This window comes from Muscardinus avellanarius (assembly GCF_963383645.1).
Source record: "Muscardinus avellanarius genome assembly, chromosome: 6".
NCBI lineage: Eukaryota > Metazoa > Chordata > Mammalia > Rodentia > Gliridae > Muscardinus > Muscardinus avellanarius.
Window position 1 is genome coordinate 16,126,244 of NC_137791.1, and position 60,948 is coordinate 16,187,191.

General features: G+C 40.2%; 1 protein-coding gene across 2 annotated transcripts; it reads left to right on the plus strand.

Annotated features, from left to right (window-relative positions):
- Positions 1 to 9,112: 9,112 nt before the first annotated feature.
- Positions 9,113 to 45,302, plus strand: USP38 (ubiquitin specific peptidase 38; the record flags this gene model as incomplete). 2 transcript variants are annotated; one of them, XM_080697373.1, is made up of 10 exons in its annotated part: positions 9,113 to 9,794; positions 11,384 to 11,519; positions 19,195 to 19,324; positions 22,308 to 22,409; positions 27,559 to 27,717; positions 29,811 to 30,004; positions 33,027 to 33,120; positions 34,959 to 35,065; positions 36,743 to 38,105; positions 45,141 to 45,302. In XM_080697373.1, 10 exons carry the CDS (start codon positions 9,113 to 9,115, stop codon positions 45,300 to 45,302), a joined length of 3,129 nt encoding a protein of 1,042 aa, XP_080553499.1. The 2 variants fall into 2 exon arrangements, with proteins under 2 accessions (XP_080553499.1, XP_080553500.1); XM_080697374.1 differs by lacking the exon at positions 22,308 to 22,409.
- Between the last annotated feature and the right edge of the window lie 15,646 nt (positions 45,303 to 60,948).

The following is a 60,948-nucleotide window of genomic DNA, read 5'->3' on the forward strand; positions in this document are numbered from 1 at the left end:
TAGCCCAGAGGTAGAAGGATTTCCAGGAACCCCAGTACCACCAAAAAAAAAAAAAAAAAAAGCCGGGCGCACGCTTGTAATCCCACCATTCGGGAGGCTGAGATCTGGAGGATCGCGGTTCGCGGACAGCCTCAATTACTTAGCGAGGCCCTCTGCAACTTAGTGAGACCCAGTTTCAAAATAAAGAATAAAAAATAGGGCAGAGGGTGTAGATTGGAGGTAGAATGCCCCTGGGTTTCATCCCCAGACCCACAAAAAAAAAAAAAAGAAAAAAAAGAAAAAAAGAAAGAAAAACCACTAGTATTGGATACTTTGGGTGTTTTTTAACTTATTTTCACATAATTATTCATAAAAAAATTTCAATATAATACAGACACATCCTTTGTACCCTTAAGATAAATCCAAGCTGTGCCTATCAATCCTTTCTTTTGATTCCTTAAGAGCAGTCCATGTTATGAATGTATTTGCTTAACTATTCACCTACTGTCAACATTTTGATTATTTCCAGTTGTTGGTTATTACAAATAAAGCTGCTATGCACACTTATGGACATGTTTTTGTGTAAATCTAAATCCTAACTTCTCTGGAATAAATACCTAGTAATTTAATTGCTTGGTCATATGACAGTTGCATGTTTAATTTTTTTTTCAGAATAATCTCATATATATATATATATATATATATATATATATATATATATATTTGTATTGGTGCAATGTAGTCATACATCACAATGGAATACAAGACTTGTGAGGATATACAAGCACACATCATCCAATTAGCCCTTATCCAATACCCATCCCATTCCCTCCCCCTCCCTCAATCCCATACTTGATTGGTGATTAACTTTGATACATTTGTTTATGTACATCATGAGTTTTGAAGAGATTCCATCCTCCCCCATCCCATCCCCTCTGATTGGTCACCTTAATTTCTCCTCTATAGGGCCCCTTCTTCAACTAGATCTCCTCCTATTACCTATCTCTTCCAAATTTACATGTTAGGGGAAGCATCTGGTTTTTTATTTCTGTGATATTTCTCTGTGTATGCCACATTACAAGTTCCGATCCCACTGTTGAAGGCCCCGGCACTGGCCTGGCCACCCAGCAGACTTTGATCCTGGCCTCACTGGCTCCAGCACCGGCCTTGCCTCATGGCAGGCCCCGATTCCAGACTTGCTGGCCCCGGCACCAGCCTCACCCCTTGGCAGGCTCCAATTCCGGCCTCAGAGGCCCCAGCACCAGTCTTGCCTCACGGCGGGCTCTGATCTCAGCCTCACTGGCCCCAGCACCAGCCTCACCCCTCGGCAGGCTCCAATCCCGGCCTCGGAGGCCCCAACACCAGCCTTGCCTCACAGCAGGCTCCAATCCCAGCCTCACTGGCCCCGGCACCCACCTCACCTCTTGGCAGGCTCTGATCCTGGCCTTGGAGGCCCCAGCACCGGCCTTGCCTCACAGGAGGCTCTGATCCCGGCCTCACTGGCCCCAGCACCAGACTAACCACTCAATAGCCCCGGCACCGGCCTAACCCCTGAGCAGGCTCCAATCCCGGCCTTGAAGGCCCCAGCACCAGCCTTGCCTCACAGCAGGCCCCAATTCCAGCCTCCCTGGTTCCAGCACAGGCCTAACCCCTCAGCAGGCTCCGATCCCGGGAAGGCTCATCCTGGGCTGGGGGCGGGCGGCCCAGCCCTCTCTCGGGAAGGCCCAGTCCTGGGCTGGGGGCAGGCGGCCCAGCCCTCTCCAGGGAAGGCCCGGAGCCAGGCTGGGGGTGGGCAGTCTGGCCTGCAACCTGGAAGGCCCAGTACTGGGCTGGGGGTGGGCAGCCCAGTCCGCTCCTGGGAAGGCCCAGTGCCTGGTGGGAGGCCGAGCCGCGGGTACCGAGGAACTCAGTGCTGCTGTGCTGCACCAGCCGTGTTGCACTTAGAACAACAGATCCTGCTCTGCATGGTGAGGCTGTGGGACTCCGCTTTTGGAAGGGAGAAAAAATTCATTGCTACCGAGTGCCTGATCCCACAACCTCTTCAAACCACACATACTGTCTTCTCTTATTCAAAAAAAGAAAAAAGAAAAGAAAAAATATTGGAGAGGGGTCAAGATGGCCGTGGCAGCAGCCAGGATTCTGGAGATGCAGACAAAACATATCCAACTGACCTGGAACTTTTGGGAAAATTCCTCGCAAAGGGGGACTGCTTCTTCCTTACATGCTTAAGAATCCTGGACATCATCTGTGAGGAGGGAGCTTGAAAGGTTGGCGCAGGAAAGACCCAAGGCCAGCCGTCAGAGATAAGCAAGCAAGCAAGCAAGCAAATCCTTTATTAAGACAGCCCAGCTCCCTTTTATATCAGGCAGCTGGGAGGAGGGAGCTTCCGCTCACAGCGGAAGATCACACAAAGTACGGGGCGTTTACTGATTGGATGGTTCATACCCCAGTGAGTGTGTTATCAGGGGACTGGTTGTTGGGCATCCCGTGGCCCCCTTTGGCTGGCTATGAGGTAGCCAGCACAATCCGGAAGAGAAGCCGGAGAGGCGCCATCTTTGGCATGACTGGGCTGCTTATCCTAACAGAGCTCAGCGGAGACCTAGGAGGAAGGCGGTGCATGTTTATTTTTTAAGAAATTGTCAAATAATTTTTTAAAAAGGCTGAGCCATTTTGCATTCCCACCAGCAGTGTATGGGAGACCCAGTTCTCTACATCTTTGCCTATATTAGTATTGCCACCCTTTTTTTTAAATTTTAGCCATTCTAATTTATATGTAATGATTTTTCATGGTATCAATTTGCATTTCCCCCAATGGCTAGTGATGCTGAACATCTTTTCCTGTGCTTATCTGAAATCTGTATATTCTCTTCCGTGAAACATCTTCCTATCATTTGTGCAGTTTGAATTGGATTGCTTGGCTCTTTAACTGTTGATTTGTTTATTGTAGTAAAATACATATATAACATAAGATTTACCACTTAACCATTTTATTGTAAAGATCAGTGGCATTAGATACTTTCACCGCCACCAATCCTTTCTAAAGCTTTTCATCCTTTCAAACAGAAAGCTTTTATATCCTTTAAATAACTTTCTCTTCTCCATCCCATCCCCTATAAACCTCCATTCTACTTCTGTCTCTATTACTTTGACTATTCTAAATCCATCAAAGATGTAGAATAATATGTGTCTTCTTGTGCTGGCTTACTACAGTTAGCCTAGTATTTTCAAGGTTCATCCATGTTGTAGCATGTATCAGAATCTCATTCTTTTAAGGGTGAATAACATATCTTTTTATGTATAAACCACATTTTATTTATCTGTTCATTTCTTCAGAAATATCTAATTGTTTTCACCTTTTGGCCATTGTGAACTATGTTACTGTAAACATTGGTATACAAGTATCTTTTTGAGTCCCTGCTTTTAACTCTTAAAGTTACATACCTAGAAGTGAAATTGGTAGATCATATGATAATTTAAGCTCTTGATAAGCCACCAAACTATTTCTCACAACAGTGTCACATTTTACATTCCTGCCAACAATGCATAATTTTTCCACATCCTTGCCAACATGCTACTTTCCATTGTCTTCTATGTCACCCCAATGTGTGTGATGTGGGACCTCTTCTTATATTGAGTACTTTGCATATCTTCCTTGTAGTGTCTACTCAAGTCTTTTGACCATTTTTTTAGTTGTCTTCTTGTTGTGCTATAGTTCTTTATATATTCTATATAATCTCTAATCAGATACATGCTTTGCAAACATTCCTATTCCATGAGCTGTCTTTTCACACTTTTTTTTTTTTTTTTTTTGGTACTGGTACCTCTGAGCTACACCCCCCATCCCTATTTTTTCATTTAATTTTTATTTTGAAACAGTATCTAATGAGGTTGATGAGAATCTCACTACTTGCTGAGGCTGTCCTTGAAGCTGCGATCCTCTTATCTAAGCATGCAAAGTACTAGGATTATAGACATTGACCACCATGCCCGGCCTTTTCACACTCTTGATAGTGTAGTTTGATGCACAAGTCTTTTACTGTTGATTTTTGGGCATTCTTTATTCTTGATACAAATCCTTTATCAAATATATTTTATACAAATATTTTACCATAGTCTTTAGCTTGTCTTTTCATACTCTCAAGTCTTTCACTCAGGAAAAGTTTCTAATTTTGATGAATCCCAATTTATTAATTTGTTCTTGGGCAAACCTTAAGGTCCTAAAGATTTTTTCCTGTTTTCTTCTAAAATTTGTTAAGATTTTGTTTCAGAGTTAAAATACACGATCCATTTTGAGTTTTTATAAAAGGCATGTGATTTATGCCAATTTTTGTTTGTGGTTATTGTTGTTTGCCTATAGATATTCAACTGATCTGGCACCACTTGTTGTAAAGAGTTCTTGTTCTTCCATTGAATGGCCTTTGCCCTGTTGTCAAAAATCAATTGGGTATAATTGTGTCTAATTATATAATTGAGTTATGTCTATCCATCTGTCAATATCATACCTTATTGATTATCATGGCACCTGAGATTTTTTTTGTAGTACTGGGGCATTCTACCTCTGAGCTACACCCCCAGCCCTATTTTTTATTCTTTATTTTGAAACAGGGTCTCACTAAGTTATGGAGGGCCTAAGTAGCTGAGGCTGTTCATGAACCCAGATCCTCCTGTTTCAGCCTCCCAAATGCTGGGATTACAAGTGTGCACCACCACTCCTGGCTACATAAGAAGTTTTAGATGCAGGTAGGGTGATTTCTCCCATATAATTCTTCCTTTTCAGAACTGTATCTATTCTAGTTTCTTCCTAGGCATTTTTTTTCCTGGCAATTACATTATGCCTACACTTCAATTTAGGAATAATTAACATCAGCACTATGTTAAGTCTTCCAATTCACAGATCTAATTCACATGATCATTTCTTTCATCAGTGTCTTAGTGATTTCAACATTAAGTCTTGTAATATGTTTTGTTAAATATACACCTAAGTATTTCTGATTTTGAGCAATTATCAATGATAATATATATTTTAATTTATTTTTAATTTAATGTGTTCATTGCTATTATATAAAGTATTCTATAAAATAGAGCTCCTAACACCTACTTCCAAAAGTGTTTTGAGAACTAAGGCTAAAGTATAATATGTTGAGTCCCCAAAACATAGCAGATGCATAATAAATAATAATTCCCTATCCTGTGCTTTTTCTTTTTCATCCTTATCACTTAGCTCCTTCTCTCTGATCTAAGATACTTGCAAAGCCATTTCATTAGCAACTGGGGCCTTAGACTAAATCTTTATACAAAATCTTAAAACCCATGGCAGGAGCACCCACTAAACCATGATTAGTGGCATGGCTCACTGCAACAAAACCCTTCCACAGACTGAAAATATTTTAAAATGTTGAACAGGGAACATGGTAGTATTATACAACCTCTAGATGTTACAAAATAAATTAAAATTAGCCATTTTGAGCCGGTCATGGTGGCATATGCTTGTAATCCCAGCATTTGGGAAGCTGTGACCAGAGGATTGTTGTTCGCCGACAGCCTCAGCTACTTAGTGAGGCCCTTTGCAACTCAGTGAGACCCTGTTTCAAAATAAAGAATAAAAAATTAGGGCTAGTGAAATGGGGGTTTCTTCTGAGCCCCCCAAGATGAAACGGGGGTCTTCTTGAGAAAAAACCCAGTGTTTCATCAAAGATGAAACGGAGTTTCTTGAGAAGAAACTCAGCGTTTCCTTACCGGATTCTTGTCTACGGTGAGTGAAGAATGACACCCACAGACTGCAGGAAGGGGAGTAAATGGTTTATTGAAAGCAGCAGGGAATAGGGAAAAGAGGCTGAACACCCCAAAGGGGCTGTCAGAACTCTGGAGTCCAGCAGCTGCCTTCAGGACAATACTTGAGGGTAGCCCGAGCCAAATGCCTTCAGTTACAAGCTGCTTTCTCCCAAAGTCCACGCGACCAGCCAGAAAGGAATAGGGAAAGTGGCAGAACACCCCAAAGGGGCTGTTGGGGCTCTGGTGTCCAGTAGCTGCCTTCAGGTCACTACCCGAGTGTAGCCCGAGCCAAGTGCCATAAGTTACAAACTACTTTCTCCCAGAGTCCACGCAATCTGCCAGAAAAGTACAGATCACCCCTAGGGGCCCTGGTCGGCCTTGATGTCCAGCAGAGGTCTTCAGGTCACTACCTGAGTGTTGCCCGAGCCACAAGCCCTCAGTTGCACTCCACCTTCTCTCAAGGCTAACATGACCTGCGAGAGAGAGAAAAGCTCCCCAAAGGGGAGGGGGTCCCCGAGAGGGAAAAACCCGTTTTGGTGGCTTCTCTGGGGGTTTTTATATATGTCTGCATGTCCTCTGTTTGGTTGTGGTGAGTTTGGGAATTTGGGAATTCTGGGAAGCAGCTCTCAGAATTTGCATGTCCTTTGAAGAGTCTCCTTTCAGCAGGAGTGCCAGACTTGCTCTAGTGATATCTCCTGGGTTTGTTGATTAGTAATCAGATGGTTTTGTGAAGCTTTGGTCTTTCTTATCTCTAAACCTTGGCCCCTCGCCCCTCAGCAAATTAAGTTTTTTCTACTGAGGCCTCCTCCCTATCTGCCTATTTCCTTTCTATCTCCTCACTAGGGGTGTCTCTCAAAGGTAGAATACCCCTGGGTTTCATCCCCAGTACCGAAAAAAAAAAAAAAAATCATCATCCATTCTCAACTGGTTCCTTAGCACAAAAACTAATTCCAAATCTTAACCTCAAATCTACAATCCTACCCTTCCATCTTAATAATTTACTTTCTACATTTGTCTTCTAATGTGGCAATATTCCCAGTAAAGCCAAACTTTTCTCTGTCATTTTACCTTCTACCTATTTGAAAAAGAAAGTTCCAAAGTCATTGTTTCCTTAAAATTATTTTTAGAACCATTCGTTAACTCTTCTATTTTCAATTTCTTCCTACAAATCAACTTAGTCTCTGAAGGGCCAATGTGACTTCTGCAAACCCTGTTGTTTAACCTATGCCTTCCTGAAATTGTTAACTACCCCTCGAATGTAATCACCACTCTTCCTCCTCCTCTTTGGTCTTGGATAATCACCACTTTTCCTTCACTCTTTATTCTCAGATAAACTACAGATAAACTGCTCAGTACAAAGTTCGACACCTCCCCAGGGGAAACCTAAAGAAGACAAACTGGTTTCCAGATATGGACCTAAGAGGGGACTAGACAACCAAAAACTGTTACCTGTCTAAGTTAAGGGGGCTTAGTCAATTAGGAAAAGATCAAATAGAGTTAAGGGTTTTATGGTTTCCCTCCATAAAAAGGGTTCTGGCTGACTGAAGGGGCGCGCAGCTCTAACAATTAGCTCGAGAGCCTTCAGCCTCAGCTAGCTGGTAATTTTCTTTTGTGCTAAATTCTTTCAAATTCTTTTAATAAATTGTTTAATATCCTGTTGGTGTGTGGCTCTATTCGTCCCCGCATAGTCCCGGCCCAACAGTCTCAAGTTCTCATTTACCCAGTTTCTATCTCCACTAAACTGCAATTCATTTTGAGATTACTCCAATGGATGTCTTCTCTGTATTGGTGTAATCATATTTATAACGAGAGGGAAAAGATATTTTTAGCAAATTGAAGCAATTTAAAATTTTGTTCTTCTGTTGGACATTTTAAGTGAACTGTTTCTTTAAAGTTTTGTCTGTATTACAAACCACTAATGTCTGGTTTCACAACTACATTACCAAACCTAAAGAAAGCTATACTTAGGCACTATTACTTTCCACTGTGAACGACTCTGATTAAACTTCAAATTCCTGTTGTGAATCTTTGAAATTTAACTTCAAAGAGCAGAAGCATGATTTCACCTGTTCTTCCTTATGGTGAATTATCTTCAATGTCAGCACATACATAGGTTAAATTCTGTTGTATTTTCACCGGGTTTTCAAAGTATTCTTTCATATGACGGGCAAACATATACTTTCATTCTTATCTGTATTCTCCCTTACTCTCCTTCCATTTGGGGGGCAACTTATAAATTTACAATGTGATTCAGAAGCTAACAGAGCTGCAGCCTGTTAAACAAACCTCTACTGATTCTCCTTGTGGCCCTGTGTCGCCTCCAGCACAGCCCTTACTTTTGCAGCCACAGGGCAGGAGAAAGCCAATGTCTCCTAGGCGCCCCAGCGCACTCCTTGATGAACGCGCCAGGCCGTGAAAAGCTTTCTCCTCGATCCGGGCTTAATTTTTCCTTACTTCCTCCCAAACGATCTTCTCGCGTTCCCAAAACTTTCTCATTCATGAGATTCTACCCAAAGAGCATTTTCTCGGGTTTTCACGTGCAACCTGCCCCTGACAGAACCACTAGCGCCCAGCAGGCGGGAACGCTAGAGCCCGCCCACCCGCACCACGTGCGGCTGGGACAGCTCCTCCCGGAAGTCCGCCTGTGACTCGACACACGCTCTCCAGTGACGCAGCGCCACAGCGTGACGCGCTGGAGGCGGCCGCGCCTGCGCGTCAGCAAAGGGGGCGGAGCGGAGGGGAGTTAGAGGGACGGAAGTGCCCGGGCGAGGGAGGGGAGGGAGCAGGGAGGGAGGAGCCCGAGGCGGAAGGGGCGGGTCTTCCAGACGGTCCTTCGAGCTTCACTTCCTGTTTTGCCGCATTTCTGAATCCGGGTCAAGGGTGCTCGCCTCCGCCTCGTTTCCCGGACCGATCCGGGCACCCTTCTTGACAGCTCTTCAGTGACAGCGCCGCCCGATTCAGCCCAGGGCTGGTTTCTTTCCACCGCCACCTTGAGCCTGAACGTCTACGCGTGCCCGCCCGCCGCCTCGCAGCCCCGGGCCCGATCGCCAGCCGAAGCCGGGGGCCTTGCTGGCCCCTCCGCGCCGATGCCGAAGGGGACCGCGCGCGGGCCCGGGGCGGCGACCGCGTCCTGACCTCCGGGGCCTTAGGCTGATCGCACGTGGTGTCGCTCCTGCGCCCTCCCCGGCTTGGATGGGCCCCCCTAGCCGATAGATGTGGCTGCTGAGGCGGCGGTGGCGGTGGCCCGTCCCGCGGCTGCTCCGCTCCAAGTTCACCTCCGCCCCGGTGCTCTCGTGCCCCACCTCGGGGCGCCCGCCGCCCGCGCCGAGTACCCCCGCACTGGCCTGGCAGAGTGGCGACCATGGACAAGATCCTGGAGGGCCTGGTGAGTTCTTCGCACCCGCTGCCTCTCAAGCGGGTGATTGTGCGGAAGGTGGTGGAGTCGGCGGAGCACTGGCTGGATGGGGCGCAGTGCGAGGCCATGTTTGACCTGACGACCCGGCTGATCCTGGAGGGCCAGGACCCTTTCCAGCGGCAAGTGGGGCACCAGGTGCTGGAGGCCTACGCACGGTACCACCGGCCCGAGTTCGAGGCATTCTTCAACAAGACCTTCGTGTTGGGCCTCCTTCAGCAGGGCTACCACTCTCTGGACAGGAAAGACGTAGCCATCCTAGACTACATTCACAACGGCTTGAAGCTGATCATGAGCTGCCCGTCGGTGCTGGACCTCTTCAGCCTGCTGCAGGTAGAGGTGTTACGGATGGTGTGTGAGAGGCCCGAGCCGCAGCTTTGTGCCCGACTAAGCGACCTTCTGACCGATTTCGTGCAGTGCATCCCCAAAGGGAAACTGTCCATCACCTTCTGTCAACAGCTTGTTCGAACGATCGGCCACTTCCAGTGTGTGTCCACCCACGAAAAAGAGCTGCGGGAATATGTCTCCCAGGTAACAAAAGTGAGTAACTTGCTGCAGAATATTTGGAAGGCCGAGCCCTCCACGCTGCTACCTTCCCTGCAAGAAGTCTTTGCAAGCATCTCTTCCACAGGTGAGGATCGTTATATTTCAAGAGAATGTCTATTGGAAATGCAATCTGTGTCGCTCTTACGTACGATGTTTGCTTCCTGTCTGGAAAACATTCTTAACAAGAGCAAATCTTGGTGTCCTCATCCTGAGTTTTACTCCAATCCACTACCTTATCCACGATGTCACTTGGTACCTTAAAAACATGCAGTGTTCCGATTTTAAAGGTTGAGAACATCTAGGTCTAAGACTTTTGGCACTAAACAAGTTATTTAATTACCCAGCCTCTGCTCAAAGTTATGGAATGCTTTTAAGATGACGGCTACTATGTAAAGCGTCTATTCATTAGTGACTAATGATAGGATAATAATGTTTACCACATTATTTTTGTTTGCGATCCTATCATCTTGTTGTAGTAAGTTTTTCCCTATTTTTTTAAAGAAGTTTATTAAAAAGATAGAAATACAGAAAATAGAGATACAGCCCCATGCCAAAATGGCATGGAGGGGTGACTCGAAATGAATACACCAGTTTTTGCCTATTTTTAATTACCCCCCACTTTTATGCAGTGGACTGTGCAGATTATTTTATTACTAGATTATCCCAGTTTACTGTGTAGTTTTAAATTTTTGGCATTTTCTGTCTACAGTAATGGATGTGAGAAAGAATACAGGTAGAGAGGAGGAGAAGGACATAAACATTTTTGTGACATGAACGGCATCCTCAGAAATTGAAGAAGAATCAGATAATACTTGACTAGAAAATGCTTTCTCACCCAGAGATTTAACATGTATGTGTTATTGAAAGCCTTGGAACTTTCAAGTTTGTAGGCTGTGAGATAGTAAATCCAAAAACAAGTCACCTCCTGTCTACATGGTATAACTATTCTCCCTAATTATACCACTGGATGTTCAAAATATAACTTGTGAGAAGGCATCCTTTTATCTTAAAAACCAGAAGTAAGGGTGGAGTTAACAAGCTCACACATTCTGGTTAATTTTTTACATGCCAACTATATATATTTAGGGTATCTGATTTGATTGGTTCCTTCTTACTGTATTTTATTTGTATTGTTAGACTTTCCCCCAGTGTTGTTGTTGTTGTTATTGTTTTCAACTCTAGTACTAAAGGTGCTCTTCTTGGACTTGCTTAATTTTTATGTAGTTTAAGCAGCCACCCCTCCCATTCATCTAATTTCAACTTACAAGATTTTTAAAATCTTCCTTAAGAGCAATGTAATAACTACTGTAATAATTTTAAATTAATTTCACATATTTGAAGTGGGAATTTAAATGATATCTCGCATGTAATGTAGTATTAAGGGATATGAAAAAATAAGTATGGATTAAAGTATGGTGAATAACAGCTTTATATTTCAATATTCTATCTGTAGAATGAGTGATCATTGCTATTCACTCTTAATCTCTCATTACCATCACTTAATATTCCTCTTATATTAGAGTACTCAACATTTGTAACAACAGCTGTTTCTAATGAATACTTTTGCTGCAAATAGGTAGATGGTTGTTCTTTGGGGAAAGTGTTGTTTTCTTTAAACACTTCGCTTGAAGCTTCTTACCATATTTTTTTTCCTTTTCAATTAAAAAAAAATAGATGCGTCATTTGAACCTTCTGTGGCACTGGCAAGCCTTGTGCAGCACATTCCTCTTCAGATGATTACAGTTCTCATCAGGAGCCTTACCACAGACCCAAATGTGAAAGACGCAAGCATGACCCAAGCTCTTTGCAGGTACTCGTTCATAACACTAGGTATAGTAATTCTGAGTGGGAAAGGAGGAGATACTTTGTTGTAGTTTGTGAGTAATGAAAAACTTAGAGAAATGATTAAAACTGAACTTATGGAATCAAATACATAAAAGATTCTACACATTATTGGTTTACCTTATTATAGCCTTGACAGGTATTCCAGTAATTCACAAATTGATTTTCAATTTGTTGTTTTTTAATTTCAAAAGCATGTGTATAAGCTAGTCATGGTGGTGCATGCTTATAATCCCAGTATATAGGAGGCAGAGACAGGAAGATCACAGGTTCAAAACCAGCCTCGGCAACTTAGTGATTCTCTCAGCAACTTAACAAGCCCTGTTTTCTAATAAAAAATGGGTCTAGGCTTGTAGCCCAGAGATAGAAGGCCCCTGGGTTCCATCCACAGTGACACACACGCAGACAGTGCTTTTTTGCAATATATGTTCAGTTCTAGTACAGTCAAAAGTTGTTTAGCCCCTTAATCTTAAATAGATGATTAGCAAGGTACAGAATTCTAAATTGATAGTCATTTTCTCTGAAAATAATACCGCATTGTCTTTAGGCATCTCCTGTTGTTGATGGCGAAGTCAACAGTCAGTCTCTCATTCCTTTGTGAGTAGTCAGGCTTTTCTGGTAACATGTTTTTCTCTTTAGCATTGTTTTGCAGTTTTAGTCTTAAATTTCTAGGTACAAACTTAACCTTATTTGCCCTTCTCAAGACTTTTGTACTTTTATTCACTCATTTTTTAATTAGTCATTCAGGCTTATTGAGCTCTTACTATGAATGCCAGTGTTCAAAACAGCCTTGAGCAAACTGATAAAAATATCTGCCCACATGGCTTACTTTCTAGTTGGAGTAGCAGACAGTAATCTGATAACATAGTTCATTGATTTCAACATGCTTACTGATTCCAAAGATGTTAAAATGTGGAAATGCCCAGGTACTGACGTCCTAGTTAAATTGGCACATTTTTTTCTTGCCTCATGCTATATAATTATGCATCTTTAAATTGGTTTTATTTTAGATTTAGATTTTGTTGTAGACTATATTATGCATGAGTAATATAATTTAGTATGTTTGATGATGAATGTTTTGGAAGGAAAAAGAGTGGACAAGGTGAGGAAGGCTTCAGAGAGATGTGGCCATGAGAGTAAAAGATGAAAGAAGCAACCTGGCTAAGGGGAAGAATATCATACAGACAGCACTAGACTAATGATGGTTCCCTTCACAACTTGTCAACTTCTCCAGAGTACAAAAGCAGCAAACATTCAGTAAAAACTGCACTTTGAATGTGGAATTTTGATCTTTTTCTCAGGCTAGCAATATGTGGTAGGATACTTTCTCAAAGTGCTGGGCAGTAGCCACCAGCCACAGCTCCCAGCCAGCAGTGTAATCAGAGGGTGAACATCTAGTACTCCGTAAGATAACTTCTGATGCTTCGTAGGTTACGTGTATTGAATGTATTTTTTTTATTTATGATATTTTCTCCTTTTTTTTTGCGGTATTGGGGATGGATGGAACCCAGGGGCATTCTACCTCCGAGCTACATCCCCAGCCCTATTTTTTATTCTTTATTTTGGAAAAAGTTCTCACTGAGTTGCAAAGTGCCTCACTAAGTAGCTGAGGCTGTCTGTGAACCGTGATTCTCCTGTCTCAGCCTCCCAAATGCTGGGAATACAAGCATGCAACAGCTGATATTTTTAACTTACAGTGGGTTTAATAATTTTATCTTTAAAGATACCCACCTATAGAGCTTATTCCAGCTATTTTTTTCAGTGACTGCTTTTTCTAATTGTCCTTTTCTTATCTGTTCTTATCTCATACCTTTTTTTGTCTGTCTACTTTGTGTTTGTGCATATTTATTAAGCATATTGAAACAATACAGGATTTGGAACGAAATGGTTTCTGTGCCCTTGTTCTAAAATTATATAAGCCAAAGTATTCATGTTGGCTTCCCAAAAAATGACATGTGTTTTTTACAAAGACTCAAGGGACTTTGATTTTCCATTTTCCCCCCATTTCCCTCTTTTTTTTTTTTTTTGTTTGTTTGTTTGTTTGTTTTTTGGTGGTACTGGGGGTGGAACCTAGGGCTTTCTACCTCCAGGCTACACTCCCAGACCTATTTTATAGTTTATTTGGAAATAGGGTCTCACTAAGTTGCTGAGAGCCTCGCTAAGTAGCTGAGGCTGGCTGCGAACCTGTGTGATCCTCCTGTCTCAGCCTCCTGAGTTCTGGGGTTACAAGCTTGCACCACCATGCCCAGCTGTTTCACTCCCTTTATATTCTAGCTTTTCTTCTTTTTTCTTTGTGCCTTAAACTTATTTGAGTTAATTTGTCTATAACTTCTATTTCTAATTTCTTATTGCTCATTCCTTCCTTAACTTCCAGAGATCTGTGAAAATATGTTTGATAAAGTTCTGTTTAAATACTGATCTTGTTATGTCTTTTTTCACTTCTGTTTTTTAATTTATAGTGACATTTTTGCCTTATTTGGTATTCTGTATTTTTATTCTTAATATATTTGTGTTGATTCTTCTTGAATTTGTGTGTGTGTGTGTGTGTGTGTGTGTGTGTGTGTGTGTGTGTGTGTGTGTTAGTTACCAGGGATGGAACCCAGGAAGGTTCGACCTCTAAGCAACACTCCAACACTGGTTTTTATTCTTTATTTTGAAATAAGGTTTCACTGAGTTACAAAGGGCCTCACTAAATAGCTAAGGCTAACCTCAAACTGAGATAGATCCTCCTGTCTCAGCCTCCCAAATGCTAGGACTATAAGCATGCACCACCATGCCTGGCTCTCATTTGCTTTTAAGGAACACTTAAGCTGGACATGATGGCACACACCTATAATCCCAGCATTTGGGAGGCTGAGACAGAACTTAGTGAGCCCCTGTTTCAAAAATAAATAAATAAATAAATAAATAAATAAATAAATAAATAAATATCACAGGTTCACAGCCATACTTAGCAACTTAGGCCCCTGTAGCTTAGTGAGACTTTGTTTCACAATAAAAAAGAAAATAGAGTTAGGGATATAGTTCAGCAGTAGAATGCCCCCATACCACAAAAAGAAAGAAGGAAATTGAGCTGGGGGTATAGCTCGGAGATAGAATGCCCCTGGATTCAATCCCCCACCCCCCCCAAAAAAAAGAGAGAGAAAGAGAGAGAGACAGACTCTTAGCCAGGGGCAGTGGTACACACACCCCTGTAGTCCCAGCTACTGGGGAGGCTGAGGTAGGAGGATCACTTGAGACTAGGAGATTGAGATCAGCCTGGGCAACAGAGTGAGACCTTGTGTCAATAATCAAACAAATAATTAAAAATTAAAAAGAAATTCTTATTTCACACAATCTCTTCCTAATAAAATTCGTATTTCTTGTTTATCAGCTACATTTCTTTATCAGTATGACTGTAACAGCACTGAAATCTTTCTCTTTGAAATGAATATATCAAATTATATTGTCTTCTTAGTAAAACATTGGGAGAAGACTGGAGGCTGGATATAGCCCTCAAGCTGCCATGTAAAAGTGAGTGTATAATTCTCTTGAGAGTTAAGTATTTCACAGATGAAAGAAAAATTAGAAGTTTGTTGGCCAGATGAGGTGGCCCACCTCTGTAATCCCTATACTTGGGAGCCTGAGACTGGAGGATTGTGTGTTCACAGCCAGCCTTATCAACTTAGGCCTTTTGCAACTTAGTGAGACTCTTTCAAAATAAAGAATTTAAGAAAAAATAGGTCTGGCGATTTAGGTCAGAGGTAGAAAGCCCCTGGGTTCAATCTCCAGCACCACACACATATAAAAAGAAGTTAGTTGAGCCGGGTGTGGTGGTGTGCAAATTTTTAATCCGGCTCAACTAACCCCTCAGCTGGCTCCTCTCCCAGCCTCAGAGGCCCCAGCACCGGCCTACCCTCACGATAGGCTCCGATCCCGGCCTCACTGACCCTGGCACCGGCCTAAACCCTCGGCAGGCTCCTATCCTGATCTCGCAGAGACTTCCCAATTTTTAAAACTTTGAGGCATAAGACTAAGGCCTGAGACTAACAGCTGACCCTGTTTCACATGGCTGAAGCTGCCATGTGAAAGTTGGCTTCATGCTCCATAAATGATGATTAGATCTATTGTGTTGCCTTTCATAATGTTGCCTCTTGTAATGTTACCATTTTAAAGGGGGGTGTGTTAGCTGTATAAAGAAATGGTTTCACTTTTTCAGAAAAGGAGCTCTAGTGGTAGGCACTGTGCTAAGTATTGGGAATCCAAAGATGTGTAAAATTAAAACAAGATCACTGCTCTTGAGTTGGAAGTCTGATGGAGGAGATAAGACTCTGGAGTACATAAAAGACAATCACAGTTAAACTGTTCTTTAGCTGGGCGTGGTGGTACAGGCCTATAATCCCAGTATTTGGGAGACTGAGACAGAATTGCAGGCTCAAAGAAAGCCTCAACAAGTAGTGAGGCACTCACCAACCTAGGGAGACCTGTTTCAAAATAAAAATAGTACTGAGGATATAGTTCAGAGGTAGACTACCTCTGGGCTAAATACCTAGTACCACCAAAAAAGAAAAAAAAAAAAATTTAAAAGAACATTTTAAATTAAAAAATAAAAACAGTACCACTGATAACTGTGTGACCATTGACAAATTTCCTAACTTTTCAATTTGAGGGCAGAAACGAAATCTTACTATTAAATGTTCAGCACCTCAGCCAGACATGGTGCACACTTGTATTCCCAGCATTTGGGAGGCTGAGAGGAGGATCCAGGTTCGCAGCCAGCCTCAGATACTTAGTGAGGCTCTTTGCAACTGAGTGAGACTCTGTTTCAAAGAATAAAAAATAGGCTGAGGGTGTAGCTCGGAGGTAGAATGTCCCTGGGTTCCATTCCCAGTACCACAAAAAAAATAATAAAAATACATAAAAAAATCTGGGTGTGGTGGCTTACATATGTAATCTTGGTACTTGGGAGGCTGAGACATGAGGATCACAGGTTCAAGACAAGCCTCAGCAACTTAGTAAAACTTAGTGAGACCCTGTTTCAAAATAGAAAATAAAAAAGCTGCATGTGATGGTACATACTTTTAATCCCAGTACTTGGGAGGCTGAGAAACGACGATCACAGTTTGGAGGACAGCCTCAGCAATTTAAACAGGGCTGGGGGATTTTGTACAATAAAAGTGCTAATTCCCATGCATTAATATTTTATCAAAGACATTCATAGTATCTCCAGTTTTATATATTCTTTTAATTTTTACAACATTCCTGTAAAATAAGCATGTTCTAGAGATGAGGAAATTGAAAGAGTATAAGATTTTCAGAGAGTATAAGAAAGTACTTTGAATCTTCCAGCTAATAAATTGTAAATTTGGAATTTTGTTTTGTTTTGTTTGTGATACTGAACTTTGAACCCTGGGAGCTTCTACCACTGAGCTACACCCCACAGCCCTTTTTATTTATTTTGCAAACTTGTCTTCCTAAATCAGAATGTCCTGGCCTTGAACCTGTGATCCTCCTATCAATCTCCCAAGTATTGAGATTACAGAGTGTGTCACCACACCCATCTGTGAACTAAGATATTTAAACCTATCACTCTGACTTCAAAAACCGGGAGGTGGTTTCCTCATTTTTTCTTACTATATAATTCATAATTCCTTTTTTTTTTTTTTTTTTTTTTTGGTGGTACTGAAGGTGGAACCCAGAGGCTTTCTACCTCCGGGCTATACTCCAGACCCATTTTATATTTTATTTGGAAACAGGGTCTCACTTAAATTACTGAGAACCTCACTAAGTAGCTGAGGCTGGCTTCGAACCTGCGTGATCCTCCTGTCTCCTTGTAATCCCCCCCTCTCAAGCGCAAGCGTGGGGTTTACAAATGTGCACCACCACGCCCGACTTTTTATTTAATTTGGTACTAAGGATTGAACTCAAGGTATTCTGCCTCCGAGCTACACCTCTATAGCCCTGTTTTTTATTTATTTATTTTATTTATTTATTTTTGGTGGTACTGGGGTTCCTAGAAACCCTTCTACCTCCAGGCTACACTCCCAGACCTATTTTATATTTTTTGTTTGGAAACAGGGTCTCTTAAGCCAGTGAGGCAGACTGAACCTGCGCGATCCTCCTGTCTCTGTCTCCCAAGCAGGATTACAAGTGTGTGCCACCACGCCCGGCTTATTTTTTTATTTTATTTTGTGTGGTACTGGAGATAGAATCCCAGCTACACTCCCAGCCCTGTTTGTTTTTTTTTTTTTTTTATTTCTTTATTTTGAAACAGGGTCTCACTGAGTTGCAAAGGGCCTCACTAAGTTGCTGAGGCTGTCCCCAAACCGGGATCCTCTTGTCTCAGCCTCTCAAACACTAGGATTATAAGCGGGTGCCACCATGCCCACTTTATTCTTTGTTTTTGAAACTGGATCTCACTAAGCTGTAGAGGGCTTCACTAAATAGCTGTGACGGAGCACAATCCTACGATCCTCCTGTCTCAGCCTTCCAAATACTGGGATTACAAATGTGTGACACCAGTCCCGGCTCTTAGTCTATAATTCTAAAAACTACATTACTAGGAAAAAATTATATGAACATTTGGCCCAGTTGCTTTCCAAAAGAGTTGTACCAGTCATCTTTGTGGTAAATGTCTAACTTTAGGGAAAATCTCCTTAAAACCCCGTTTTACTTTATCTTTTTACCACTGAAGTGGGTTGATGAAAAAGGTACTCCTTACACTGGGCATGGTGGCGCAGGCTTGTAATCCCCATGCTTGGGAGGCGGAGACGGGAGGTTCGTGCATTTGAAGCCAGCCTTGCTGGCTTAAGAGACCCTGTTTCAAAATAAAAAGTATAAAATAGGTCTGGGAGTATAGCCTGGAAGTAGAAGGGTTTCCAGGAACCCCAGTGCCACCAAAGAAAAAAAGTACTCCTTAATGAAAAATTAGGCCATCCACATGTTTACAGTTCAGTGCCCTTTTATGTATTTGAAGTTTTCTTCTGTTGTCTTTATATAGTAAGACTTTGAAAGAAATGAAGATACCTGTTTCACAATTCAAAATATAGCCTCTTGTAATAGTGCATTTCCTATTAGACTATCCTTACCAGGAAGAGAAGTCTTGGCTGATACCCATATGTCTTAGTTTATCTATAAATAGTTCAACTGGTTTTCTTAGAGTAAGATTGCCTAACAAATTCTTGATAGCACTATATAGAATAAATTTTAAATTTTGCATTTCTGAGAAATCAAAATTTTGTGGAAATGTACTTAATAGAAAGAAACATTTACAAGCCCGGCGTGGTGGCGCACGATTGTAATCGGGAGGCTGAGACCGGAGGATCGCGGTTCGTGGACAGCCTCAGCTACTTAGTGAGACCCAGTTTCAAAATAAAGAATAAAAAATAGGGCAGGGGGTGTAGCTCAGAGGTCAAATGCCCCTGGGTTCCATCTCCAGACCCGCCAAAAAAAAAAAAAAAAAAAAAAAATTTACAAAATTAGAAAATCCTTGAGGACAAGCAGCCCTGACTCACTACCACATCTTTTTCAGTGCTTTTAATTGGCAAGCACAATAAATAATGAGTCACAGGTGAGTGGTTATCTACTGTAACACTGCTTGTCCTAACTAAATGAATATTGAAAATATTTTCAATACTGATAGCTTCATTTCCTCCCATTTTCAGAATGATTGACTGGCTGTCCTGGCCCTTGGCTCAGCATGTGGACACATGGGTAATTGCGCTCCTGAAGGGACTAGCAGCTGTTCAGAAGTTTACTATTTTGATAGATGTTACTTTGCTGAAAATAGAACTGGTAAGTGGGAGTTAAAAATCTACTAGATGCATGGACTCCTGTAATCCATATTTTTATATTTGGGCTGGTGCCTTTAAATATGTTCCTAATTTGGGTTTTGAATAGGCTATAGCAATTTTTTTAAATGCCATTTAAATATGGGTGACTAAATAATTTTCTCTTTTTAAGCATTTAATATGAAAACCTGTTCCTCCCATTATCTACCACTGAATCCAACTATTCAAGCTTTTACCATTACCCTACCAAAATTATTTTTGCCATCAGTGCTTTCCAATGTTGGTAAACCCATGGCTATTTCTTGGGTCTCTCTCCTTTGTCAACAACATTTGACACAATTGATCATTCCCTCTTAAAAATGTTACGGATTGGGAGAATATGGTTTGGAAACTGTTCCCCAGGGACCCCTGCTAGGGTCCCGGACACACTTTCCCCCAACCCATAACAAAAGCCAAAAACAAACAAAAACAGAAAATTACTGCAGGTTCTTGTCCTAAGCTAAGAATAAATATGCATAGCTTGGACAGTTGCTGAAGATTTAAAGAAGTTTATTAAAAAGATAGAAATACAGAAAGTAGAAATACAGCCCCATGCCATCCCATGCCAAAATGGCATGGGGGGGTGACTCGAAATGAAACACCAAAGGAATTACACTTTTATACCCGTGACCTCCATCTTGTTTGTGTGACTCTGACATAGTGAACGTCCCTGTAAGGTACATCCCCTTAACCCTGTAAGGTACCTCTCCCAATACGGTGTGGCGAGGTGTCTACTTTCATGAAGGTTGACCCCTCCTACCATCTTAACTGGCTTATCATGTAGATCTGTCTTTAGATAGAGAAAGGCCTAGTTCTCTTCTAAGATCCATCTTTAGATAGAGAAAGGCCTAGTTCTCCTCTCCTATTGACTTGCTAATTACTTTTAGCTAAGTCAATCTAAGTTTCAATAGCTGTTTGCTTCCTGACCAAAGCCAAGCCTTTCTCTCTCCAGGTCTGCCGCCATTTTGACACAGTTATTTTTGAAATATATTAATAATCAGAGCTTTCTCAAATCTTCCTAGGCCATTCCCAATACTGGCACAAAAAACACTTTATTGTATTGTATTTCTTTTTGGCAGGTCTGAAGATGTAACCCAGGGGCATTCAACCTCTGAGCTATACCCCTGCCCTGTTTTTTATTCTTTATTTTTTATTTATTTATTTATTTATTTATTTATTCATTTATTAGGTGTTCTTAGAAACCCTTCTACCTCTGGGCTACACTCCCAGACCTATTTTTTATATTTTTATTTGGAAACAGGGTCTCCTAAGCCAGCGAGGCTGGCTAGGAACCTGTGCAATTCTGAACCTGAGCTGTCCTCCTGTCTCCGCCTCCCAAGCAAGGGGATTACAAGCTTATGCCACCACACCCAGCTTTATTCTTTAATTTGAAACTGGTTCTCACTGAGTTGCAGAAGGCCTCACTAAGTAGCTGAGACTGCCCTGGAACCACTATTCCCCCACACACACCCTTGCTATTCTCCAGGTCTTAGCCTCCTGAATGCTGGGATTACAAGCATGCGCCACCACGCCCGGCTACATTTTCCTTATTTGATCTCCAGGATGTAATACACTCTTGGTTTGTCCTACTTCACTAGCATATCAGTCTCCTGTACTCCTAATTTTTAGAGTTCAGTCTTTGTTTTGCTTTCTTCTCAGTCCATACTCACAGCATAGGCATTCTATGACTCTATCTAAGATCTTTAACTTAATGACTAATTTAGATTTCTAGTTTATTGTTCTTTTTTTGGGGGGGGGTCTGGGGATGGAACCCCATTTTATTCTTTTTTTTGAAACTGGGTCTCACTGAGTTGCAGAGGGCCTCACTAAGTAGCTGAAGCTATCCACAAACTGCGATCCTCTGGTCTTAGCCTCCCAAATGCTGAGATTACAAGCGTGCGCCACCATGCCCGGTTTATTGTTCTCATTGAACTCCATATTCATGTATTTGTCTGTACTCAGCTCTTAAATTCACTTTATCCACAATCTTCTCAACCCTCTTCTTCCCGTCTTAATAAATGGCTACTCTACCCTTTCACTTTCTCAGGTCAAAAGCCTTGAAGCTGTCTTTATCTCTTAAACTACTGGCTCCACCTTTGAAGTAGCCAGATCCTCCCCCTGGTAACAGTTACATCACTAGGGCCCTGGTGCAAAGTCCCTCTCTTGTGGGTCCTGGCTCCTGCCTTTGGTCCCTATAGGTGTCCACGAGGGCCTGCAGAATGTGGCCCCTGCTGCCACCTCGGTCCTGTCCTGCTTGCCTCAGGCTCACACGTCCTCCTTGCTCTGCCTGTGGCACACAAGTTGGAGGACTCGGGGTCTTGCCATGCTCTTTGCTCTACTAACATTTCTTCTCCCGGGTTCTGCCAGCCGTAACTCACCCCTTCAGTTTTATAGTCAGGTATCACCATTTATAAGAGGTGCTTTTCTTGGCCACCCTTTATAAAGTGGCAGACCCTGTGCCACTCGGCATTCCCTTTCGTCATGCTCTGCTTTTGTATTTTTATGGCACTCATCCCTGATGTTACTTTTATTGTCTCTTATGTCCGCTAGAGCATATAAGCCCTTTTAGAGAGAGATTAATTTTTACATCCACTGTTTTGTTTTTCCAGTGCCTGAAACAACACTGGGCAATAGTGGGCACTTGGTAACTATTAATGAACTGAATAAGCAGGGGCCAGGAAGCTGACACCTTATAAATATAGTTTGGCAGATTTTCCTTTAGTCCAGGAGTTAAAGACCTAGTTAAACTGTTATGCTCCCCTTGATCGTGGTCATGTTATTTCCTAACTTCCTCTTTCCCCTAAAGTTTAATAACCCAACATGTTATGATAGAACTTTTCAGGACGGGGGATAGTTACATAAGTAATTTTTAGCCCGGACATAACTGCTGGTTAGATTAATGGTTTGCCTACAAACTCTTGAGATGGGCGTCTTGTCTTCTTTTGAAGGTTTTTAATCGACTTTGGTTTCCTCTGGTGAGACCCGGTGCTCTTGCAGTTCTTTCTCACATGCTGCTAAGTTTTCAGCATTCTCCAGAGGCATTCCATTTGGTGAGTTTCCCCAAAAGCTTTGTGCATTGAAAAAGCCTTGGCTTCCAAAAATTAGTTTACTGTTGAGTCACGTTTGTTTGTAGTAAAAGATTATGGGTTAGTGTTAAATCTATTTTCATGTAGCTTTGTCATCTCTTAGAAAACTGATGTTGTGGGATTTCTGTCCAAGGAAAATATTCCAGGATGTTTTATGTCTTGCCCAAATTGTACCACTTGCAACTGCTAACAATTGAAAATTATTGTTCTACCTGGGAAATACCCCTGATAGATGTCTGTTGTACATATGAGCAGTACAGAAAGAGTAAAATGTTGAAAACCAGTAGACTGCTTTGGAATTTCAAAACTATGAAAACATCAGTCTTTTCTTTGAAGTCCCAGAATTAAATCTTTTCATTTTCTCTCAGCCCATATCCCACAAATCTTGACTATAAAAAATTCAGAATGACACCCACTTTAGCTATGTCGCCAGTGTTCTTTGAATTATCAGTTATTGCAGGCAAGGGAGCCTATGACCTGCCTAGAAAAGCAGTGTTTTCATGTGGTTACCACTTCCTCAGTTTTACAGGATTGTTAACTCATCATCAGTGTAACTAGAATGTAAAGATCCTAAGGATACTGATCACCGTAACAAAATTCAAAGAGACTTCTGAGGAATCGTTGAGTCCTACTGTTGATTTTTAGGTGACTTTTTTTTTGGGGGGGGGGGTACTGGGGTTGGAACCCACGGGCATTCTACCTCCGAGCTAAACCCCAGCGCTATTTTTTTTTTTTTTTTTTTTTTGTGGTACTGGGGTTCCTGGAAGCCCTTCTACCTCCGGGCTACACTCTCAGACCTATTTTTACATTTTTATTTGGAAACAGGGTCTCCTAAGCCAGCGTGCGGCTGGCTTCAAACCTGCGCGATCCTCCTGTCTCTGCCTCCCAAGCACGGGGATTACAAGCGTGCGCCGCCACGCCCGGCCCCATCCCTATTTTTTATTCTTTATTTTGAAACAGGGTCTCACCGAGTTGTAAAGGGCCTCACAAAGTAGCTGAGGCTGTCCATGAACCGAGATCCTCTGGTCTCAGCCTCCCAAATGCTGGGATTACAACCGGGTGCCACCACGCCCAATTTAAGTGACTGTTTTTTAGTGTGTGTGTGTGTGTGTGTGTGTGTGTGTGTGTGTGTGTGTGTGTGTGTGTGTTTCCTGTTTTTGACAGTACTGGGAGATCAAATTCAAATCCTTGCACACGCTAAGCAAGCACTCTACCACCGAGCTCTATATTCCCTTAGCCTCTAGTTAATATTTAGTTAGATACATAACTAGCCTCAGAGAGCTCTATGCTCACGTTGGCTGTTCGTTTCCACTGGAAGCAAATCCACAGGCTTTGTAGTAAGTCAGGCTTACTAAAACGTTAATTACATTCTACATCATCACCTAGAATGAGTGATTTCTACAATTAATTGCCAAATTTTGGTGAGTTTGATTATGGAGCTGTAGCCTTCTATCTGTTTGTTAACCAAACAAAATTTAAACTAGCTAGTTTAACAGGTGTACTAGCAAAGATTTTCCAAGGGAAAAAACATTAGTTTGTCCCTGTTTTGGGGCACAATGGTATATAGTCCATTCAAAAAGAAGCTGTTTTTCAAATTTCTAGGAAGGAGATTCTCTTACATAGTCACTCTAATGTTTATTGTTCACACTGAGGATAGCCCTTAATCTCTGATTCATCTTTTAGGCTATACTTGTTTGCTCACAATTTTTTAAATGATAGAAGATACCTCCTTTTTGTATTTTTTTTTTAGTAAAGTAGTTGATAAAACAAATTTTTTTTAAATGTTTGGTTATTGAATTAAACAAGTATTAAATTATCTATTTAAGGAACAGATCTGAAATAAAATTATGATCTGGCATAGTAAAGCCTAAAATCAAAGACCAAATTACTACCTGAGTATTGTATATAGCTTGACCTCCTCTACTCAACTAAGAATAATTAGACATCTAGTAGTGAGTAATGTGATAGTTAAATCACCTATAACTCCAGATAACTCCATGAAGGAGTCTAGTGTAGGGGTGGCTAAGTGTTAGCAACATCGTTATTCACCATATTATATGTTTAGAATATTTTAGGCCAAACCAAGATTGATGTCATAATGTGTGGTGTTAATGGGACAGGTTGTTTTTCATATTTTTTACAAGTGAAAAATAAGATAGTCATAACAGAAAAAATATCAGAGCTACTAATTAAAGTTCACACATTTTCTCAAAGTACTTTTACAGTAATGTCTAGAAACATTTACAGTAATGTTTAGTATTACAGCAATGTTTAGTATTCCAGTAATGTCTAGAAACATTTGTTTTTCTCCTTCAAAAAATCAACTTTCAAACATTTAGAAGGCAACAGCCTGTTTGGTAGTATACTGTGAAGGAATAAGGCCTATTTCCATGTCAGTGATAATATTGACCATTTAGGATATAATAGACAGCCATAAAACCTGATTGGACAAACCAGGTTTATATACTAGAAATACTTTGGAAGATTTGAAAATTATGAACTTAATAATCATCTTAAAATTTCTTTCCTTTTTCTCTTTTTACCTTTGAAAAAATTTGGATTTCTAACTATTTTAGCAAGAAAGTATCTGATAGATGTGGCTTTATGGGACAGAATTATTCAGATTTGCTGAGAGCTATAGAGATGATAGCAAGAGAGTGAAATCGTTAGGAGCTGCTAGTTTAATGCCACATCAGTACCCTTGATGGAGGTAAGATTAAAGAAAATAGTATAAAAGCTAAAATGTGATTTAAGACCTCGAGCACAAAAATAAACCCAGACAGCAAAACACAAGTAGCACTGTTAATTTAAGAATATGATTTTTAGGGAGGATAACTGTTTGAGATGTCATTGTATCTTGTTATTACTGTTTGATGACCTGACGATGGAGCTCTAACTTCACTTTTATCATGCATTAACTACCAAAACACTTTTTTACAAATAGAATAAGCTGCCTTTTATAATAAGTATAAATACATAGTATCAGATTATAATTAATAGCTAGTTGGAAAAAGAATAGCACCTTGCTAATAGAATGAGCTATTTCTGTAAGATAGTGCATGTTTCATTTTGGTAGTAACTTCTTAAATATATGATTGTGTCTATATTTGTTGACTTTTTATACTAATTTTATAACAAAAACATTTTTGTGGTGATTATCAATATTAACTTTCCACATGTTTTTGAGCAATGCACATTTTAAATTTCCCTTTAACCCCAGTTCCTTAAAAATAGAAGTTTCTGGGTTTTTTTTAATTTTAAAGCCATCTCTTTTGGGGGCTAGAGAGCAGGGTTTATTGGATAGCCAATCCAACATAAGACATTTTCCCTATGCATATCTAAAAGAAAAGTAATCCTGTTATCTGAGCTACAATTTTAAATATGTGTAAATATGTCTTTTTAAAAATATATACATGTTAAGCCGGACGCGGTGGTGCATGCTTGTAATCCCAGCATTTGGGAGGCTGAGACCTGAGGATCGCGGTTCGCAGACAGCCTCAGCTACTTAGTGAGGCCCTCTGCAACTCAGTGAGACCCGGTTTCAAAATAAAGAATAAAAAACAGGGCAGGGGCTGTAGCTCGGAGGTCACATACCTCTGGGTTCCATCCCTAGACTGGCAAATATATATATATATGTTATTTCAGTGACTTTTTTTTTTTTGCAGTACTAGTACCAAGAGCATTCTACCTCTTCAGCATTCTACAACCCCAGTCTTATTTTTTATTTATTTTTGAAACAGGGTCTTCCTAGGTTGCAGAGGGCCTCTCTAAGTAGCTGAAGCTGGCTGCAAACCTGCGGTCCTCCTGTCTCAGCCTCACAAGTAATGGGATTACAAGCATGCACCACCATGGCTGGCATCATAAACTTTCTTAAAGTAGACTTTACTCAAAGTAGCCTTTATTGTGCACAGTATGTACAATTCAGGTGAAAATTTTTCAAATTCACACTAGAGGGAGCTCTTTAGCTAATACGAGGTTTTTTTTTTTTTTTTATTTGTTTCCATTGAATAATTTGGTCAATATAAAAGCTCTAACATTTTTTAAACTAAAGGGGTTTTGTTTTGTTTTGTTTTTGTGTTTTGGGCAACACTGAGGATTGGACTGAGGGGCATTCTACCTTCAAGCTACACCTCCAGCCCTATTTTTTATTCTTTATTTTAAAAGTGTCTCACTAAGTTGCTGAGGCTATCTGTGAACCTGCGGTCCTCCTGTCTCAGCCTCTCAAGTACTGGGATTACAAAAATGCACCGTCAGCCTGGCTCTTTTTCTTTTTCATTTTCTTTTTCTTTCTTATGGCTGCAATGAAGCTGGGTATGATGGTACATGCTTGTAATCAAGTACTTGGGAGGCTGAAACAGGAGGATCACAAGTTCGCAGCCAGCTTCAGCTACTTAGTGAGGCCCTCTGCAACTTAATGAGACCATGTTTAAAAATCAAATAAGACCATGTTTAAAAATAAAAAATAAAGCCGGGTGTGGTGGCGCACGCTTATAATCCCCACGCTTGGGACGCAGAGACAGGAGGATTGCGCTGGTTTGAAGCCAGCTGCATTGGCTTAAGAGACCCTGTTTACAAATAAAAAAAATATAAAATAGGTCTGGGAGTGTAGGCCGGAGGTAGAAGGGTTTCTAGGAAACCCAGTACCACCAAAAAAATAAAAATAAGATATGGCTGAGGTATAGCTCAAAGGTAGAATGGCCCTGAATTCAACCCCCCGCACCACAAAAATAAGTAAGTAAGTAAAAGTAGGATGCCACCAATGACTAAGATTCCTATTTTGTACCTCAGTCGTTGTTTTAGGTGGAGGAAAAGAATTAGGAAGAGGTAGCTGAGTATGGTGGCGCACGCTTGTAATTCCAGTACTTGGGAGGCTGAGACAGGAGTATCTCAGGTGTGCCGCCAGCCTCAGCTACTTAGTGAGGCCCTCTGCAACTTAGTGAAAACCTGTTTCAAAATAAAATACAAAAATAGGGCTTTTAACTCTTAGAAAAGGCTCTGACTGGACATGCAGAAAAGAATTTGCTGATCACGTTTCATTTTTATTCTATTTGTAGGCTAGAGAATGCGCTGCCAATTTATATGAATTTTAAGGGTTTTTTTCTTTCTTCTTCAGGTTGTTCCTCATATAGTTAATTTGGTTAATTCTTTCAAAAGCGATGGCCTGCCTTCCAGTACAGCCTTCTTAGTCCAGTTAACAGAACTGACACACTGTATGATGTATCATTATTCAGGATTTCCAGATCTCTACGAACCTATTCTGGAGGCAGTAAAGGTATGATGATGGTTGTATGCTATTTGTGGGGTTGCCGACCATGATGGAATAGATGAATGTGGTAAAACATTCCTGTAACCAAATACTCGGTTTACTGTTTTATTGTAATATTTGTTGGTTTGAAATGTAGTTAGTCAGGTTGCATTCATGTTTAGAGGAATAGTCTATTCAGTATCACCACTCTGAGTGATAACCATATTTCTTCAGTTCTGTAGTGCCATCAGTCTTTTTTTTTTTTTTTTAATTGGTGCATTGTAGTCATACATCTTAATGGAGCACAAGTAGTGCCATCAATTATAAGGAATATCTTAAACATTATAAGAGCCTTGAGGGAAGTTTAATTTAAAAGATACACCACAGTCAGGCATGGTGGCTCATACTTGTAATCCCAGTACTTGGGAGACTGAGACAGGAGGATCGCAGGTAAGATACTACATCAGGTGTGCACCATATTTTCAAAAGTGTTAAGTAGGTGAAATACATCTCAGAATCACGGAAACACAGATAATATATTTGATTTTTATTGTTTTTATTATGTGATAATCAGGAGAGTCTCTATTTTATAGAAAACTTACTTGAACTATTTGCTGTTACAATTTTCAACTTTGTATAGACAGGGGCTCTAAAGAGCAGGGATTCTGTTTGTGTTTAAGAATGGGTTAGGCACCCACACTTTCTCCTCTCTAAACTTTACCACATAATCAGGATCTAGCAAAGAAATCAAACGGAGAGCTTGAACCAGCCCCACTCAATCAGACGTTATGAGAGACCAGTTCTGTTTGCAATGTTTCTTTTGAGATTTGAAATACAATATAAAGGTCTTATTGCCTTTACTTGTGTGTCTGAAATGGATGTAAAACATGTTCCTTTTACTATATAGTTAGCTACATCAAGCTAATTTGGTTGAATCTAGAATACCAGTCTGTTGAGTGTAACAGAGGCGTGGCCCTGGGGCACTTCAGAAGGCGAGGATGTACAGGATTGCTTTGTTGTGGACTTGACAGCAGTGGTTCTCTGTGTTGCTGCTGTGTCTCCCGGCCGCCATTCTGCAGTCACCAGGGTTTTTTCTGTTGAAAATTCTGATAACTTACGTAGACTCAAAAGGAGCAAAGGGCCTGCTGTTAGCGCAAGGGAAGCACTCTCTGTTACAATGTGTTCAAAAAGAGGTAGGTTAGCCTCAGAAAAATGCTTATTTTAAAGATCTAAGTACCAGATGAGAAAAGCAATCTATAAAAGCCAATCATTTAAGTATAAGTGATTTTACCAAACTTTCCCCACTATCCAGTGCTCTGCTCATGCTTAAAACCATTTGCACTTAAAATGTTACCTCATTATCATATACTTCATTAAGTGGGTAATATGAATCTATATGGCATAATAATTTTCTAGATGATAAATCATGAGGTTGGGTTTTATTTTCAAAGTCAGAGGTCATTGTGCTAAAGGGCTCCCGTTTTTCATCCTCTAATTGCTTTAAACTTTTATGTCTAAGGTTTAATCGATTAAAAATTAGTACTGAATGTTACGGAGACTTTCTTTTTTTTTTTAACAGATCTCACTAAGTTGTAGGAGGGCCTCACTAAGTAGCTGAGGCTGGCTGCAAACCTGCAATCCACCTGCCTCAGCCTCCCAAGTACTGGGATTACAAGTGTGCGCCATGGCGCCCGGCTTGAAAAGGAGTCATTTCTAATTTTTGTCACAAAATTTGAGAGCAGATTATTTGTTTGGCTTATTTAATTGTATGCTACTTTAATTCCTCACTCTACTGTCCTTGAATAGCACTACAGAATACTCTGCCATCTCAAAGTTTTATTTTGTAAATACTGTTCTGGCATAAATAGTTGGGATGTGACTTGAGTCCTGGTTCGTAAGTGCTCTTCAGCTTGATAGACGGCCCTTAGGAAACATTTATTTTTGCCATGCAATGTAATTTGAAATTTTAATGGCTAGCCAAGTACTGTCAGTGATTCCAAAACTCAGTGGAAGAAAAAAAAAAGCTTAAATGTCAGTGGGAAAATCTCCTTTTATGCTGTTAATTATTTTATAATGAAAACAGTTTTTACTTTAGACTTTTTTCTATTTATGACCTACAGGATTTTCCTAAGCCCAGTGAAGAGAAGATTAAGTTGATTCTCAATCAAAGTGCCTGGACTTCTCAATCCAATTCTTTGGCATCTTGCTTGTCTAGACTTTCTGGAAAATCTGAAACTGGGAAAACTGGTCTTATTAACCTAGGAAATACATGTTATATGAACAGTGTTATACAAGCATTGTTTATGGCTACAGAGTAAGTTTAAATTTAAACCTTTTCATTTTAACTGTAGAAATTGATGCATGCCATTGAAATGTAAGAAGATAGGAATTACCTATACATTATTTCTTTTTTTTTTTTTTTTTTTTTTTTTTGGTGGTACTGGGGTTCCTGGAAGCCCTTCTACCTCCGGGCTACACTCCCAGACCTCTTTTTACATTTTATATTTGGAAACAGGGTCTCCTAAGCCAGCGCGCACGGCTGGCTTCGAACCTGCGCGATCCTCCTGTCTCTGCCTCCCAAGCGCGGGGATTACAAGCGTGCGCCACCACGCCCGGCCAACCTATACATTATTTCTTAGAAATGGCAAAATGCTAACATTTCTATATGCTTAACTTAGTCAGAAATGAAACTGCTTTTAGTCCTCAGGAACTATTATAACCTTAACTTTGTAAATTCTGCTTGATACTATGCATCACATTTATTTACAGTTTTATTTTTTAAATTTTTTTTGTGACTTTAAAGTAGTGTAACAGAGGGATTAATTAAGCTTATTAAGGGTCCAAGAGTACTTCTTTGCTATTTATCCAGGCAACAACTTCTTCATGTTAAAGAATCCCTGTCTCACCACTAGAGGGCATGGAGCAAGCCATCTTTTGTACAGAGAAAGCGAGGCCACAGCAGCTGTCACGTGCAAGAGCAATTCAGAGAGCAAATCTTTTGAGCAGTAGCCAATACAGTTGTATCAGATAAGGAGAGAGCATATTTTGTTTTTTAGCTAGTATAATCAATTTTCATAATTTACAAAAATATTAAATCTAGAAATATATAACAAAAATTAGACACCCATTCCCAAACGGAGTTTGTTAACAATTTTGTGTGCATTGTTATTGTTCCAGATCTTTTTTATACAGTTATAAGCTGTATTTGATATAGAAATTTTCTTTTTTTTGGGGGGGGGGTCTAGGAATGAAACCCAGGGGCATTCGACCTCCAGGCTACACCCCCTACCCTGTTTTTTTATTCTTTTATTTTGAAACAGGGTCTCATTAAGTTACGGAGGGCCTCTCACTAAGTAGCTGAGGTTGTCTGCAAACCACGATCCTACAGTCTCAGCCTCCCGAATGCTAGTATTACAAGTGTGAGCCACCACACCAGGCTGAAAGTTTCTTTTTTTTTCTTTTTTTTTTTCTTTTTTTTTTTTTTTTTTTTTTTTTTTTTTGTGTGTGTGTGTGTGTGTGTGTGTGTGTGTGTGTGTGTGTTACTAGGGAGGAAACCCAGAGCATTCTGCCTCTGAGCTACAATCCCAACACAATTTTATTTTTTATTTCTGAAACAAAGTCTCACTGAGTTGTGGAGGGCCTCACCAGGCGCAAACCTTTGATTATTCTGTCTCAGTCTCCTAAGTACTGGGATTACAAGTGTGCTTCACCATGCCAGGCTTTATTATTTAAAAAAAATACAAGCCGGGCGTGGTGGCGCACGCTTGTAATCCCCGCGCTTGGGAGGCAGAGACAGGAGGATTGCGCAGGTTCGAAGCCAGCCGCTCCCGCTGGCTTAGGAGACCCTGTTTCCAAATAAAAATGTAAAAATAGGTCTGGGAGTGTAGCCCGGAGGTAGAAGGGCTTCCAGGAACCCCAGTACCACCAAAAAATAAAAATAAAAATAAATAAAAAAATAAAAATAAAAAAAATACAGATAATCCTATTTATATTTTCCAGCCATTTGCCTTTATTGCTTAATAATTCGTGTTGGAAATGTTCTCACTGTAGAACAATAGAGGTCTCCGTTATTCTGAACAACTGCGCCAGGATTTATTTAGCCATATTCCTGTTGATGAGTATTGGGGGGGGGGGTTGCATACTATAAGCATCTCTCTGCTCACATGCAGATATAGAAGATTTTCTTTGAACAGAATATAACAAACTGCTCTCCAAAGGCTATAGTATTTTGAACTTACATACTAATATGTAGTCATCCCTGTAACAGAAAATCAGTCTTTTTTTTTCCAATTTAGAGACGGTCATTTTTTTTTTTTTTTTCTTTTTTCTTTTTGTGGTACTGGGGTTCCTGGAAACCCTTCTACCTCCGGGCTACATTCCCAGACCTATTTTTATACTTTTTTAAATTTGGAAACAGGGTCTCTTAAGCCAGCACGGCTGGCTTCGAACCTGTTCAATCCTCCTGTCTCTGCTTCCCAAGCGCTAGGATTATAAGCATGCGCCACCACGCCGGACTCTTTAGGTTTTAATTTGCATATTACTCATAGTTTTGTGGGGTTGTGTGTGTGTGTGTGTGTGTGTGTGTGTGTGTGTGTGTGTGTGTGTTACTGGGGGTGGAACATGGGCTTTTCTACCTCTGGGCTACACTTCCAGACCTATTTTATACTTTTTTTGGAAACAGTGTCTCACTTATGTTGCTGAGAGCCTCATTAAGTAGCTGAGACTGGCTTGGAATCAGTGCAATCCTCCTGTTTTAGCCTCCCAGTCCTGAGATTACAAGTGTGCGCCACCACGTCACCACGCCCAGTTTTTCCTTCTCCATTTTTCTTAGTTGATTTGTTTTTGTTTTATCTTCTGATTAACTTGTTTTCTCTGTGCATCTTTCTGTTTTTTGTTTGTTTTCTGGTGGTGGTGGTGGTGGTGGTGGTGGTGGTGGTGGTGGTGGTTGTTTTGATGGGACTGGGGTTCCTGGAAACCCTTCTACCTCCGGGCTACACTCCCAGACACTTATTTTTTATATTTTTATGAGGAAACAGGGTCTCTTAAGCCAGCAAGGCTGGCTTCAAACCTGTGCGATCCTCCTGTCTCTGCCTCCCAAGTGCAGGGATTACAAGCATGCGCCACCACACGCCCAGCTGAGCACAAGTTTTTGAACCAGCTTCCTTTTAGCTTTTTTAAAATGCTTTTTTTAAAATGCACATGTAAGCTGGGATTTAGCTCAGAGATAGAATGTTCCTGGGCTCACTCAGCAGTATTCCCTATGCACCCCCTAAAAAGGGGGAAGAAATGCATGTATTTGTGCCGATACAGAGATAAATCATCATTTTCTGTTTCAGTTTCAGGAGACAAGTATTATCTTTAAATCTAAATGGGTGCAATTCATTAATGAAAAAATTACAGCATCTTTTTGCCTTTTTGGCTCATACACAGGTGAGTATGTCTGTAGTATATATACATTAACTGCACTGATAATATTCATTATACCAAACCTTTTTTTTTTTGGTGGTACTGGGGGTGTAACCCAGAGGCTTTCTACCTCTGGGCTATACTCCCAGACCTTTTGTATATTTTATTTGGAAACAGGGTCTCACTAAGTTGCTGAGGCTGGCTTCGAACCTGTGCCATCCTCCTATCTCAGCCTCCCAAGCGCGGGGATTACAAGCGTGCGCCACCACGCCCGGCTTTTATACCAAGCCTTTTTAACTGAAGAGTTACTACCTAAAATACCTATATATCAGAATGTGTTCACGCTTTTATTTCATCCCTTACTTCCCATTCTTGTAGATGAATATTATATAGACCTGTTGTTCTAAAAACTACAAACAAAATCTAATTTCCTATCCATCAAACAATCTCTGTCAAGGAGAAATCATTTAAATACGTCTTTAAAAGTTTAGAGGTGATGTAATAGAGTTAAACAGTAATGAGCAACTAAAATGATTTTCTGGTGCCCGGGCTTCTCTTTCTCCCTTTCAGTATGACTAAAGATCTTTGTAGATCTGTTTGTGTGTTGAGCTCTAGAGCCTAAAATTCTGTCATTCTCTTTAATTTGAGGAAATAAATTTATGCTAATAACAAAAAGTCATATATAATACACATTGATTTAATAGACATTTTTGAGAGGCACAATACACAGTCCATGATGAGCAGTCAAAAGGGAATCCTGTATATCTTAATCCTTAAAACCAGTCTATCAAGTAATAATGTATAGCTCAGTCTGCTGAAAAAATAAGATTAAGTTAATCTGCTCAGGACCATGCAGACTAGTAGCAGGATTGGGGTATGAACTAAACGGCTCTGAAGCACATGCCTAGCAACTATATTGAACTTCCTTCAAAATGCTATGAACAACCCTGATTTGGATAAAATTTTTCTTTACTGAGGAAGATTTCATTGTTATTTACCACAAGTATTTGGAATTTCAAGAGAATTCTGTATTTTCCTAATTGTAATATATCTTTACATATGCCCATTCAGTTGTGTGTGTGTGTGTGTGTGTGTGTGTGTGTGTGTGTGTGTGTGTGATTCTACCTCTGAGCTATACCCCCAGTCCTATTTTATTTGGAAATAGGGTCTCACTGAATTGCTGAGGCTGGCTTTGAACCTACAATCTCCCTGTCTCAGCTTCCCGAGTACTGGGACCACAGGACTGTGCCGACATACTTGGCTTATTCAGTCCTTTTTTGTGGCAAAATTTAGGGTGTGAACATAGGTTAATCCAGAATTCATGATTGACTACTAAACTATATACTTTAAAAAAAAAAAGAAAGGAAATTAGGAAGGGCTCTAACATTGTATGTATTTATGATATGTACCCAGACAAGGAAATTTTTTCCTACAAGAAGTATGCATGGCTATGTAAAGTATTCACCTTACTATTTTATCCACAATATATATTCATTAAAATGCCTTTTTCAGATTTGATTTTCAAAAAATTACAGGCTCAAACACTACTGTCAGAGAGAGAATACCAGGAACATTATATCAAAAGCTACTAATGTCTTTCCTCCGCTGCTCATTTAGCCCATGTGACCTTGGACAAGTCCCAGAGTTTCCCTTGGTCTCAGTTCTTCTCACAGAGCAAGAAACTGACTAAAGCTTACCTAGATTTATTTCCCACTAGTTTTATCTGCTTCTGAGTTGCCCGTGTCTGGCACTTTTTTATGAATACAGTGTCATTTTAATTACTATCAAGCATTATTTGCTAAGATTAGTTTCTTGGTTCGTGCTGTAAGAATTACCTCTTATACCATCTGTACTGTTAAAAGAGAGAAGCATACGCGCCTCGGATATTCTTTGAGGCCTCCAGACCTCCCTGGTTTACTCCCAGATCGCAGCAAGACTGTTCGGAATACCTCAGGTTTCTGCTGGACAGGTAAAAAACATTTGGGAATATAATTTTAATTGCACCTTAATTTTATTACTTTTATTTAATATTGCTTTTTCTTTTGAAAACAATTTTATTTTAAATGTCCTTGTGGTATTTTTTAAGTTTCTAAAGTTTTGTTTATAATTTGGATTCTTTTTCAGATTTTCTTATTTTAGATCAGTTGTTATCAAAGTGTAATATAAGGACTCCTAAAAGTTCCCAAAACACTCAAAAATCTGAGGTCCTCTCTTTTCCAACTACGTATCTGTGGGATGCCAGATAGCCTTCATATGGTTCATATGAAAACACGTAGAATACAGAGCAGATAGGAGGGTTCAACCCTCTTTCCTTAAATCAAATACTTAAAATGTTTGTAAAATGTTGAACAGTGCCACTCTTCTTACTAATTTTTTTGGTTTTAGAAAATGCAACTTTTTAATTTAAAATATTATTTATATGAATATATAATGGTTTAAATATATTGATCACATTTACTCTCAGTTTTTTAACACAGTAAATATCAATAGATATAATGACATAAACAAAAACTCTTGGGTTCTTTATCCTTCATTTGTTTATTTTAGTACTGGGGATTGAACCCGGAGACATTCTACCTCTGAGGTCCACCCCAGCCCTAGTCTGTTTTTTCCCTTTGAAACAAGCTCTCTAGGTTGCTGAGAGTCCCACTGGTTCCTTACTTTTAAGAATATCAAGGGGTGCTCAGACCACAAAGTTCAAGACCCATTTCTTTAGTCCAGTTTATAATCATAAGCATTTGGTGTATTTTATTATCTCCTTACCACTTAATTAATAAAACTTATTATATCTTCTTGCCTCTGCTCCCCTTCTATTGTATGAATGACTAGCAGAGTTCAACCTATGTAACCTTTCTTCCTTTCCTCAAAAGATATATTGAGTGATTTTATGTGTTTTAAAATAGCAAAGTGAAGAAAGTATAATGAGAATATAGAGTAGTAATCCTCTTTACTATTCAATATTCTTGATTAAAAGAGGAGAAACTTAACTGGGCATGGTGGAGCACACATGTAATCCTTGGGAGGCGGAGACAGTAGAATTGCAGGTTCTCAGCCATCCTTAGCTACGTAGGCCCTCCACAACTTAATGAGACCCTGTTTCAGAATAAAGAATAAGCCCAGGCATGGTGCCAGGCATGGTGGTGCGCGCTTGTAATCCCAGTACTTGGGAGGCTGAGACAAGGATCCAGGTTCACAGCCAGCCTCAGCTGCTTAGTGAGGCCCTCCACAACTTAATGAGAACCTGTTTCAAAGTAGAGCCGGGGATGTAACTCAGAGATAGAATGCCTCTGGATTCAATCCCCAGTACTACAAAAAATAAATAAATAAGCCGGGCGTGGTGGCGCAGGCTTGTAATCCCCACGCTTGGGAGGCGGAGACAGGAGGATCGCCTCGCTGGCTTACGAGACCCTGTTTCCAAATAAAAATGTAAAAATGGGTCTGGGAGTGTAGCCCGGAGGTAGAAGGGCTTCCAGGAACCCCAGTACCACCAAAAAAGTAAATAAATAAGATAAATAAAAGGAGAGGAGAAACTTGATTTTTATATTTCATAAAAATAATTTGGCTATTTATATGAGCCACCAGTATTTTTAAATAGAAATATTTAAACTTGACGGAAGTAGTCATGTGATGATATACTCTCCTCCAGGCTCCATGAAGAAGAAAAGATCTTGAAGGTTCAGTCCTCACACAAGCCTTCTGAAAGTCTGGGCTGCAGTGAAGCCTCTTTGCAGGAAGTAGCCAGTAAGGCAGCTGTGCGAGCAGAGGCTTCCTGCACAAACGACAGTGAGAAGACTTTAATAGAAAGAATGTTTGGAGGAAAACTACGGACTCACATATGCTGCTTGAACTGCAGGAGCACCTCACAGAAAGTAGAAGCCTTCACAGATCTCTCCCTGGCCTTTTGTCCTTCCCCTCCCATGGAAGATTTCTCTTTCCAAGATCCAGTGTCTTCACCCAGTACACAAGATGGTGGCCTAATGCAAACCAGTGTGCCGGTTCCTCCAGAAGAACCAGTAGTGTATAATCCAGCAAGAGCTGCCTTTGCCTGCAACTCAGTTATAAATGAGAGAACCATGAGCAGTCCACCTGACGACTTTGACTGTACTGAAAACACTTCGGTTCCTAGTGAATCTAGCAAGATTTTTGTTAATAAAGATGTACCTCAGAAACCAAGAGTTGAAACCACACCTTCAGTAACTGACTTGTTAAATTATTTTTTGGCACCAGAGATTCTTACTGGTGACAACCAATATTATTGTGAAAACTGTGCCTCTCTGCAAAACGCTGAGAAAACTATGCAAATCACAGAGGAACCCGAGTACCTTATTCTTACTCTCCTGAGATTTTCCTATGATCAGAAGTATCATGTGAGAAGAAAAATCTTAGACAATGTGTCACTGCCACTGGTTTTGGAGTTGCCAGTTAAAAGAATTACTTCTTTCTCTTCATTGACAAAAAGCTGGTCTGTAGATGTTGACTTCACTGATATTAGTGAGAATCTAGCTAAAAAGTTAAAACCTTCTGGGAGTGAAGACACCTTCTGCCCAAAATTGGTGCCCTACCTTTTAAGTTCTGTTGTGGTTCACTCTGGTGTATCCTCTGAAAGTGGGCATTACTACTCTTATGCCAGGAACATCACGGGTGCGGAGTCTTCATACCAGATGTGCCACCAATCTGAAACTCTAGCAATCGCGCCCCCCCAAAGTCATTTGCTAGGGAGAGATAGTCCTAGTGCAATTATTGAACAGGATTTGGAAAATAAGGAAATGTCAAAAGAATGGTTTTTATTTAATGACAGCCGAGTGACATTCACTTCATTTCAGTCAGTCCAGAAAATTACAAGTAGGTTTCCAAAGGATACAGCTTATGTGCTTTTATATAAACGACAGAACAGCACTAATGGTTTAAATGGTAGTAGTTCAACCAGTGGACTCTGGGTAAATGGAGACCCACCTCTACAGAAAGAACTTATGGATGCTATAACAAAAGACAATAAACTATATTTACAGGTGAGTTGGAAATAATACGCATCATTATTTCTAGAAAGTATTACACAATTAACTGGTAGTTAATTGGGTACTCTGATTTTGAAATCCAACTTAATTTACACATTTTTGACGTATTTTGAAACATAAGTCTCACCCTACATAATTCAGTTGTCTTACTTTCTAGTGTTGTGAAGTAATTGTGAAAAGTGGCAGTTAGATGCAACATAGATGGCCTTTTTTGTGTGTGTGCAAGATGTGTTTTAGTTAAGAGAGGATGACTATAAAATCATGCCATAGCTAAGTGTGGTGGTGCACGCTTGTAATCCCAGTACTTGGGAGGCTGAGATAGGAGGATCTCAAGTTAGTGGCCAGCCTTAGCTACTCGGGAGTTCTTCTGCAACTTAGGAGACCCTGTCTCAAAATAAAGAATAAAAAAAAATAAGGCTGGGGGTGGAGCTCAGAAGTAGAGTGCCCCTCAGTTCAATCCTCAGTACCACAAAAAAAAAAAAGGCCATACATAAATGGAGGTATCATCCCTCTTTGCCTCAGTCTCAACCTTCAGGAGAAATAACTGCTAACTTTGGTGTTAATCCCACAAGCTCTTGTATAAGTGTTTTAAGGGCTATTTATTTTTATACCTTTATGGGTACATTATAGTTTCACATCATAATGTCGCTCATAGTGATGGTGACATACATGCACACAGCACTTGGTGAGCTTTCCCCCGGCTCCCTCCCCACTGCTCTCAGCAATCCTTGATATTGAGGTTGGCATTGGTATTCTCACATATGGACATAATGTCAATGGACGTATTTCCTTCATTGATTCTCCATCTCACCCCACTCCACCCTCCTAGATCACTTCTCTTGTACTACTGGGGTTTCTCCTTCATTTTCTAATGCCCCTCTTGTATCCCAGTTACTCCCTGACTGCCACATGAGAGAAGACATAGGACCCTTCACTTCCTATGACTAGCTAATCTCACATGAAAATCTCCAGGTCCATCATTTTCCTTCAAATGACACAATTTTCTTTATTGATGAGTAGAATTTCATTATATGGCTATCCATGATTTTGTAATCCATTCATCTGTTGATGGACACCTAGGTTGACTCCATAATTTGGCGATTGTAAATTGTATCTTGCCGGGCGTGGTGGCGCACACTTGTAATCCCCGCGCTTGGGAGGTGGAAACAGGATGATCGCGCAGGTTCGAAGCCAGCCTCGCTGGCTTAAGAGACCATGTTTCCAAAAATAAAAAAGTATAAAATAGGTCTGGGAGTGTACCCCCAGAGGTAGAAGGGCTTCCAGGAACCCCAGTACCACCCAAAAAAAAAAAAAAGTAAAGTGTACCTAGATGCATATTCACAAAGCATGCATATGCATATATTACTATAGTATTCTGATTTCAGTCTATTTAGAAAGATACCCAGGAGCAGTATAGCTAAATTGTATGAAAGATGCATTCTCAGTTTTCTGAGAAATCCTCACAATGATCTCCATAGTGGCTGTACTAAATTATATCTCACCAACAGTGTCAAAGAGTTCCTATTTCCCCACCTCCTCATCTGCATTTATTGTTGTTAGGCTTCTTGATTGCTATTCTACTTAGATTTAGATGAAATCTCAGTGTAGTTTTGATTTGCCTCTTTCTAGTTGCTAATGATGTTGAATATTTTTCATGTATTTATTGGCCATTTGTACTTCCTTTGTGAAGTATCTGTTTAGTACAGTTGCCTGTTTCTTGAATGGGATACTTGTTTTTGCAGTGTTAAGTCTTTTAAGTATTTTATATATTCTAAATATTAGTCCTCTGCCAGAGGTATAACTGGCATTTGTAGGCTCTCTCTAGATCTCCATGGTTTCCTTTTTTGAAGAACAGAAACTTCTTAGTTTAATGCAATCCCACTTATTAATCCTCATTTTAATTTCTTGTGCTGTAGGGGTCTTAATAAGGAAGATTCCACCTGTACCTATATGTTAGAGTGTGGTACCTATGCCCTCCTTTCGTAATTTCACGGTCTCTGTTGTAATTTCTAGGTCTTTGATCCATCTTGAGTTGACTCTTGTGCCGAGTGAGAGGCAGGGATTTAATTTCATTTTTCTACAAATAGATAACCAGTTTTTCAGCTATCTGTTGAAAAGGCTGTCTTCAATGAAATTTTTTAGCACCTTTATCAAAAACCAATTGGGTATAAGTGTGTAGATTTGTTTCTGTATCTTCTGTTCCATTGGTCTCTGTCTTATTTTGGGTCAGTACCATGCTGTTTTTATTACTATGGCTCTGTAATATAATTTGAAGTCAGATACTCTGGTGCCTCTTGCATGGTTCTTTTTTTTTTTTTTTTTTTTTTTTTTTGGTGGTCCTGGGGTTCCTGGAAGCCCTTCTATATCCGAGCTACACTCCCAGACCTATTTTTTTTTAGTTTTGGAAACAGGATCTCTTAAGCCAGCAAGGCTGGCTTCAAACCTGCGCGATCCTCCTATCTCCGCCACCCAAGCGCGGGGATTACAAGCGTGCACCACCATGCCCGGCCTCTTGCATGGTTCTTAATGCTGAGAATTGTTTTGATTATTCTGGGTCTTTTGTTTTCCCATATGAAATTTAGGACTGAATTTTCTAAGAGCTCTGTGAAGAATAACCTTGTAAAGTGGGAGTGGTGACACACTTGTAATCTCAGCATTTGGGAGGCTGAGACAGGAGGATTACAGTTCACAGACAAGGCTCAGCTACTACTTATACTTAGACCCTGTTACAAAACAAAGAATAAAAAATAGGGCTGGGATTGTAGTTCAAGATAGAATCTGCCCCCTGGGTTCCATCCCCAGTACCACAAAGAAAAAAAAGGATGACATTGTATTTTGATAGGGATTGCATTGAGTCTTTGGTCACCTTTTGGTAGAATGGCCACTTTGATAATATTTATTCTGTATTTAAAAGCAAAGGAGATCTTTCCATCTTCTAAAATCTTCATTTTCTTTCTTTAGTACTTTAATTTTCACTGTAGAAGTCTTTTACCTCCTTGGTTAAATGTACTCCTAGGTATTTTATTGTTTTTGAGGTTACTGTGAATGGAATTGTTTTCTGGGCATCTTTTTTAGTAGATTCATGGTTGGCATATAGAAAAACTACTAATTCTGATCGCACGGGTTCAAAGCCAGCCTCAGCTACTGAGTGAGGCTCTCGGCAACTTAGTGAGACCCTGTTTCCAAATAAAATATAAAAAAGGTCTGGGAGTATAGCCTGGAGGTAGAAAGCCTCTGGGTTCCACCCCCAGTACCACCAAAAAAAGAAAGAAAGAAAAACTACTAATTCTATTAGATTGATTTTGTATCCCACTATTTTTGTGAACTTGTTAATCAGCTCTAAAAGTCTTGGTTGAGTTTTTTTTTGTTGTTTTTTTTTTTTTTTTTTTTTTGGCATCTTCTAAGTATAGGATTATGTAATCTGCAAATGGAGTTAGTTTCACTTCCTTTATTCTTTGTATTCCTTTGATTTCCTGCTCTTGTAAGGGCTATTTATTAATATTCAAATCGATAAGGCAGAGAACGCTAACAAATTAAATATATAAAGAAGAGATATTTGTATTTCTTTAATTCCAACTAATAAAACCAAGGAGATAAAGAGCAACTAGTAAATTATGGAGTGAAAGCTTTTTATGTGATATATTTATTCATGAACATACCTTGTTTAAGAAGGCATTTACTTTAATAAGGTATGTATAGGAAGTCCTTTTTGAAACTTTTGAAACCTTTTTGAAACTTGGGAGGCTGAGATAGGAGGATCACAGCCTCAGCAACTTGGTGAGAGCCTTATATTTCAAAATAAAAAGTAAAAAGCGTTGGGAGTATAGCTCAGAGGGAGAGTGCCTCTGGGTTCAATTCCCAGCACCAAAATGGGGAGGACAAGCAGTAAATTATAGGGGAAATTATATGTATGTTAATTGGATAACTTAAATAATTTTTATTAGTTTAAGTGAGTTAATGTTAAAAAAAAAAATTGGGTTTAAAAGTTACAAATCTATGCCGGGCGTGGTGGCGCACCCTTGTAATCCCAGCATTTGGGAGGCTGAGACCAGAGGATCACGGTTCGCAGACAGCCTCAGCTACTTAGTGAGGCCCTCTGCAACTCAGTGAGACCCGGTTTCAAAATAAAGAATAAAAAATAGGGCAGGGGGTGTGGCTCGGAGGTCAAATGCCCCTGGGTTCCATCCCCAGACCCTCAAAAAAAAAAAATTAATTTAAAAAAATAAAAGTTACAAATCTAAAAAGTATAGACAAAATAGAAGTAGGCCAGTGTAGTATTTTAGAGGTAAATTTTCTCAAAAGCTTTTACATTTCCTACATTAAAAACTACCCAAATGATACCTCATACGTTTTAAAGATGTACACCAGTATTCTAGAATGACACAAAAACAATTAACTTTGTTAAAACTAGCCAGGTGTGGTAGCACACACACTTGTAATCCCAGTACTTGGGAGGCTGAGACAGGAGGATTGCGCAGGTTCAAAGCCAGCCTCAGCTGCTTAGTGAAGCTCTCAGCAACTTAGTGAGACCCTGTTTCCAAACAAAATATAAAATAGGTCTGGGACTATAGCCCAGAAGTAGAAAGACCCTGGCTTCCATCCCTAATACCAAAATAAAAACTGGTTCACTACCGAAGACTGAACACCCAGTCAGATGGCTTATTATCAAAGTAATAGAATGTGTTTGTTCATGTCCTTCTTGTTACATATATCCACTAGTAATTAATCATTATGACTCTTAAAGATTTGATAGGTAGAGCAATAGTTAAGGTGAAACAAAATTTCTGTAATAGAAAACATAGTAAGTTTCAGTGTAACCTACCTTTTGGAAATGCACAGATTAGTTGTATTCCAGTGATTAGGTAAAATATTTGTCAGTTGAGACACTTGGGTTAGGAAAGACAAGAAACTACTCCAGTTTCTGTAATTACAATACTGCAAATGTTACAGCTCTACCAACTACTTGCATTGAAGTGTAGGCTAAATGACTTCCCAGTTATTTGTTGTTGTGCACGTGCGCACGCATGTGTGTGTGTGTGTAATACTGCAGATTGAACCCGGAGACATTGTACCTTCAAGATACATCCCCAGCCCAATTTTATTTCTTATTTGGAGACAGAGGTTAAGTTGATGAGAGTCTCAATACTTGCTGAGGCTGCCCTTGACTCAGTGATCCTCCTGTCTCAGCCTCCCAAGTACAGGGATTACAGGCATGTTTCACCATACCCAGCTCTAATTTTCCAGTTTAACTGTCTGCTGTGTATCCCATTCCATCCTGCTTATATTTAAACATCCTGCTTATTTAAACATCAGGAGCCATTCTTTGCTTTGTTTTGCACTCATATTTTTTAAAAAGTGCTAGTTGGGCATGGTAGTACACACTTGTGATCCCAGTACTTGGGAGGCTGACACAGGAGAATTACAGGTTCGTGTCGAGCCTCAGCTACTTAGGCCCTACAGAACTTAGACCCTGTTTCAAAACAAAGAATAAAAAATACGGTTGGGGTGGAGCTTAGAGGTAGAATACCCCTGAGTTCCATCCCCAGGCCACAAAAATAAAGTGCTATATATTTTCTGAATTCAGTTTTTTAAGATTATACAATTGTCCTCAACTTTATTAGGTCTCATATTGGCAAGTTGTTTAATGTAAGAAACATTGTGAAATTTTACAGTAATATTTACCTCTATTATTAAATAAAAACTTTATTATCAAAATGCCTTTTTAAGCCAAGCATGGTGGTGCATGCATGTAATCCCAGTACTTGAGAGGGCGAGACTTGCAGAGTAGTCTCAGCAGTTTAGTGAGACTCATCAACTAGGGAGACCATTTTTAAAAAATAAAACCCCAGCACCGCCCACAAAAAAGGGGTCAGCCGGGCACAATGGCACACACCTGTAATGAATCCCAGTTCTTGGGAGGCTGAGACCGGAGGTTGGAAGGTTCTCAGCCACCTCATGAGGTCCCCACTACTTAGATCCTGTTTCCAGATAAAAAATAAAATAGGGTTGAGGGTATAGCTCAGAAGTAGAATTCCTCTGGGTTCAATCTCCATACCCAAAAAAAAAAAGCCTTTTTAAAGCAAATTATAATAATACCAAGCCTTTAATTAGGAATTTAAATTTAGCTTATTTACTTTTAAATAAAATAGTGTAATTGATAAAATTGAATTACAAGATTTTTCATATCATTTAACCAAATCTTTCTGGTATATTTATGTTAAGAAGCTGTATTTTTGTTCAGATACACTGATAAACCCAATCACGTAATCGCAGTGATGGTGAAGTATAGAGTTAAGACTTTACATGCAGCGGTTTTCAACTGTCAGCTTATAGTTCTGATCACGAGAAGCATGTCTATGTATGTTTGCTGTCAGCCCCGTTTCTGTTTTTAACATGCACTTTTGAAGTATCATCTAAAATGTGCTACATGTTTTGAAATACAGATTTCATGTGTATCAGAAGCAATGGAGTTATTAATTTTACATCATAGTATCCATCTACATAGCTTCTAGGAGGCAATCACTTCATAATGAAGTTTAGGTTAAAAATTGCCATATCTTGCTGGGCATGGTGGCACTTTTACTGTAATCACCCACTTCCAAAATAGCCGCAGTTAATAGAGGGTAGATGATCCAGTGTGCCAATCTTTGGATCCTGTGTTCCATATATAGTAGAAAAAAGTTATATTTCTATTACAAAGATTTTCAAGGGCTGTAATATTTTCTGTAGAGAAGTTTTATGTCTTAGGGGACTCCGTTTCCTCTACTGTAAGATGGGATGTTTAGGCCTAATGGCTTTGGGGATCTGTCATTCTGTGGAGGTAAATGAGAATTTTGCTCTCTGTCTTGTTTGCTTCAAAGGTGATTGTGCAGTTCAGTAGGATTTGATAAAGATTAATGCTATTATTTTTAAAGTAACTGAGATTTGAAGGATGCTTCTTAATGGTTAAGGCAGTTTTAGAATATTTGCATATGTGATAGACCCATCCAGTGGCTTCAACATTTTAATTTCATAAAATTTTAATTGTAGGAACAAGAGTTGAATGCTCGAGCTCGGGCCCTACAAGCTGCATCTGCCTCCTGTTCATTCCGGCCCAATGGATTTGATGACAACGACCCACCAGGAAGCTGTGGCCCAACTGGCGGAGGGGGCGGAGGAGGATTTAATACAGTTGGCAGACTCGTATTTTGATCCTGAGAGTGTCCAAATTGCATTTGGACATCCAATACTATGACTGTTAAAATGTCAGACTGTAACAAATATATCTATCTTTTATTTTTCTTTTCATTAGACCCTTATACTTTAAGAAAACACAGTCAGTGCTTGTTTTTATTTTATTGACAGTACATTTGTTAACAAAATGCATCATGGGGGAAAAAATCTACCTCTTAAAATTCCATTTGTGTTTATGGTTAGACATGCTTGACCAAAAATGTTCAGAAGAAAAAAATGTACCTGGTCCTTAATTAAGCTGCATTAAATTTGGTAGAAGCATTTAAATGGTCTATCTTCAGTTTTACTGAACAAAAAAAGTACGTAATTCATTTAGCATTCTTTATAAAAGTTGAAGCTAGAGGTAAGAGAAATATTGTTCAAAAAAGAAAAATTATTTCTTGTGTAGTTACTGTGTTACTAAATTCAAGTTTTTGAAAATACTAGAGATGACCCAATCTCTAATGAAGGCAATAATAAAACTTAACAAGCGTTAGTGCTCTTCAGGTTCTGTTTCGTGCTGTCTCAGCACCACTGTATCTGCATTTCAAGTACAAATTTTTTAAAAGTGATCATTTATACACATGTGCTGGATTGATTTTAAGAAAGGTGCATGATCCTGTAGAAGCAATGATTTTACCTAAAAAAAAGGTTAACTTTGTTGTGTTTCTAAGTATTCAAGGATTCTAAACTCGGGTTTCAGGGAGTGTGTCGTCCGTGTGTTTTGAAGGAGATGAGTTCTGTATGTGCCTTGCAGTACTGTAATTCAAAAATAGGAACCTTTGGCTGCAGAAAAGTTTTTTAAAAATGAAATGTTAGGAAGTAATTTTTGTGCTAACACTAAAATTATAACTTTTTGAGAGGTATTAGATTTTCCAGAAGTAAAACTTGATGATTCTAAATCAGTAAGTATGATAGTAAATTTTTAACTCTTAGAAAAAGTCAGAAGAAGTGAATCTAGTTAAGTAAAAAATCTTTCTTGATTTGTTACTTAATCCTTAAAATATTAAACATTGATAACATATTTTAGAGTTGTACGCTTGAGATTTGTCTGACTCGTGTTTTTACACAGTGTATTTCATAGTTTCAGATAAAATATTAAAGTGCCAGACTCTACCATCCCACTTTTTTGGGGGGAGCAGGAAGTTGGAAACATGTCAGTTCTTCTGGGCTTTGATTATATAGGATTCAAGAGTTATCTCAGATGTTCTCCTTTCTCAATGTTTCATCCACGGTTGGCATTGTTCCGAAGAGTGGTCTCATTTATTTTGAACACATGTTAAGGAAATAATGTTCTATGGTGTTTGGGGGTTTATCTTTTTTCCCAAGTTTTTGTGGATGGTTTAAAAAAAAGAAAAACTCCTCACACTTGTAATCCCAGTGCTCGGGAGGCTGAGACAGAAGGATTCATGGTTCACAGCCAGCCTCGGCTACTTGGCCCTCGGTAACTTAGTGAGACCCTGTTTCCAAATAAAATATTAAAAAATAGGTCTGGAGTACAGCCCAAAGGTAGAAAAGACCCTGGGTTCCACCCCAGTACCACAAAAAATAAATAAATAAAATATATGGCTGGGGTGTGGCTCAGAGGTAAAATGCCCGTGGGTTCCAGCCCCAGGGCCCCCCCAAAACACTCCTCATCTTCATCCCACTCCCAGCCTATTCCGGTCACCAGGAAGATAAGGAACACTGATCTGATCGAACTCTGATAATGCCTTACAGACTAATCAAGGTTTGTCTCCCTTGCAAATGAAAAGAATGACAAAAGAATTGTATCCTGCCTTCTTGTGAGATTCCTCTGAGTTACCCCATGTGTTCAGTGACCCATTAGCTACATGATGATTTATAATCAAATTATCTCAGTCTTAACATTTATTCAAACTGATTTAGTCATTTACTATTTGGATTAATATTAGGCAAAGATGCTTCTAGGAACTTCCATAAAGGCAATAAAATTAAATCATATTTGTCAATATCAAATAAGTTAAGGGTTTTTTGTTTGTTTGTTTTTTGTTTTGTTTTTTGTGGTACTGGGGATGGAACCCTTCTACCTCCAGGCTCCACTCCCAGACCTATTTTATATGTTTTATTTGGAAACAAGGTCTCTTAAGCCATCAAGGCTGGCTTCAAACCTGTGCGATCCTCCTGTCTCCGCCTCCCAAGCATGGAGATTACAAGCGTGTGCCACCACGCCCAGCCTATTTCAAGGATTTGAACGTATCAAGTAATATGTATTGAATTTTCAAAATGATACAGATCAAATTCTAGTTACATAATAATACTAGGCCTATTCAAAATATACCAGTACTTGATACCAATAACAAAGATTTGCAGTTGAAGGCTTCCTTTAAGATTGAAAATACAGCTGGGCATCATGGCACACACTTGTAACCCCAACATTTGGGAGGCTGAGACAGGAAGGATTGCAGATTTGAAGCTAGCTTCAGCAACTTAGTGAGGCTTTCGTGAATTTAGTGAGATCAATTTCCAAATTAAAAAAATAGGTCTGGCGGTATAGCCCATAAGTAAAAGGCCCCTGGGTTCCATCCCGGTACAAAAAAAAAAAAAAATTTTTTTAAATATAGTGCTGCATGCCTGTAATCCCAGAAAAGCTACTTAGTGAAGCCCCCGCAATTTCGTGAGGCCCTGTTTCAGAATAAAGAATAGCTGGGTCTGGTGGCACGCATTTGTAATCCCAGCATTTGGGAGGCTGAGACAAATGATGGAGGTTTGCAGACGGCCTCAACTACTTGGGCCTTTTGTAACTCAGTGAGACCCTGTTTCCATATAAAGAATAAAAAAATAGGGCTGGTGTGTAGCTTTAAGGTAGAATGCCCTTGAGTCTCATCCCCAGTACCACAAAAAAAAAAAGAAAGAAAGAAAAAAAAATAGGGCTGAGGGGTATAGATCAGAGGTAGAATGTCCCTGGGTTCAAACCCCAGCACCACAAAAAAAAATGTTGCAAAACCAAGCCTCCTTAATCTCAGATCTTTGAATCCTCTTCTTTTTATGACAGTGTTATCTGCAAGTAGCTGTCTTTGTGTGTGTGTGTGTGTGTGTGTGTGTGTGTGTGTGTGTGTGTGTGTGTGTCTGTGAGAGAGAGAGAGAAGGAGAGAGATTTGGAAACGGGCTCACTAAGCTGTGATCCTCCTGTCTCAGCCTCCCAAGTACTGGGATCACAGTTGTGCTCCACCACGCCCGATGAGTGACTGTTCATATGCTTATCTCTTTATAAGTGGAGATTGGATGCTTATTCTGGGCCCAGCACATTTTAAGGAAAGTAATCCCAGTACTTGGGAGACTAAGACAGGAGGATTGCAGGTTCAAGGCCAGCCTCAGCAACTTATCTAGAGCTTCAAAATAAAAAACAGCTGGGGTGGAGCTCTGGTAGAATGACCTGAGTTCAATCCCCAGTACTACACACACATGTGCACACACAGATACAAACCGACATAGTCTGTCTAGTTACTGGAAATCACCATCATGATGTTTTGTACTTGGTTCTAAGCATGTCTTCCGTATAAAGTGTTCTATGTGAAGAGTACTTTTTAAATATTTTAGAGGAAATGATACTATAAATTTATACATACCATTTTTCTTAAAAGAATGCTTTGTCTATTTCACCGTCTAGTTTTTTATAGAGTTAGAAATCTATAGATTTTTTTCTTTGTGGTACCAGGGATTGAGCCCAGGGGCATTCTACCTCCAAGCCACAACCCCAGCCCTGTTTTAATTTTTATTTTGAAACAGGGTCTCACTAGGTTGATGGGAGTCTCACTCCTTGCTGAGGCTTTCCTCAAACCTATGATCCTCTTGTCTCAGCCTCCCAAATAGTGGGATTACAGGTGTGTGCCCCCATGCCTGGCTAGAAATGTATAGCTTTCTAAACTTAATATTCCTGAGACAAAGAACGATAAATTATTTACATCTTATAAGAAAAATTAAGAAATCTTAACCTATTCTCTGGAGGGAAAAGAGTGAAGGATAATGTGAAACTATAAGATGTATAGATACAACATCAAGGAAATTTGAATTAAAAGTATCTTAAGAAAGTTAAAAAATATTGTCAAAATACAGTCTTTTCTATATATTATTAAGCATTTACCAAAATGTCATATCTTTAATGTTGGCCTTATTTTGTTTTACTAATTTTCTTTTTTTTTTTTCTTCTTTTTCTTTTTGCAGTACTGGGGATAGAACCCAAGGTCATTCCACCCCCAGCTCTATTTTTTATTCTTTATTTTGAAACAGTCTCACTCAGGTGTAGAGGGCATAACCAAGTAGCGAAGGCTGGCCACAAACCTCTGATCCTCCTGTCTCAGCCTCCCAAGTACTAGGATTACAAATGTGTGCCGCCACACCTGGCTTGTTTTACTGATTTTCATACAGAGCCCTGTTTGGGAATTGAGTGGACCTCAAAATCAAAGGGAGATTTTAAAAACAGGGATTCACAGTAAACATTGCTTTAAAAATAATAGCATGTAAAAAAAACTGCAGCTTTCCCATATAAAAAGAAATAGCTATACAAATCTCTAAGCAGTAGGACTAGAGATTTTTATAAAATCAACAATCTGAGTTTCATCAATTGAAAAGGGTTTGTTATGTAAAAACTTTAGCCCCCAAATTACATAACCAGTGGATTTGATATTAAAAATAGAATCTCAGAAGTTCACCAAGTTTAATTCCAGCTCTCATCAGTGACTGTTATGGCCTGCAATTGTTTTTCTCTTAATGTTTCATGTTTTGCTTTTCATGCTAAACAGACAGATACACACACACACACACACACACGCATGCACACGCACACACACACACACCTTGATTTCAGAGGGATGAAAAGGTTATCCTCCTCTGGCTAGTTTTCAGCCTTGCGCTCAGGCTACAATCACTTGGAGTGCTTTTAAAAAATCATGTCATACCGGGAATGGTGCTGCACACCTGTAATCCCAGCACTTGGGAGACTGAGACAAGAGGATCACAGGTTCAAGGACAGCCTCAGCAATATAGCGTTTATCAGCAACATGGTGAGACCCTGTTTCAAAACAAAAAGTAAAGCCAGGCATGGTGGCCCACACTTAAAATCCCAGCACTGGGGAGCCTGAGACAGGAGTATTGAGGTTTGCAGCTAGCCTCAGCTACTTAGGCCCTTTGCAACTCATTGAGACCCTGTTTCAAAAAAAGAATAAAAAATAAGGCTGGAGGGTGTGGTTCAGAGGTAGAAGGCCCCTGGGTTCCACCCCCAGTACTGCAAAAAGAAAGTAATAATAGTGCAGTGCTCAGGTCGCATCCCAGGCCAATTAAGTTATGTGAGGAAAAAATTTATGTGATTTTAATGTGCATTATGGGTTGAGAACTTCTGGGCTAGAAAACCTCCCAAGGCTTGTAGCCAAGGAGACTTAACAACATATGTTGTGTATTCTATCATGTGCTGTTCCACTGACAGATATTTGTCTTTTTAATTTACACTGGCCTTATAAACTCATTCCCACGCACCCCCTCACCCCTTTATGGATAAAGAAAATAAAGACTCAGAGTAAGGAACTTGCTCAACATTATGCAGCTAGTGAAAGTCAGAACCCAAATTTTAACCCGTCTTCACAACTCCAACATTGATGCTTCAGAATGAACAATAACAAGTAGAGGAAAATTGTGAGCAAAAGCTTCAGCAAATTACATAATGAAGGCTTGCAATAAATTTTATGAAATAACTCTCCAGTCTGTCTCACATCATTTTGTACTCCAAACATGCAAACATGATTTCTTTCTCTCTCTCTCTCTCTTTTTTTTAACGGTACTAAGAATGGATGGAACCCAGGGGCTTTTTACCTCCAAGCTATACCCCTAGCCTTATTTTTATTTTTTTTTTTCTTTGTGGGTATGAGGATGGAACCCAGGGGCATTTGACCTCCGAACTACATCCTCTGCCCTATTTTTTACTCTATTTTGAAACAGGGTCTCACTAAGTTGCGGAGTGCCTCACTAAGTAGCTGGGGCTGCCCGCGAACTGCAATCCCCTGGTCTCAGCCTCCCGAATGCTGGGATTACAAGCGTGCGCCACCATGCCTGGCTTATTCTTTATTTTGAAACCTGGTCTCACTGAGTTGCAAAGGGCCTTACTAAGTAGGAGCTGAGGCTGTCCACAAATCTCGATCCTCCTGTCTCAGCCTCCCAAATGCTAGGATTACAAGCGTGTGCCACCACACCCGGATTTCCAAACATGATTTCTAAAAATAAAAAGTGAGCCGGGCATAGTGGCGCACGCTTGTAATTTTTGCACTTGGGAGGCTGAGACAGGAGGATGGCACAGGTTCAAAACCAGCCTCAGCTATTTAGAGGCTCTCAGCAACTTAGTATGAGATCCTGTTTCCAAATAAAATATAAAATAGGTGTGGGAGTGTAGCCTGGAGGTAGAAAGCCTCTGGGTTCCACCCCCCAGTACCACCAAAAAAATAAAATGAAAATAATAAAAAGTGAAGCCGGGCGTGGTGACACACGCTTGTTATCCCAGCCCTTGGGAGGCTGAGACAGTAGGATCACAGTTCACATACAGCCTCAGCTACTTACTGAGGCCCTTTGCAACTCAAGGAGACCCTGTTTCCAAATTAAGAATAAAAAATAGGGCTGGGGGTGTAGCTCGGAGGTAGAATGCCCCTGGGTTCCATCCCCCAGTATGGCAAAAAAAAAAAAGTGAAAAATAAAAAGTGAGGTTGGCTCTTAAAACCTGCACATGATCGTAAGAACTGAGAACCATGTTCATGCAGCCTTGCTCACTCACTGTCCCTGACTCTCCGCCTTGCCGCCTCTCCAGCCTGCTCATCTGTGTCTCTCAGTCACACTGGACCTTCGCCGCCTCTTCCCGCAGTGCCCCGCACCTGCAGTGCCAGTGCCCACTTTTCAGTGCTTAAGTCTTCTTAAAATAACCTCCCAAGCTTTATCTTTTTATCCTAGGTTGAATATACCATTTTTTTTTTTTTATCCCCAGTAGAATACACCAAACCACACCAAGGCACAGCACTTCTTATCACCTTAAAGCAATGATTTAAAAAAAAAAAAAAAAAAAACTCTGGCAGCCGGCGTGGTGGCACACCCTTGTAATCCCAGCATTCCGGAGGCTGAGACCTGAGGACCGCTCAGCTACTTAGTGAGGCTCTCAACAACTCAGTGAGACCCTGTTTCAAAATAATTACAAATTGGGCAGGGGGTGTAGCTGGGAGGTCAAATGCCTCTGGGTTCCATCTCCAGACTCGCAAAAAAAAAAAAAAAAAAAAAAAATACTCTTAAAAACAATGATAAAAAGGAAGACTTAAAAAGCAAATAGAAGCCGGGCGTGGTGGCGCACGCTTGTAATCCCCGCGCTTGGGAGGCTGAGACAGGAGGATCGCGCAGGGTCGAAGCCAGCCTCAGCTACTTAGTGAGGCTCTCAGCAACTTAGTGAGACCCTGTCTCCAAATAAAATAGAAAATAGGTCTGGGAGTGTGACCCGGAGGTAGAAGGCCAAAAAAAAAAAAAAAAAAGCAAATAGAGAAACAGACTACATATGGAATTGAGGTCAGCAAACTATACAGCCCTCAGACCAGAACTCTTCTGCCTCCTGCTTTTTCGTTGAAATTCTATTGGAACGCCGCTATTACACATATTGTCCATGACTGTTTTCACAGTACAGTGGCGGAATTGAGCAGTTGTGACAGACTGTATCTCCGGCAAAACCTAAAATATGCCCTACTTTGCAGAAGTTTGTTACCTTTGGTATAGAGAAACAAAAACAAAAAAAAATACTCATCAGAAAATATGTAAGCTAGATGACAGTGGAATAGCATCTAAAAAGTGCAGAAAGAAAAAAAGTGAATATCCACTATATAGAATGCTGAGAATGGATTTGGCATCATGGATTCCACTTACAGAATTTCCAGGAAAAAGGGGGATAGCCTTGGAAAACTCAAGACACACTGCTCGTGAGCAGCGATTTGGACCTACGACATCCACCATGTATCGATCGCGTACCATACAGATGGACAGGAGGCTCCCAGGAAAATAGATACAAGCAGGACTTTTAAAAAGCAGGGGCTGGCAAGCTGCAGCCTGTGAGCCAGTCACCTGTTCATATAAAAAAATTCAAATAAGAATATCAAAACATAAGTCAGGCATGGCGGCACATGCTTGTAATCCCAGCATTTAGGAGGCTGAGATCCTCCTGTCTCAGCCTCCCAAGTACTGGGATTACAAGCATGCATCACCACGCCCAGCTAAAGGATATTTCCGATAATACAAAATTCAGTTTTCTAGAAATACATCTTTTTTTTTTCTTTCCACAGTACTGAGGGTGGAACTCAGGGGCGTTCTACCTCCCGGCTACATCTTCAGCCCTATTTTTTATTCTTTATTTTGAAACAGGGTCTTACTGAGTTGCAAAGGGCCTCACTAAGTAGCTGAGGCTGGGATTACAAGCCGCCACGCCAGGCTTGACTGCATCGTAAGGGACAGCTCAACCCTATAGAGTGGTGGTTAGCTACGTTTTGTTATTTTACATTTCCTTCCCATCTCATTCATTACCAGGGTAGTCTTTTTAAAAATTAAATATCTATTCTGTAATTATGAAATAAATAAAAATGCTTTTAAAAAGATTCTGGGTACATATCTTTTTATAAAAAGCAAGTTCAATTATATTTAAAGAATGGGCCATATATGAATTCCAAAAGATAAACTTAGAGCTGGCAATGGTGGCAAATGCCTGTAATCCTAGTACTTGAGAGGCTGAGATAGGAGGATCGCAGGTTTCAGGACAGCCTTAGCAAGTAGTGAGACTCTCATCAACCTAGAGCGAGACTCTTTCCAAATAAAAATAAAATAGAGCTGGGGGGGTGTCACTTGGAGGTAGAATGCCCCTGGGTTCAATCTCTAGTACCATAAAAAAGAGAAATTTATGACAATATTGAAGGCATTATAATAATAATAATAATTATTATTATTATTATTATTATTATTATTATAGTTCTGGGAATAAAACCCAGGGGCTTTCTACCTCTGAGCTATACTCCCAGACCTATTTTATACTTTATTTGGAAACAGGGTCTCACTAAGTTGCCGAGAGCCTCACTAAGTAGCTGAGGCTGGCTTCGAACCTGTGCGATCCTCCTGTCTCAGCCTCCCAAGGACTGGGATTACATTATTAATTAATGTAATTAAGGCTTTCCCATTATTAAGGCAACAGACCAATAAACTTATTTTTTAGTGTTGTCACTGACAACTTACTAGCCAGTCTGTCCACAGCTATAAAAAAGGAAATAACTCGTAACATTTGTTGATCCCATTAGAACATCTGGTCTTCTTAGGTTTATTTTTATTTCTTTGTCTTGTGTTATACCCTGTCCTCCACTTCCTACCATGACCTAGTTGATTGAAGCAGACAATAACAGAAGTCAGTATTTTTCAGGATGTCTGTCTTACAGTTTATAGAGTCTCGATATCAAAATAAAACCATCTCATTTCAGAACAGAACTTTACAGCTCCTGCCATGGAAGGACTCCAGGATAATCTGTAGCTGGCTAAGTCCAAGACTCAATTCTATAAATATTACTCATGCCACATTTTTGACACTTTATTTTCCAGAGAACTTCATTCTCAGGTGTGAATGACAAGCTTGACCTTAATTTGGTTCTGCCTGGAGCAGTTTTTCTCAAACCAAGATCCAGGGTTAATGAGGAAAATATTGAAATTTAGGCTCAGAACAGGGAAAACTAACTTGTTACTGAAATTGATGATATACCCCCGTTGGTCTCCTGAATAATTTCTTTGTCTGGATAATTTCTGCCCATTAAGCTTTTAGTCATAGCAGAAGCAATTGCTTAAGCAAGTTAGCTGCTAGTTAGATGTTTGTTACTTTTTCTCACCCAGGGCTAAAACGAACACAAAATACCAGTAATAATAATGACAACTTAAAATTTGCCCATTCAATCTTAAAATGTGCTCTGGCACAAACTTTTATTTTATTTTATTTATGGCACATACTTTTAATCACAGTATATTGGGAGCCTGAGACAGGAGGATCTCGGGTTCACAAACAGCCTCAGCAATGTAGTAAGGGGCCTCTGCAGTTTGCTGACATCCTGTTTCAAAATGAAATATAAAATAGGGCCTGGAGTTTAATTCAGAGGTAAAATGCCTCTGGTTTTCGATCTCCACTATTACAAAAAAATAAAAATTTAAAAATCTAATGTATTGAGTCTACACACACACACTTCCAAAACCTGAGAGATAGGAAGCAAAAGCAGGATTATCTAGGCTTTTTTTTTTTTCATATGTCAATTTTACAATACTGCTAGAACTCAGTCAAAATGTTTGCTGAAATTCAGCACTGGATTCACGCGCATGCTGGATTTAATGTTTATTTATGCAATCCTGTAAGTATTCATCTGGAAAAATGAAATTGCTTGAGTTGTCAAAGCCAATGAATAATTTTTCAAAACCAAAGGAAAAAAATAAATGTGAGGAAAATATTATCTTAGGGCTGCTTTGTCCTGCTGACTGTATAAATGACGAGCCAGAGAAAGGAGTTCTAAAAAACATCACAGCGCTGGGGAAAGTTAAAGATTATTCAATATTTCATATTACTTTTATACTATTACATATAACTATTTCATATACCATTTGTAAAATGTAGTTATATTTTCTACAAATACATTTAAAATAGCTTTGAAGAAATAAACAATAAACTGTTAGCTATGCTTCTGGAGATGTATGTTTTACAGTACTTTTATACTTTTTGAATTTTGCAGTATGTGCATGTATTTCTTTTTTAATTTGTTCTTTTTAAAAAAAAATCACCTTTACCTAATGAGACAGTTAGCCTAAAGAAATCCTCATTTTTGCTTCAGAGTGTTTTTAATCAATAGTTCCTGCCCACCCTCTGACTTTTGGGTGTGACTCTTTCAGCTCCGTTTAGTGAGGTCTTCATGTGTTTCATTCTGGGAAGAAATAAAGAGCTACTACACTAACCTGCCCAGGTGTGAGTGGGGAAAGGATGGAATTGCTGATAGCAGCAGAGGCAGAGGGAGGGGAAAGATGGACTGAGGGGAAAAAACCAGTTTAAGGACCTGTTTTAAAATCAGCAGGCCTGGCAGGGCGAGGTGCCACACACATGTAATCCCAGTACTTGGGAAGCTGAGACAAGAAGATCCGGGTTTGTGGCCAGCCTCAGTTACATAGGCCCTTTGCAATTCAGTGAGACCTTGTTTCAAATATAAAGAATAAAAAATAGGGCCAGGGGTGTAGCTCAGAGGTAGAATGCCCTGGGTTTAATCTCCAGTAAGGGGGAAAAAAATCAGCAGTCCTGTTGAATCTCTGAATTCTGAGAGAAGGTTTCATCGAAGCCCCAGTGTATGATAAACCTCCATGTACCAGTCACCTGCTTCCCGAAATTCCGAAATTATCTTTTTTTTTTTTTTTTTTTTTTTTTTTTTGAGGGTCTGGGGATGGAACCCAGGGACGTTGGACCTTTGAGCCCCTCCCCCCCCCTTTTTTTTTGGTGGTACTGGGGATGGAACCCTTCTACCTCTGAGTTACACTCCCAGACCTATTTTTTGTATTTTATTTGGAAACGGGGATCTCTTAAACCAGAGAGGCTGGCTTCGAACCTGCGCGATCCTCCTGTCTCCTCCTCCCAAATGCTGGGATTACAAGCGTGCACCACCACGTCCGGCTGGAATTATCTTGATACATTCCCAGACATCACTTAGTCTTTAAATATTTCTGCTCGTATCACTAAATCCTAAGAACTCTTTTCCAAATAAAACTTACTTAAAAACAGAAGCGTCCCACAGGGCATGGGGGCCACGGAACACTTGCTGGCATGAGGCGCTGGGTTCCATCCACAGCACTGGAAAAAATACAACAGATTACTCCAGCTGTGATGGCTTCTGGTCTCTGGACCAGGATAGGGTCACTGCCTCTTTACCCCATTGCCTCTTCTCTCATGCACTCTGGGGAGAAGGGGCTGCTTCAGCAACATAACTCATCCCTGTCACTCTGAGAGGAATGACTAGCATTAACCAAAAGGAAGCTCTTATGCAGAGGTTTTTCCCATTAAGATGAAGATCTCAGCCAGGCGCGGTGGCGCACGCCTGTGATCCGGCATTCGGGAGGCTGAGACAGGAGGATCGCGGTTCGGGGACAGCCTCGGACACTACTTAGTGAGGCCCTCCGCAACTCAGTGAGACCCGGTTCAAAATAAAGAATAAAAAATAGGGCTGGGAGTGTAGCTCGAGGTAGAATGCCCCTGGGTTCCATCCCCAGTACAGAAAAAAAAAAATTATCTTTCATTTAAATGTCTAAGAATGAAACTGCTAGCTCAAAAGGCATGTGCATTTATAATCGTGTTCCGTACCATTAAACTGCCCTGGAGAAGAACTAAAAATGTAACCTTCTAAGCAATATATGGGAGTCTATTCCCCCCCCCCCCCGCCTTGCTAACGCTATATAATTGATAGCTAATCTTTGAGTTTTATCTAGTCTGACAGCTTTAAAAAAAAAAAAGAATTTCCGTATAGCTTTTGTTTTCATTTTTCTTATTTATTTATTTATTTATTTATTTATTTATTTATTTATTTATTTTGCAGTGCTGGGAATGGAACCCAGGAGAAATCTACCTCCAAGCTATACTCCCAGCTCTATTTTTTTTTTTTCATTCTTTTTAAATTTTGAAACAGGGTCTCACTGAGTGGCAAAGGCCTTCACTAAGTAGCTGAGGCTGTCTTCTCAAACCATGATCCTCCTGTCTCAGCCTCCCAAAGGCTTGGATTACAAGGGTGCACCGCCACGCCCGGCTTATTTATTTATTTATTTAATGGTACTGGGGAATGAGTCCAGGGATATTCTACCCTTGTGCTACACCTCCAGCCCTATTTTATTTTTATTTTGAAACAGTCTCTCACTACTTGTGGCCTGTCTTCAAACCTGCTATCCTTCTGTCTCAGCCTTCCAAGTACTGGGATTATAGGCATGTGCCACCATACCTGGCTCATTTTTTCTTATTTTGACTGTGAGTTTGGGGTATTACATTTTATGGAATTGATTATATATTTTTGGGGGGTGGTGGTACTGAGGTTCCTGGAAGCCCTTCTGCCTCCGGGCTACACTCCCAGACCTATTTTTACATTTTTCTTTGGAAACAGGGTCTCCTAAACCAGCGCGCGCGGCTGGCTTCGAACCTGCGCGATCCTCCTGTCTCCGCCTCCCAAGCGCGGGGATTACAAGCGTGCGCCACCACGCCCGGCTTGATTATATTTTTTGCCCATTTTTCTAGTGGGTTTTGGGTCCTTTAGAAACTGGTCAGACCCTTAAGAACATAGCCCTTTGCCTGATATTTAAATGTTAAATATGTTTCCCCATTTTTATTAATCTTTTCACCCATGTTTTGATTTTACTCATGTTTTTTTTTTTTTCATGCAGGAGGTTTTCTTAAATACAGCAAAATGTCACAATTTTTGTAGATTCTCAATTCTGTGCCATAGCTAGGAAGGTCTGATGAAATATAATTGTGCATTGAAAATGTTGATAAAGAAGCCAGGCGTGGTGGCACAGACTTGTAATCCCTGCATTTATTTGGGAGGCTGAGACAGGAGGATCGTGGTTCACAGACAGCCTCCGTTACTAAGTAAGGCCCCTTGCAACTCAGTGAGACCCTGTTTCAAAATAAAGAATAAAGAGCTGAGAGTGTAGCTCGGAGGTTCCCCTGGGTTCCATCCCCAGTTCTGCAAAAAAGAAAAAGAAAGAAAGAGTTCAGAAAGGTTTGTTGTTGTTGTTGTTGTTGTTGTTGTTGTTGTTGTTGTTTTGCATACTTACTGCTTTTATTTTGTAATTTAGGAGAAAATTTGTCAGTGTATATGTTGAACACCCCGGGCATGGTGGCACATGCTTGTAATCCCAGCATTTGGAGGCTGAGACAGGAGAACCATGGTCTGCGGACAGCCTCAGCTACTTAGTGAGCTACTTGCCCAGCCCTGTTGTATTTTTTATTTTGAAACAGGGTCTCACCAAGTTGCTGAGAGCCTCCTATGGCTCTGAGTGTGCGGTCCTCCAGTCTCAGCCTCCCAAGTACTAGGGTTATGGGTGTGTGCCACCATCACGGAACTATTTTTATTTTGTCCCTAAGATATAAGCTTGAGACAATGCTTCAGCCCACTGGCAAAAATAAATAAATGACTCAGTAGAAGTGGGTATAGTTTCTAGGTTGGAGAGAATGTGCTTGAAGATAAATATCGGAAGATCTGAGCGACAATATGAAGCTGACATTTATTCCTTTGTTCTTACTTTAATCTTTCCATCATTTCCTTCTCTCTTTTGGACCAACTTAAGTCTCCAAGTTGGAAGAAAGAAAAGCAAAAATAAAGCAAGGTGAGTTAAGGCACAGAACAAATCCTTATTCACCTCTTGCCTTCTCTTCACAGTCCTCCCAACTTCTTTTTTGGTACTGATGATTGAACCTAGAGGCATTCTACCTCCAAGCTATGCCCCCAACCCGCTTTATTTATTTATTTATTTATTTATTTATTTATTTATTTATTCGCAGCACTGGGGTTGGAACCCAGGGGCATTCTACCTTCAAGCTCCAACCCAATTTTTTACTCTTTATTTTGAAACCGGGTCTCACTAAGTTGCAGAGGGCCTCACTAAGTAGCTAAGGCTGTCCGTGAACTGTGAAGGGGCATGAAAGGAAAAGTAAACTTCTCCCACCCACCCACACCCAGTGCAAGGTCAACTTCCTGGAGGCCACAGTGAGGAGAAAGCTCTCTGGTCTTGCTTGATGCTTCCTCCCATGTGGGTGGGTGGGTGGGTGGGTGGGTGGATGGATGGATGGATGGATGGATGGATGGATGGATGGATGGATAGATGGATGGATGGAAGGATGAATGGACGGATGGATGGATGGATGGATGGATGGATGGATGGATGGATAACACTCCTGGCCTCTCATCTCCTTAGAATTCACTTAAACAATGGCTTAATCTGAGGGTAAATTTGAGAGTAACAAACCAGGCAGGCCTGGCTCAGCTCCTTCCTTCCTTCTCCCTCAAAAGACATTTTCTGCTGCGCTTCCAGGAACGGGCTCTTCCCATTTGTGGGGAAGGCTGCCCTGCTCCAGCGCTTTTGTGACTGCACAGATAAGGGCTGCTTCTGGCTGCTTTAAGCATCCCTTTTAGCTCTGACAGCAAGCCACACACTCCAACTTAGCCTCTATTAATAATACAGTAGCATCTGACTCTGCCATCAACCTCACTCCTTGCCTCGGCCCCCGACTTCTTGTTCAGAAGCAGCATGAGGAACAGGAGTTTGCTGATGGGTTCTCTGGAGAGGCCCAGTGCTGTCCACTTGATGACTGCTGGGGATTTTAGTTAAAACAGTATGCTTGTGCTCCTGTTTCTCTGTGTGTCCATTTTTGGAGTACCTGTTGATTTTACATTTTAATGAGGGATCTAGTTCACTAAGTATGCTACTTCTGCTATTTCTTATTCTTTTTTTTTTTTTTTTTTTTTTTTTGTGGGTCTGGGTGGAACCCAGGGGCATTCTACCTCCAAGCTATACCCTCAGCCCTATTTTTTATTCTTTATTTTGAAACAGGGCCTCACTGAGTTGC